The following is a 72,089-nucleotide window of genomic DNA, read 5'->3' on the forward strand; positions in this document are numbered from 1 at the left end:
CGATGAACTCGATCTACCATAATAGAGTCACCCACCGGTGTAGACACATACACAGGAACACTCAATGAATCACTAGGCATAACCAGATAGGGTGCAAAATAAGATGACACATAGGAGTATGTAGACCCTAGATAAAATAGGACTGAAGCATCTCTACTACAAACTAGAACAGTACTTGTGATAACTGCATCAGAAGCCTCAGCCTCAGGCCTGGCTGGAAGAGCATAACATCGGGGCTGGGGGCCACCACCCTGGACTATATCTCTAGGACGACCTGTAGCTGGCTGGCCTCCACCTCTAGCGGCCTGAGCTCCACTTCTAACATCTCTACCTCTACCTCTAGCTCCTCTACCCCCACCCCTGACTGGCTGGGCGGGTTGTGGAAATCGGTGCCTGAACCATGGCACGGGAACCCGGATGCTGAGAGATGCTCGATGCTCGAGGACAATATCTAGTAATGTGCCTCGTGTCGCCAAAAGTAAAACAAGCCCTCGGCTGCTGGGGCTGACGACCCTGAAAACTCTGAAGTGGCGGTGCACTGATAGGAGCTGGTGGTGCATTGTAGGACTGTTGATCAGAATACTGCATATGAGAACCACGACCACCTGAAGCACCCTGAGAAACCTAAAGAACTGACTGAAAAGGCCTAGGAGGATGGCTCTACCATACGAATCCCTGCCTCCAGATGAGGCACCACTGAATCTGCCTGAATGACGAGGCCTCTTGTCGGACCCCTAACCACCTCCCTACGATAGAACCATCTCAACTCTCCTGGCCACATTGGTCGCCTCCTGAAAAGAAATCTCACTCCCAATCTCCCTAGCCATCTGAAGATGAATCGGCTGAATAAGTCCACTAATGAACCTCCTCACCCTCTCTCTCTCGGTGGGAAGTATGATAAGAGAATGACGAGCCAAGTCGATGAATCTGGTCACATACTGAGTAACGGTCATAGAACCTTGCTGGAGACGCTCAAATTGCCTCAGGTAGATCTCTCGCTGAGTGATAGGGAGAAACTTTTCCAGAAATAGCTGAGTAAACTGCTTCCAAGTCAAAGATGGTGATCTGGCTGGGCTAGCCAAGCAATAATCTCTCCACCAAGTCTTGGTGGAACCAGACAAGCGAAAAGTAGCAAAATCGACCCCATTGGTCTCCACTATCCCTATGTTCTTGAGAACCTCATGACAACTATCTAGATAGTCCTGGGGATCCTCAGAAGATGCACCACTGAAAGTAGTAGTGAAGAGCTTGGTGAACCTATCCAATCTCCACAAAGCATTGGCAGACATAGCTGATCCATCACCGGTCTGGGCTACCACACCTGGATGAACTGCTCCAACTGGCTGAGCTGCTAGTGTTTGAAACTGGGGAGCCATCTGCTCCGGAGTGTGAGTAGTAGGAGTTTGGGCTCCTCCTCCAGCCTGAGAGACAGTTGGTGCTACAGGAAGCAAGCCTGCCCGGGTGACGCTCTCCATAAGGACCACTAGATGGACCAGAGCATCCTGGAGTACTGGGGTAGAAATAAACCCCTCTAGGACCTAAGTTGGACCCACCGGGACTGTTTGGGCCGGTACCTCATCATCAAAGTCAACCTGAGGCTCCGCCGTTGGTGCTGCTGCTCTGGGCTGAGCTCCGCCCCTACCTCGTCCTCTAGCATGGCCTCGGCTTCGCCCTCTGCCCCTCGTGGGAGCTGCTGCTGGGGGCTCGGGCTGCTGGTCAGTGGATGAGAAAGCGCGTGTTCTCGCCATCTGCGAAAGAACAGAGTAGAAATTTAGTTAGCTTTGAGAAACTAAACCGCACGACAGGAAAGAATAAATGTTAGGTTCTTCCTAACTCTTTAGCCTCTGGGGGATAAATACAGACGTCTCCGTACCGATGCCTCAGATTCTACTATACTTGTCTGTGAACTGTGAGACCCATGTAACCTAGAGCTCTGATACCAGCTTGTCGCGATCCGGATTTTCCATCCTCGGGAGTCGTGATAGCGCTTACTCGTGGAAACTAGGCAAGCCGAATATCGCGAATTTATCTCCCATTTTATTTAAACATATTAAACAATGTAAAATACTAAGTAGTTAAACAACGGAATAAGATTAAACAAGCGGAAAATGCGGAAGCCGAAACTTAATATTCCAACCGAACGCTGCTACATAATTTGAAGTACAATACTACCCAGGACTGGAGTAACAGCTTCACAGACAGTCTAAGAACACTACAAACAATGTCTGAATGAAATACATAAGTCTGTCTCTGAATAAGTAAAAACAGAAAGTGGAAAGATAGGAGGTGACGCCAAGGCCCGCGGACGTCTGCAGGACTATCTCGGATCGCTTGTTGGACTGAAGGCAACAACCTCACTGCGGTCCAAACGCTCCGGTACCAGTATCTGCATACAATGCAGAGTGTAGTGTCAGCACAACAGACCCCATGTGTTGGTAAGTGCCTAGCCTAACCTCTGCGAAGTAGTGACGAGGCTAGGACTAGACTACCAAATAAACCTATGCAGTTAAATCATATACACCGTAAAAATAAAAGCAGATAATTACAGTTTAAGATGGGAGGGGTAAAACATGCTTTGGAGAATAACAGTTAACAACAAAATATCAAGAGGAATATAAAGAAACTAAAATCCAATTACTAACAAGGATAAGGAAAACAAATGCATAATTCACTCTTATTTCACATCTTGTTGCACGCGTGCAACCCGATCCCATTTCATGTATCTCGTTGTAGACGTGCAATCCGATCTCATTTTATATATCTCGTTGCAGGCGTGCAACCCACTCCCATTTCATATATATTGTTGCAGGTGTACAACCCGCTCCCATTTCATATATCTCGTTGCAGGCGTGCAACCCGCTCCCATTTCATATATCACATTACAAGCGTGCAACCCGCTCCCATTCCATATATTTCTGTGGCGGCGTGCCACCCGATCCCGTTTAAAAATCAACAACAATCACAAAAGAATCCCAGCAAGGGAACAACAACAATATAACAATATCCCGGCAAGAAAACAATAATATTTCAACAACATCCCGGCAAGGGAACAATAATATCAAACAAACATCCCGGCAAGGGAACAATAATATGACAATAACATCCTTGCAAGGGAACAATAATGATAATAACATCCCGGCAAGGGAACAATAATGATAATCCTCATATGAAGCACAATAAACCACAACGTGTCATAAAAATTACAATACAAGACTCACGAGCATGCTTGACACCGACGTATAGATACTCGTCACCATGTCTATACGTCGTACTCCACAGTTACCACATAGCAAATAAGACACGACTCCTAATCCCTCAAGCTAGGTTAGATCAAACACTTACCTCGATGCCATGAACACAATTCAAGTCTCAACTATCGCTTTACCTCTTGATTCCTCCACCAATTCGCTCGTATCTAGCCACAAGTTACTCAATTATGTCAATAAATGCTAAATGAAACAATTCTAATGCATGAAAATAAGTTTTTCAAAGTTTTACCCAAAAAGTCAAAAATTGCCCCCGGGCCTACATGGTCAAAACCCGAAGTTCGAACCAAAACCCGATTACCCATTCCCCCACGAACCCAAATATATAATTTATTTTGAAATCGGACCTCAAATCAAGGTCCAAATCCCCAAAATTTTAAAAATATAGGTTCTACCCAAAACACCCAATTTCCCCCATGAAAATCATTGATTTTGAGTTGAAATTATGTGAAAAGATGTTAAGGATTGAAGAAAAACTAGTTAGAAATCACTTACAATCGATTTGGAGAAGAAGTTGCCTTTGAAAAATCGCCCTAGGGTGTTTTGGTTTTAAAAGAGTGTGAAAAATGGTTGAAAATGCGTCTAAGTATAAATTTATAGGTCTCTGATATCGCAATTGCGATTGCGAACCCTTCAGAATTCTGAGACCTTCGCATTTGTGAACAAAATGTAGCATTTGCGACCCTGTCTATTTTTCGGTCTTCTTCGCATTTGCGATAGACCTCTCGCAAATGCGAAGTTGCATTTGTGATACAGGAGTCGCATTTGCGACTAAGGCAGTAACTGGGGGGGAGGGGTATCGCATTTGCAATGGAAAACTCTCATTTGCGAGGGAAGGCTGGCCTGGGCTAGTTCGCATTTGCGAACTCGCATTTGCAAGCCAGGCTTTGCAAAAGCGAAGCCTGCAGGCCTGCAATAGAACAGCTGAAACATGCAATTTTTTCCAAGTCCAATTCTTCTCTGTGGCCTATCCAAAACTCACCCAAGCCCTCGGGGCTCCAAACCAAACATGCACACCAACCAAAAAACATCATACGGACTCGCTCGTGCATTTAAATCACCAAAATAACATCGATAACTATGACTTTAGCATCGAAATCATGAAATCACTTAAGAACTTTAAATTTTTCCCAATTTTGTCAAATACGGTCCGATTCACGTCATTTCAAGTCCGTTTCTTACCAAATTTTACAGACTTATCTTAGATCACATATAAGACCTGTACCGGTTTCTGGAATCAAAATACGGGCCCGATACCGTCAAGTTTTAAACACATTTCATTTCCAAAAACTCATAAATATTCCAGAAAATAATTTTCTTTAAAAAATTCATTTCTCGGGCTTGGGACCTCAGAATTCAATTCCGGGCATACTCCCAAGTCTCATATTTTCCTACGGACCCTCCGGGACCGTCAAATCACGGGTCCGGGTCCGTTTACCCAAAATATTGACCGAAGTCAACTTAAATTCATTTTAAAGTCAAAACTCATCATTTTTCACAGATTTCCACACATTGGCTTTCCGGCTACGCGCCCGGACTGCGCACGTAAATTGAGGTGATGCAGAAAGAGGTTTTTAAGGCCTCGAAACACAGAATTTATTTTTAAAACAAGTGATGACCTTTTGGGTCATCACAATATTATATCTTTAAAAAAAAAGATATTTTCTACTCACTAATCGAACACTTAAAAATATTTTTTGAAATTTTTTTTTTCACTCACCAACCAACACATGAAAAAAAAAGTGATAAACTACTTATTTTTGAGGAAAAAAATTTCCACCATACCAAACACACCCAAGTCTCATTGTTTTCTCTCATTTTCATCCCTGGTTTGCTATGTAATTAAAAAGGTTAAAAGAAAAATAATGTAGGTCAACCATGTTTTCAGGCTATGCTACTGAAGATTATAAGGGGGTTTTGTCTACAGAATGTCCTGAGTCATTTAAACTTAATAGTTTTGGCTTAGACGATATATGCGAGTTAAAAGTATTTAGTCCTGGTCATAGAGTTTAAGAAAAAAAAAAGAATTTTGAAATTTGTGATGGTAAACATGTCATAATATTTTTATGGCTATAAATCTTTTGAAACTTGCGGTTTAAAATATGACATATCATTTGCATGGCTAAAAACTTCTCATTAACGGTAATATTGAAATCCTAAAATTAAGAATTTTCTTATTAGGAAAGGGTTCATTTTTTTAACTGACTAAAAATAAATAGTTTCACATAAATTAGAATGAAGTTTAGTACTAAATAACTATTAAGTAAGAGATTTTAAAACCCAGTAAATTAGATGGATATGATGAACTTTCGAATTGGAACCCCATAAAGTTCAAACTAAATACATCCCTGTACGTTGCATGTCTTAAGCTCAAACTTCTAAATCCTTTGATACCTGACTAATCCAGCAAAATTCTTTCAATTGTTCTATCAGTTTTCGCCAAAAATTGCAATTGCTAATTCTTTTTTGAAAATCGAACCTCAAGCGAGTCAAGTCAAACATATTTTTCAGCGTCATCTTTTTTAACATACGGACATCATACCAACTACTCATCAACCACAGAATTACCCACCAAGATCCATCTCTTAAGTTTTTTCTTTTCAAATAAAGAGGAAATAGTAACAACTGTATAGAGATTCTAACTCATGATACTATAGTTCAAATTACCCTCGTAGAGGCATCTATATAGCTCACTTTCCATCAGTTAAACTTGAATGAAACACAACAAAGTTTAAGTGATGCATAATTGCAAGCATATTTAGAATCATGATACTCCATTTCAGGTAACATAGATCTATTTACAAGTATAAAGTACCAGCAGTGCAGTAATACTATATATATGAGATGCCAGATACATACTTAGAATTAATCTCTGATTCCAGGTAGGTTTGCTTCAAACTAGGCCTTCCTCTTCTGTTGTCGATGATCAGTATGTTTAACCAAAAAATGAAATTTTAGTCAAAGCTAGAATTTAGAAGAACACAGGTTACTGATAATCGAAAGAATATTCCAATTGATCAAAGTAAACCAAAGTATATTCCAATTGTGTTTTGTGTCCCTACAATTGATCAATTATCTCCCTTTTATAACTATTTGGGAGATATGCGTTTTGCCCTTGTCTTAATAAAGCTATTATGAGTAATTAAAGACATTGAATGATACATTAAACAATCATTGTATTTAATACAGATTCTCTAACGTATTCGGTACTTAATGCTCATTAAATACTGTATCTGTACTCCCATATATTGATAGATTCATTCCTCTTGATTCCCTTACCTAAATGACTTAAATATATACGGGCGCCGAGTCCTTTGAATATCTGCCCGTGTCTCTTCCTTTGCCTTTGCTCGTATCTGTTGCAACTCGTGTCTCTTTGCCTGTTGTAACTCTGTGACTAGTCTACGTGTCTTGACACGTCATCTTTATTCCACTTTAATATGTAAACTCAATTTTTCCCAATACAGATAGTCCCCCCACTTGCCATTTATTCATCAATTGAATATTTGAGAAGTGGATTTCATTAAAACGAGAATTTTTGTCACCATTAATGCTATGACAAAATTGACGCTTCAATTGTCACTTCTATTTAATGCTCTTTACACGTGTCACCTTTTATTAGTTCTGCAATTCTGCAGCCCTTTTTAAGGCTTTTTCATGGCTCCACTATTCACGAAGCGTCAGTTATCATTATTATGGTACTTCCATCATCACACTTTTTCCTTCGGTGGTCGCTTATCAGTATAAATATAACTTCTTTCTTTGTCTTTTCCACATAAAGATTATTGAATATTCAACCTCTCAAATCCCTGTTTGCTTCTTTATCGTATCATCCTTCTTCATCATGTCTTCTTCAAATTCTAACCCTAGAAGGGTTCCCATAGTTGATTCCTTCCCTAATGCCCCCATTAGAAGCAGAAGGGGAGGTAGGCTTCGTAATTTAGGATCTATTCGCGATTCTTCCACTCCTTTACCTAGTTCTAGCCCTTCTTCTAGAACTAGGGGTTCACTTTCACAAATATCTTCTTCAAGAGGTAAAGAACCTTCTGAACCTCTTCGTGAGCCTACAGTAGAGAAGATAGTTCCTACAGAACTATCTTTTTATCATGACAGAGAATCTCTTAGGAACCAAGTCTCTGGTTTAGATCGTGCTGATATTTATCCCACTCAAATTACAGAAGGTTTGATTTCTGTATTTCGTAGAGACTGTCATTGGAATAATGATTTTCCTATTATTATCCCTAATCCAAATCAAAGAATCACCTCTTACATAATTGGGTTTTCTTTTATTTATACTTACCCTTTCACCTTAAGGTTTAGACCATTTATTGACCCTATTATTCTTGAGTTATGTCGCTTCTTCGATGTTTGCTTGGGTCAAATTGGCCCAATCATATGGAGGGTTGTTGCCTGTTTGAGGCATTTGACCAACACAGCCGGTGTTCCCTTTACTTTCCCTCATTTGATTCATCTTTACTCCCCTAGACTCTTTCATAATGGTGTTTTCACACTAGTAGCCAGGAGCAAGAGAGTTTTGGTGAGCCCTGAGGATGACAAAGATCGTGGCTGGTATGCCAGGTTTGTTGTTGCCCCTACTGTTGGTTTAGTGGGTGATGATAATGTTCCCTTCCCTGATGAACGATATTGTGCATGCCACTTTGAAGGTATTCCCCTTCTCTTCTTTCTTTTACTTTGTATTTTTTCTATCTTTGAGGATTCTTTTTTCTTTTTCCCCTTTTTAGGCCAACCTTATCGGCACAGAGATGATGAAAAGAATTGCCCACTCAGATCAATTAGTGCGTGATTCTAAGTTAGAGGCATGCAATTGGAAGGAACAGTTTGAGAGCTTGCAGATTGATGTGGAATATTTGGAAGAGAGCAAGAGTACCTTGGAGCAGCAGATACGAGCTTTGACTTCGGAGTTGGCGGTTGAAAAGGCTTCCTTAAGCCAAACAGATAAAGAAAAAACTCGCCTTGAAACTTCCTATTCAGAACAGCTGTCCAATGCTAGTGAAGAAGTCAGAGAGTTGAAGGCTCTTCTGAATAAAAAGGAAGCTTACACTGGGGAGCTCGTACAAAATTTGACTCAGGCACAAGAAGACCTTCGAGCTTTTTCTGATAAGGCGCGTTCTTTAGAAAGCTCTCATGCCTCTCTCCAGACTTCTTACACATCTGCCTTGGCTGAAAATGAGAAGTTAAAGAACAAAATTGCTTACTGGAAAAGGGATTATGAGATCCTTGAAGATAAATCTGCTATTGAAATAAGTTGGGCGTTTTTGAATTCACGCCGTGATACCCTAATTGAAGCTGGCCAAGAAAATTTCAACTTAGAATCTGAGTTGGCAAAAATCAATGAAACTATTGAGAAAGTTCAGCAATCTCAATATTTTCCTTCTCCCTTGGCCGAAGCTTCCGTGAATGTTGAAGTCGATACGGGTATCCCAACTATTTCAAGTCCACTCGAGCCTGTTGCTGCAGGTCAAATTGAGCCCGCAACTATTGATACTCCTGCCCAAGCTGAGCCCGTTGCTGTTGATGCTTCTACTTCAGTTCCTCCAATTTCTCAGTGATCAGCCTTAGTTATTTGAATAACTTTGTTTTTGTTTCATTTGAAAATTGTGGTGAAACCCTTGGTTCCATTTAAGGGTTTATTTTGAGAACTAAAGTCCCCAGACCTTTTATGGGGACAGTTTGTATAAACAATTCATAGTTTTGTGACTAAGTTCGTACTTAGTCTTAAGTTTTTAAATATTAAGAAGTTTTTCATGTTATTATCTTGAACTTCTGTTTATTTTATTCTTGCCTTTATTTTTAAGGACTTACAGAATAATTTGCATTTTTGTTCTTCGAAAATGCTTTTGTTATCCTCATGACTAATTAATTTGAACATGAGTTTTATAAAAGAGGGCCCTTTTATATTTCGACACTTAATGAAGAAGACATCTCAACTTCATAGTGGTGTTAACATACGATAAAAGAAATAGGAACACACATGTTTCTTTGAAATAACTTTGACAAGGTTTTATTTGAACTTTGTCTAGTTTTGAATAATACTTTACATGTATTTAAAGTACATCTATAACTTTCTCGTAACTGTTTTTCTTGTAATAGATTTTAAAAAGTAAAAATAATAAACACGAGGTTTTTATTCTAACCCATTTTAGTACGTAGCCTTTACTCTAACTATAGTAAGGTTTTCTTTAGCCTTGGCTTGTGACTTCGTGACTTTTACTCTGCAGTTGACTCTTTCAGGCTTGATTTTTCCTCCATCTGCTTTGCCTTCTTTATACATATACCCGTGTATATTATGTAGTCCTCCAAGTGTTTGAGTGTTGAAGTATGAAGCCTCGAGCACTTGATTATTTATCTTATTTGGTCTTTTTTCTGAAAAGGAAAACAAACGGGACTCGGAGGTACGATTATAGATGAAGATTTCTTAACCCGTTCGTATTTCTATCAGAATAATTGTAACCCTAGGCCAGGAATTTTAGTTTATTCTGTGTGCCTTACAGGTCATGACTTATCATTTAGTACGGGTTAGCGTTTTGCCTATCATCTAAAATCGTTAGTAAAATTTTAATAATTCAAAAATTAAATTCAAAATGTTGATACCTGACCATGGGTATTCCTTAGAAATAGTATTTCTTCAAGTGAACAACATTCCAATGTAAAGGTAATATCTTTCCATCAATTGTCTCTAGTTCATATGCTCCTTTTCCTGCAATATCACGAACTCTATAGAGTCCTTCCCATGTTGGACTTAATTTACCAGCGTTAGCTGCCTTTGTAGATTGAAAAACCTTTTAAGCATGAAGTCCCCAATTTTGAAGAACCTGAGGCGTGCTTTCCTATTGTAGTATCGTTCTATGACCTGCTTCTGTGCTACCATTCTTATTAGTGCAGCTTCTCTCCTTCCTTCGAGTAAATCAAGATTTAAACGCATATCCTTGTCATTGGACTCTTCTGTTGCCTGCGTGAACCTTGTACTTGGCTCCCCTATCTCAACGGGAATTAAAGTTTCTGTCCATAAACCAGCAAAAATGGTGTTTCTCCCGTACTTATTTTCGTCGTTGTACGATATGCCCATAAAACACCAGGTAGCACTTCTGGCCAATTCCCTTTTGACTCTTTTAATCATTTCTTTAAATTGTTGATAATGACTTAATTTGTTGATTCTTCTTGCCCATTACCCACCGGATGATAAGGCGTAGACGTAATCCTTTTAATTTGCCAACTTTGAAGGAATTCCGTGATTTGAGCTCCTATAAACTGAGGGCCATTATCACATACGATCTCTTTTGGTACACCGAATCGGCATATGATATTCCGCCAAATAAAATCTTTGACTTCCTTTTCTCGCACCTGTTTGAATGCTCCTGCCTCTACCCATTTAGTAAAATAATCAGTGAGTACGAGCAAAAATTTTACCTGTCCTTTTGCTTGTGGCAATGGACCTACAATATCCATTCCCCATTTCATAAATGGCCACGGCGCGATGACCAAATATAATAACTCCGCAGGTCTATGCATATTGTTACCGTACCTTTGACATTTATCACATTTGGCCACGAAACTTTCTGATTCTTCTTCCATTTTAGGCCAGTAATAACCTGCTCTAATTAAGGTTCTTACCAGTGATCTTCCACCTGCGTGATTCCCGCAATGCCCTTCGTGTATTTCTCTCATTACATACTCCATTTGCGAAGGTCCGAGGCATCTTGCTAAGGGACTACCGAAGATTTTACGATATAGATTGCTTTTCTTTAAGCAGTACCGAGCAACCTTTTTTCGAAGCATATGAGCTTTTTTCTTATCATCAGGGATGATACCATACTACAAAAAAGCTATAATCTCGTCCCTCCAATCCCAAGTTAAATTATTAAAATTTACCTCATTCTTATCAGGGTTGAGAACTGAATGAAATAAATGTATAACTGAGGCATTTGCATCACTTGCCACATCAGTCGCAGATGCGAGATTAGCTAGGGCGTCCACTTCAACATTTTCATCCCTTGGTATTTGTATAACTTTCCAGGTTTGAAATTGCTTTATCAATTCCCGTAACTTTTCTAAATACTGCTGCATCCTCACTTCCCTAGTTGTATAAGTCCCCAGCATTTGATTAACCACGAGTTGTGAATCACTTTTGATTATAATCTGATTTATGCCAAGTTCTCGTGCCAATTCTAGACCTGCAATTATAGCCACATACTCCGCTTCATTGTTAGTTATAGAATGACATTTAATAGCTTGTCAAATGGTTTCACCCGTAGGTGGTACCAAAACAATCCCTAAACCTGCACCTTTTACGTTAGATGAACCATCAGTGAATAAAGTCCAAGTTCCTGGGTTAGCTCCATTGAACACCTGTAATTCTTTCTCTGCTTCTAATTGCATCCCCTGGCTAAAATCAGCCACGAAATCAGCTAACACTTGTTATTTTATAGCAGTTCTAGGTTGGTACGTGATTTCGTATTCACTTAACTCTATTGCCTACTTAGCCAACCTACCTGATAACTCATGCTTATGTAATATATTACGTAAAGGGTAGGCAGTTATACAACAATAGGATGACACTGAAAGTAAGGTCTTAACTTCCTAGATGCCATGACTAAATGCGAGTGCAAGTTTTTCTAATTGAGGATACCGCATCTCCGCATCTAACAAAGATTTACTAACATAATAGATGGGGGATTGTTTACCTTGTTCTTCCCGGACCAAAACAGCACTTACCGCTACTTCCGAAACAACAAGGTAAATGAGTAGTCTTTCCCCAGCCTTTGGTTTTGCCAGCAAAGGTGGTTTTGATAAGTATGTTTTCAAATTCCTGAGTGCCTGTTGACATTCCTCATTCCATTCAAAATGATCCTGCTTTTTAAGGTCTGGGAAGAATTTAAAGCACTTCTCTGATGATTTAGAAATGAACCTTCCCAAGGCTGCAATTCTCCCTGTTAATCTTTGAACTTCTTTCTTGTTTGAAAGTATATCAGGGATTTCTTCAATGGCCTTAATCTGTGCAGAATTCACTTCAATACCACGGTTAGAAACAAGAAAACCCAAAAACTTACCTGATGCAACACCAAATGCACATTTCTTGGGATTTAACTTCATATTAAATTTGCGCAAAATTGAAAATGTATCAGATAAGTGTAATATGTGATCTTTTGAATACTGAGTTTTAACAAGCATATCATCTATATACACTTCCATAGTTTTTCCTAAATGTTTTAAAATATTTTGGTAACTAACCTCTGATACGTTGCACCTGTATTCTTTAGACCAAAGGGCATTACTTTATAACAGCAAGTCCCCCTGTCTGTTATGAATGAAGTTTTTTCTTCATCTTCCGGATCCATTTTAATCTGATTATAACCTGAATATGCATCTAAAAAACTTAATAGCTCATGACCTGCAGTTGCATCAATCAATTGATCTATGTGGGGTAGTGGAAAAGAATCTTTAGGGCAGGCTTTATTAAGATTTGTGTAATCTACACAAACCCACCACTTACCGTTCTTCTTTGGAACTACAACAGTATTAGCTAACCAGTTAGGATACTTCACCTCATGATGTAACCAATTTTTAGCAATTTCTGGACTTCTTCTTGAATCACCTGATTCTTGAAAGTTCCTTGCTTTCTTTTCTTTTGCTTGACATGAGGGTATGCTGGGTCTTCATTTAATTTGTGAGTCATCACCTCCGGTGGTATCTCTGTCATGTTAGAGTGGGACCAAGCAAAGTAGTCCACGTTAGTTTTCAAAAATTCAATTAACTTACCTCTCATGCCTTGGCTAAGATTGGCCCCAACGTAGACTTTCTTATCAGGCCATTGAGAAAATAATACAATAGGCTCTAATTCATCTATTGTTGTTTTGATATTTTCGTTCTCTTCTGGTTCTTGAATGGTATCAGGCCTTGAATCTACATCTGTTTGCCCCTGTTCAGTTGAGGTTTGTGTTGTGGTGTCCTCAACTGCCTTCTGTGATTGCTATTTTTCTTCATTTCTCGTGCTTGTATCTACAACGGAGTTGATAGTCCTAGATGTATGTTGATCTCCACGAATTTGACAAATTCCCCATGGCGACGGAAATTTGATAACTTGATGCAAGGTTGAAGGAACTTCATCCATCTCGTGGATCCATGGTCTCCCAAGGATCATGTTGTAAGCTATCTCCATATCTACTACCTAGAACTTTGTATCTTTGTCGACTCCTTCAGTGAATGTGGTGAGTGTTACTTCTCCTTTCGTCACAACACTAGAATTATCAAATCCAAATAGAGTATGCGCCTTTGGTATTACTTTATCTTCAGCTTTCATCTTACGTAGTACTCTTAGTAAAATAATGTTCACGGAACTACCTGAATCAATCAAGACTCGTTTTACATTAGCATCATATACAATTAGAGATATTACCAGTGCATTGTTATGAGGGGTTAATATGCCATCTACGTCCGCATCATTGAATGTAATGTTGTCTTCCTCTAAGATATTCCACACCCGTTTCTTTTGGGTAATTGTAACTTTGGAAATTTTGTTCGCTGCAGTATATGATATACCATTGATGTCTTCACCCCCACTTATAACGTTGACAGTTCTTTTGGGGGAAGGTGGTTTTGGAGGTTCCTACCTGTTCTTCATGTAAGCTTGCTTACCTTTCTCATTGAACAACTCAGTAAGATATCCTTGTTTCAATAAATGATCAACTTCACTTTGTAAAAATCTGCAGTCTACTGTTTTATGCCCGTGATCATTATGAAACTCGCACCAATGATCAGGGTTGCACCTGTTTGGATTTGATCTCATTTCTTTTGGCCATCGAACCTTATCACCCATGCTTCTCAAAACAACTACGAGCTCGGAGGTGCTGACGTTAAAATTGTAACCACCGAATCTTGCTTTTAAGTTTTTATCATCATCTCGTGATTCATAGTGGTTTCGATCATTCCTAAATCTTGATGAAGAACCTGATTCTCTATTCCTTGATCTGTGATCATACCTTTGATTGTCCTGCTTTGACCGTGAGTCTTTTCCCGCAGGTCCCATATACGGCTCGTACCTGTTTTTACCAGATCTTTTTTCGGTCTCCGCACATCTAGAACTTACATTTTCTTCTTTTTGAAATCGCGGAACGGTATCTTCTTCAATCCTTAGCTTCGTGTTATACCTGTTATAAACATCATTCCACGTTGTAGCTGGGAATTCACGAAGGCTTTCCTTGAGTCTCCTCGTAGCTTCCGAGCTTTTCTCATTCAAGTTGCCTGTGAAAGCTATAGCTGCCCAATTATCAGGTACACGAGGTAAGGTCATTCTTTCACGTTGGAACCTGTCCACGAATTCTCTATGCAATTTCGAGTCCCCTTGCTTGATCTTGAAATATCTTCCATTCTTTTTTCGTCTTTGGAGCTCCCGAGTGTGCTTTAATGAAAGAATCTGCAAGCTCAGCAAAAGAGTTTATAGAATTTTCGAGTAAAAGAGAATACCATATTAATGCACCTTTGGTGAGTGTTTCACCGAATGTTTTGACTAATACTTATTCAATCTCCTGCTTAGTCAAATCGTTGCCCTTTACGCCTGTTGTGAATGCAGTCACTTGATCTCGTGGGTCTATTGTTCCATCGTATTTTGGAATATCAAGCATTTTGAATTTCTTTGGAATTGGAAGGGGAGCAACATTTGGCTTCCAAGGTTGTTGAGAATATTTATCCATATCTACCTCTTTGATTACGGGCGATACCCCGAGTATTTGCTCTATGCGGTCACTTTGCTCCTTGAGCTGTTTCTGCAATGTTAGTACTAAATTTTGCAAATCTGAATTAACTAAATTACCTGGTTCTCCCTCTTGCGATTCACTGGGGGTTCCACCGCTACCTGAATTAACAAGCCCGGAACGAGGGTTCACCAGAGTGTTGTTATTTGGAGTAGGTGTGGGTGGTCCAGCAGGTAACTTGCTAACCAAGGCCTGAACGACTTTATTGACCTGTGCGGTAATAAGTTTTTGCAAAGCCTCATCCATAGCTTCAACATTTTCGAATTGAGCCTGTCCATCTGTATGAGATCCATCAGGAGTGCCTTCACGAGATCGCCGAGGAGAGCCTCGTGGAGAAATAATCAGTGCGTTATTATCCTCAGGGTCTCTCTGAAGTTGTTGGTTTGTTTGGTTTTCTTCGTTTCCTTGAATGTTGTCATTGTTGTTCGACATAGTTGATGCAACAAGGAAAGTTAAGCGAAAAGAAAATACATTATCAGATTCCCGGTAACGGAATCAATTTGTTTAACTAAAAAATGGAATTTTAGTCAAAGCTAGAATTTAGAAGAACACGGGTTACTGATAATTGAAAGAATATGTAAAAGAGAGTAATTTGGATAACAAGAATATAATCAGGAGAAAAATAAGTAAACCAAAGTATATTCCAATTGTGTTTTGTGTCCCTACAATTGATCAATTATCTCCCTTTTATAACTATTTGGGAGATATGCGTTTTGCCCTTGTCTTAATAAGGTTATTATGAGTAATTAAAGACATTGAATGCTACGTTAAACAATCATTGTATTTAATACAAATTCTCTAACGTATTTAGTACTTAATGCTCATTAAATACTGTATTTGTACTCCCATATATTGTCAGATTCATTCCCCTTGATTCCCTTACCTAAATGACTTAAATAGATACGGGTGCCGAGTCTTTTGACTATCTGCCCATGTCTCTTCCTTTGCCTTTGCTCATATCTGTTGCAACTCACGTCTCTTTGCCAGTTGTAACTCTGTGACTAGTCTACGTGTTTTGACATGTCATCTTTATTCCACTTTAATATGTAAATTCAATTTTTCCCAATTCACAGTAACCAACAAATTGTCGAGATAACGAGTGCCCATCATGAAGACTCTCAGGACATATTCAGGTGTTTGATATGCAAATGAATCAACCTCAACTCTATTTTCAGAACCTAACTTCAGCTCCCTGCTTTCCAGCATCTCTGCCCCATCTAGCAATCTCAGAGCTTACTACGTACAATGGTATTCGTACTTGAATTAATACGAGTGATTTCCTTGATGCATGATTCATCTTGTTTCTTTTGACACTCAGTTTCCATTTCACGAACTGTGTCAGAGTAAATACATGATTCGTCTTGTTTCTTTTGACACTTAGTTTCCATTTCACGAACTGTGTCAAAGTAAATTTTGGTAACTGCCTTCCCACCTGTACATGAGAATATAGCTTACAACAACAACAACAACAACAACATAGCTAGTGTGAACCCATAACTGAGGTCTAGGGAGGGTGGAGCATACACAAACCTTAACCCTATCTTTGTAGGGTAGAGAGATTGTTTCTAATAGAAACTCGACTCAAGAAAAATATTTTTCAAAGCATATTTGAAACATACAAGAGAAAAAAACTATAATAAAAATGGGGCTCGAAGAGACTCGAACACTCGGTGCAAATAAAAAAAAATGATAAAAATAATGTAGAAAATAAGTAATGACAGCAAAAAAACATGAGAATATAGCTTACAGGACTTTGATTCAACATTATTCTCTGTTTCTCCAGAATCTCACCCTGAGTTTTATGTAACCAATTCATTAGATGATGACACGTTTTCATTTTTCCCAATATCATTTTAGAGTTTGCTATTTACTTTAATTTCAAGTGCATCCAATTGAAAATATCCTCTTGCAAAAATGCAGGATAAGGCTGCGTACGATAGACCTTTGTAGTCCGGCCCTTCCCCGGATCTCGCGTATAGCGAGAGCTTAGTGCACCGGACTTTCCTTTTCTTTTTCAAGTGCATGCAATTATCTGATCAATTGAGTTGCTAACACAACCCATGGTGGCTGTAATTGCATATTCATGCTCAAGATCTTTAATGACACACCTAGCAATTATCTTTTTTTTGAAATATCTATAATTCGAATCCAAGTTAAATCTACAAATAAACACTATTTACCACATACCGATGTTCAAGTCAGTTTGGGCGCCTAGATTATTCCACGGCATACCTGCTACCTTTTTGTTAATACATACTCCATTTTGTCTCATTTTACCCTTATCTATTTATTAGGAAGTAAAGAATTCTTTGCTTATAAAATTTTCAAATATTTTCTATTTAATTATAAAACTTGTACTGAGACTAGTTCCTTTTTTTGTGTGTGTGTGGGTGGAGGAGCATGAGCTATTTTCAATTATGAATTATACATGAAGTAAAAAAGCTAATAATCCTTATAATGATTCTTAAGAGGGAAAAAGGAGGAAGATAAGTTGTTACAGGTGGGTGATTTGGGAAAATAATTTGCCCACAACATTTTTCACATCAGTCCACATTAATCTATATCTATTTCATTATAAACATACAGTGATCAATTCGAACAAACAACCGCAAAATCAAAAGACCTAAGTTCGTCTTCTTCGTCGAACAATCAGTTCAAGTTTCGAAGATGTTGGCTGCTTCTTTGACGGCAAAAACGGAAGCATTTTTGATGAATTTTGTGCTGAAACTAACGATCTTAGCCCGACCTTCATCATCGGGTATGTACTGATCCAGCTTCTGTATGCCGTTAACTCTAATGACGTCGTCGATCTTTCTAACGGCAACTACACTGTAATAATAGGTAGTATTATACACCTTCTTCACCGGATCCGGTGTGTATCCTTTCAACGTTTCTTTACCGGAATTAATGAAGTCCCAAATTCCCATTTTTTCCCTTGCTGCTTCCCTCGAAAAGTAGGGAAGATTAGAAAATGGTACTATTGCACTGACTTTTGTTCTTTTAGTGGGCCCTTTTAGTCATTTTCGCTAATAAAGGTAAAAATAGTCGGGCTAGCCAGTTTTCGGACTGATCATTCAAAAATAACTAGCGTTTGTAAAGTTATTAAAAAATAGTCATTATTTTGCTGCAATACAGAAAATTCCAACATAATATACTGGAGATCGGTATACCTGTGTATCAACTTCCAATATATTATATTGGAACTCCAACACGCGGAAAGTTCCAGCTAGGGGCGTTCAGAAAAACCAGAAAAACCGAACCAAACCGACCTAAAAAACCAATACTTTTTAGGTTTGGTTTGGTTTTGATTTTAAATTTTAAAAACCTATCAAAATTAGTTTGGTTTGGTTTTAATAAAAAAATAACCGAACCAAACCGACTATATATATATATATAAAGTTTCTAAAATTTTATGGTACATATTAGTCATTTATATTTTTAGTCTAGTTCTTTGCTATTATAATTATCTAATTCTTTGCATTTACATTCTAGTTTGATTGGTAGTTTTCTTTTGCTAAGTACAAGAATTTATTTCATGTTAAAAATACTCGATTTTTAATTGAGTACTTAAATTATTCATCACTATTTTATTTTATTACCATCAATATATATGGGTAAATAACAGATTTCTCAAAAAGCAATTGATTTGAGAGTGTTACGTTGAAAATGTAGTCGCCGGAATATGCGTTTGGTAGTGCATGTCTCATATTTAAGAAAACATCCGATAAATAACCGAAAAAACTGAAAAACCAACAAAAAACGAATCGATAAAAAACCGACTTAATTGGTTTGTTTTTTTTGGGAAAACCCGATCTAAACCGAACCATGAACACCCCTAGTTCCAGCATAATATACTGGAGATTAGAGCACATGTGTATGAACTTCCAACATATTATGCCGGATCAGTATATTATACTGGAGTATTTTTTGGATTTTGAACAATATTTCTGTTCACATTTACCTTTACATCAAAAGTGGCTAAATTTCGATTACTTTTGAAACTGTGACTATTTTTAAATGATCTCTTATAAATCTGGCTATTTTTGAATTTCTCCCTAATAAAGGCTAAAAGGGCCCACTAAAAGAACAACCGTTGGCTCTCTTTTTTGTCACTGTCTCCTGGCACAATATTCTTGGATAATTGCATGGTAGTATCTCGGTTATCAGTTATTACTTCATCCGTTTCAATTTAGATAAGCAAACTTGACTCGGCACATATTTAAAAAAATATCTTTTAAAACTTGTGGTTTTAAAAATTTAAGGGATAAAAATTTTGTGGGGTCATGACATTTGTGTGGTTATAAAATCTTCTCATTAAGGATAAAATGGGTAAAATGAAAAGTTTATAGTTAAATTATTTTCAAATTTAGAAATGTGTCATTTATTTTGGAATATACTAAAAAGGAAAGTGTCTCATCTAATTTGAAACGGAGGGAATACTACTCCACTAGTTTCTACCATCGTGCATGCACGTTAATAATTGCACATAAGAGTTTAATTAATTATTTATATAAGGTATAATAAATTTAATTAAAAAAAATTATGCATATAGAAGAAGAAACAATATTGTAAAGTTGTTTACCTTTAAAAATGAATAACAATTGAATTAATACGCGATTTTAGTGATACATAGATTAATTTGATACAAGTGATTAATGATGTTAGATAAGCAATTAAAAGATAGAATAAATAACCAAACCAACGATGATACTGAACCCGGGCTCGGTTAAAAGCTTAACAAGAAGCTCGCCTTCGGTTCTAGACCGGTGCTTATAGAGGAATTATGAACTAAAACAAGAACTTTCAAATAACTAGAGAAAAGTGGATTTATATTGCCTTGGTATGCGTGTTACAATATCTCTAATGAATAGTCAGCTTCCCTTTATATAGTAGGGGAGTTTTACCCTAAGTACAATTCTAAAAAGGTAAAAATCTTTCTTCTCGCTAATCACTAATCTACCATTGATACGGGTCGAGGTTCACGCTGTGTCATCCGGTTGGGAACGGATATCACGGTCCTTTATTGATCGTGTGCGGTCGTTTGGCAATGATTTTCGAGGTCACGTTATTCAAATCAGTTCCGGAGGCGTGATCTCAATGGCTCCAAAGGCATTACCTCACTGGCTCCAGGGGCATGACCTCGATGGCTCCGGGAGCAGGTATTTTTCTCGAGCTTTGATACAGGCGGCTCCCGGCTTCGGTCTTGACTAAGCACAGTTATGTCCTCTCTTCATTCGTCCCACCGGGAAATTGGGGCGCTTCTTACCTCCGGTTTTACCCGTATACAGATAGTCCCCGTATTTCTATAGATGGCAAGTTTGCCTAAACGATGAGAAACGACAGATGTTCCCCGGTTCCTTCTTTTGTACATCATAATAGAAAACGAACAAGAATCCAAAAAGTCCTATCACTCATGTCGTTCTGACTTCGAGCATGTGTCAACCATCGATTGGTTACCTCCGAATACGAAGCGTCGCGGACTTTTTTCTATATAAGGTTTTACCCCTTGTTCTTTTTTCACTTTTCGACTAATCTTCTACCTTCGATTTCTCAAGCCATCACCAGCGTTCTTCAACTTTTATATCTTCTCCCTTATTTTTCAAGATTTCACAGCAATGTCTAGGTTTTTACCTAGATTTTCCCCAAATCACTATAATCAATTCTTTATCTTTCAAAATCTTCTCTTGAGTTTTTCAAACTTCTTCAACAATAGCTAAAACATCTAAATCTGTTCCTCAACAAGTTGTCATTTCATCTTCTCAACTGGTCGCTGGTACCAATGTGGTTGCTCCTGAAGTAGTTTCCCTCGAAATGGCTTCTCCCGAGGTTGCTGCCGACAAACCGGCTCCCGAGCCTCCCTTGAAAATATTTATTCCCAGGGACCGCTCAATTGCAGATGACTTTAAGGTCGAGAAACCCTCACGCAAACAGGACCGGGGTGAAGGATTGTCAAGGTACATTTGCTCTGTGATCGAGGATGTCCTCCCATGGTCCGAAAGGACTACAATTGGGAGTGAAGGATGTAGCATTCCCAGGGCCCGAGGGCGCCATTACTACCCACATGGAAGGGTACTTTAGTGTTTATACTTACCCCTTCATATTGGGTCCGGTAGAACCGGTTGTTCTGAAATTTTGCAAGAGGTACGAGGAGCGCCTCGGAAAAATCTATCCATCTTTATAGAGGATCGTTATCCTCCTTCGTTACTTCGAATAAGACCACATCTCGTTGGTTCACTATTGATCATCTGCTCCTTTATACAATCCCTGAATCTTTCGAGGGGGACTAATAAAGCTTACACGCCGGGCCAACAAGGCCCCATTTATGAGCATTGATGAAGACCGAGATCGGGGCTGGTAGGGATGCTTTGTTCGGGTGAAGATCGAAGACTTGATTCCCCAGAGCTCATGCCATTCCCTGAGAAGTGGAATGCATCTCATTACAATCTCTCCTTAAGCGTTAATCTTTTATTTATGTCCTTTCTTCTCATTCGCATATGCAGTAATGCAGCCGTTTCCCGAGTTCCAAACGCTATCCCTCGGTTCAAGGAGTGGATTGAGGGTATTATACAGATGTCATATTCGGAGCACGCATGTCGCAAGCTCTCAAAGGGCCGATTGGAGGCCCATTCTCAAAGTAAGGCCTTTCCTCGAATAGGTAATATCAGGCTTTCCTACTTACATCATACTTACTCTTCTTTTCTCTCTTTTCTTTTTATAGGTTTGCCTAAGAACACTGAACTGAGGACAAGGACGTGTCCTTGTTTGTTGATCCCTCCATTTTGGGACATCTCGAGGCTGTAGCGAGGGAAAAGAAAAAGATGAAGAGGAAAGCTTTGGGCTCCCCGAGTTTCACAGTGAAGCCAAATAGAAGATTGGCTCATAAGACAAAGAAGGGCTCCAGTTCCCGAGCACCGGGCTCGAATTTGCTTCTTCGGCTTGGGGATGAGTCCGAAGAAAATATTTTTGTGGCCCACAGGTCGAGCCCTCCCGAGGAGCAGGTGGCAGCTGAGGGGAAGATTCGGGAGGCCAATCTCCCTCAAACTCAGGAGATTAATGTGGAGATAAGGGCTAAGACACTCCACACCGCCGCCTCTACCCCGAAGGAAGTACCTATTATAATAGATATTTTAGGGTCGCCCTCCTACACTGAATCCATGCTTGAGGAGGCTCGAGCAAGAAATGAGAGGTCCAATGAAGGGGTTCATGGTGCAGACGAACCTCATTGTTCCTTTTAGATGGTGTGGACTCGTCCGTTTTGGAAGATTTTTTTGGGTTGGGCGACCTGGAAGTTCCGAGGAAGGATCCCTCTCCGGAAGATGGAGGGCCGAGTTCGAGCCCAAAATTGATCATTCAGTTCCCCACCCTGAGTGTGAATCTCAGCTACAAAAGATCGATTATTCTTACCATCCCAGAGGATGCCCGAGTTCTTTCTGCTCCCATGCGAGTAGCAAGCTACCTTCGATTCTTGGTGACCAAGGAGGACCGGGCAAAAGTGAATGAGGTCAACATGCCGTGCCTTTTCAACGAGGCGTAGCCGATGCTGAACCGGGTAAGGCATCATTATGTTCCTTTGAACTTTTCTTAGGGTTTGATTTTTGTCACATCTTTTACCTTTTTGCAGGCCTCGGTACTTCATCATGAGATCTTCCTCTGGCACCGGGTCGAGTTCAATCAGCTCGAGCTCGATGTCAAGGAGCTAGCCTAGAAAAGGGATACGTACAAGTTCCTCAGCGAGCAATAAGAAAGGGTCATTAAGTACCTTCAGGACAAGCTTGATAGGGCTCACAAAGATGCATCAGTCCTACATCGGGAGCAACCGACTTGGTCAAAAAGGTAATGTCGCGACCCAAAATCCAACTATTCGTGATGTCACCTAATCTCACCCGCTAGGTAAGCCAAATAACAGCAATCCAATTCAATTAATATTTAACTGACTCTAATATACTCCCCAAGGACTAGTAGTACAAATCATGAACTTCTAAGATTTAGAATTTATAAAGTCGGTGTGAAATAAAATATATCATATGTTTGAAAATACATGAACATATTTTTAAATCTAAAGCTACCAAGATCAAAAGGCAGCTATGACCGGAACGCAGGTACACCTCCAATTCCAGCTCCCGCCATACACAACAATATTAGTATCCAAAATCTACATACAAGGTGTAGAAGTGTAGTATTAGTACAACCGACCTAATGTACTAAATAAGTAACAAGACTAACCTTTGGGATGAAAGTAGTGACGAGCTCAACAAGTACATTCCAGTATAGAAATAACAGTACAGAAATGTAGGCATGATTTCAAGTTCAAAAGATAAACTCAACACAATTAAAATATATAAAATTTGAATGATATGAGGAATATGACATCTCTATATCTACATGTCAATGTACATGCTATATGTGGTGAACTACAATGTAAGCCTCACATACTCACACTCTCAGAATACTCAATCACTCACACACACACACACACACACACACACACACACACACACACACACACACACACACACACACACACACACACACACACACACACACACACACACACACACACACACACACACACACACACACACACACATATATATATATATATATATATATATATATATATATATATATATATATATATATCAACTGACAGTCAGTCACTTAGTATTATATAAGGCCAATCCAGCCTAGGGAACTCCATCCCCAAATATAAACAAATAAGGCAACTCCATCCCAGATATAAATAAATAAGGCAACTCCATGCCCACGGAACTCCATCCCAAATATAATATCCACTGCGCTCACTGTGTGGGGTGGGAACTCCATCCCGAATATAAATAAATAATGCAACTCCATGCCCAGGGAACTTTATCCCAAATATAAAGAAACTGTGCTCACTGTCACTCGGTGCTGTATATGGCCAATCCATCCCACGGAAGATCCATCCAAAATATATACATAATAACTGACATTCAGTTACTCAGTACTGTATAGGGCCAATCCAGCCCAATCCATCCCAAAATATAAATGATAAAGGCAACTCTATGCCATGGGAACTCCATCCTAAATATAAATAAATAAGGAAACTCCATGCCTAGGGAACTCCATTCCAAATATAAATAAATAAGGCAACTCCATGCCGTGGGAACTCTATTCCATATGTGAATATATATGGCAACTCCATGCTCAGGGAACTTCATCCCAAATATAATATCCACTGCACTCACTGTGTGGGGTGCAGACTCCGAAGGGGCTCCTTCAGCCCAAGCACTATAATAAATAAATAAATAAATATATGATGCAGCGTGCAACACGACCCCATAAATATCACTTAGAATCTCCATTCTCTCGGGCTCACAATGCCATAAAACTCGACCCGACATGATAATATGATGTATCAATGAATAACAACAGAGACTGAGATATGATATACAAATGATGGATGTGATTGAGTACAAAATTACAGTTTAAACAATTAATTCAACAGCAATACGACCTTTGTAGTTCCAAAAACTATCGGCATGTAGCCTAACATAATCTTTAACATGGGTCTAAGCTCAATTCTCTCTAACACATGGAGGATATGTGGAAAATGACATGATTATTTGATTATGCAACTCCACTGAATCAATTAAGTCACAATTTCAATGGTGCACGCCCACACGCCCGTCACCTAGCATGTGCGTCACCTCTAAACAAATTATATAACACGTAATTCAGGGATTTATACCCTCAAAACCAAGTTTAAAAATATTACTTACCTCGAACAAGCTGAGTACAATATCGGGCAAGTTAAACAATGCCCCAGAAATTCCATTCTACATGTATCAACCTCCGAATGGCTCAAATCCCAACGATTTCCTTGAAAATCCCTCGAAAATAAGCTCACCACAAATCGAGCTTTTCTTAATTCAACTCTTTAGTGATAATAAAACCTCTCACTACTCTTACAACTTCAATCTACATCAACATAATTCAATTGGACCAATATTAGTAAACAAATTTCATAGTTTAGGCTATTTAGGTATTTTATCAAACACATAGTGTGCATAAATTTCTACATCTCTTAACCATAGAATCAGTTCATCTAGCTACCACCATTTACCAAAAATATATCCCAACATCATCTTTAAACAATTTATAACTTCCAATCATCACATACGTGACCATTCATCCACACCCAACCAACAAAATTTCATCAATTAATCACTTTTCAATCTCTACAATGGTTATGTATTTAAATTGAGAATTTATGGCTTCCAATTATCATACCATGAGTTCCAATACTTAATTCATACTCAATATCCCATAATAAATCTACACATGTATGTCTAAGGGTGTAGGATTACCTTTTGGAGGAAATCTTGCCAAAACCCTCTTTTGAGTTCTTGAAGAAATTTCTTGAAGATCTACGAATTTCATGGTGGATTAAGTTAGTTCTAGAGTGGAAATGATAGAATGAAACACCAAATTAGTAGGGATTACTCACCTTGAATATGCTAGGAGTTGGAGGTCTTGAGAGAGTAGAGAAAACTCCAAAATTCGGCCAAGAGGAATGGGGGAAATGAACCCCCAATTTATAGATATTTGTAGCGCCATAGGTGGCAGGGGCGCTACATGTGGAGTTGTTTCCAGAATCTAAAAAAATCCCAGCGCCAGGGCTAGTGCCCCACGCTACCACGGACGTTGGCGACGGAAAATCTTTTTCGACACAAAAATGGGCATAACTCTCTCATACGATGTCCGAAGTTGACGATTCTTGTTGCTATGGCTCCGAAATTTTAATAAGGATATAATGCTTCAGTAAAACTGAATTTGGAGCTCATTTGATTAATGTGATACCACTTATTCTTGAAGAAACAATGTCAAAATATTCTAGAAATATCCAAGTTAAATTCCAAGCATACATCCGAGTCCAAAATAACCATCCGGGCCTAATAGAATCATCAAAATTCCAATCTGAAGTTGAATACAAAAATTCAAACTTGGTCATAATACATCATATGAAGCTACTCAAGACTTCAAATAGTTGAACATGATGTAAATGCTCAAAACAACAGGTCAGCTCATTACATTCTTCCCCACTTAAACATACGTTCGTCCTCGAACGTGCCAAGAGTTGTTCCTAGACCTTTAAATCACTATTTCACCTTACCACACATATACCCAGGGGTGATCACACGTTACCTTATTCTATATAGGCTTTACCATACAACATAAATGAAGATCATTAATTTAACTTTGGCCCATAAACATTGGAACCCAATTTTTAACATCCAAAATTCTTTTCAAGACCCGAATCTCACATCTACACACTATATGAGTCTGAACAAGTTGTATTAAGCCTTAACCATAACCCGAGATATAATCACATAACATACTACATAACCGCATACTCGTAGTACCTATTCCCCATCACAGTAACTACTCAAACCAACCAAGTACTAGTATTAAACCCCACATTCCACAGAACCTCATTCCAAAACCTTGGTACGCTGCCGATATTTTTCTCCCAAATATACCGTAATCAATTTCGATAGTACCCATTCTAGGTCCAATGACCTCATCTTATCAAACACAACCACTTTATTGACATTTAACCACAACATGACCCAATGTTTACAACCAACTCCTCAAATTTCGTGAAAAAAATAAGCGTAGATGCATGTGCTCAATTCCTGAAATACCCTGCTCAAATAATATCATAACATGTAGAGGAAGGAAAGACAATTAAATCAGATAAATGAGCAAGGGAATATAGTTTCCACACACTACACGGACAACTTACGTGCTGCACGGACAACCCACATGCCAATAATATCAATATATGGATTCACACGGATAATTCACATGCCAATAACATAATCCGCCTGGAATAGTCACAAGCCTCTAGCCTGAATATATCATATAGGAGTAGTTAAGCAAGTATAACTGTATATGATGGATGAAATAAGATTCTCATGTTCCTGGACTGGTATAAATGGCGTTCTAAAGTGTAGGCATGTACAAAGTGTGTATAGCTCAAATCGGAAATCTTTCATCACTGAGGCATTTATCAAGTTCGTTCAGGGATTTTAACCCCTATGTAGCCTCAATCATGGCTCAAATAGCTCATGCAATGTTACAGATATGAGAAACATCATAGCTTAAAGCTTAACAGTCAATTCTAGGCTTGTTATAGCCTAAACGCAATCCGAGCATGGATAAATATCCCTCTAAATAGTCCTCAATGACTTAACTATAACAAGTACTATTATCTAGTTAACTTGGACTCATCTTCACCGTCTGCGGCCTCGAAACAATTAGCTATTGAGAACTCCCAGTCCCCAAATTCATAGAACACATGAACTATCGTAACTGATCACAACTCCATCACTCGAATGACTAACATATGCTTCATGCACGACCATCCCACTAGGAATACTTCCATAATTCTGCCGTGACACATAGCAATAATTTGAATATCAACATTCTATCAACCAGGTGAGTACCGCAATACCAATGAACATCCGTAAGTCAAAACATAATGCGCCTTCTGAAATGCACACCCTTCTCAGGAATTACCGAGCAGTTACAACATTCATCTAAATATGTGAAACTGACCATGCTGTTTAAAATTTGTGACCTTCCATTCAAGATTGAACTACCACCTTATGCATGTAAATCTTAATCCCGCACAACACACCATATCTATCATGCCATCATGTGAAAAGTACGAGAATCTCATTATCCACTCTAAGTCACTAGAAAATTACATACCCGGTTAGTTAGAAATCTTCCATTTTCTCCCATCCAGGAGGAAATCACAATACACAACATGTTCCCCACGCTAGTAAAAATTATCCAGCTCAAACCATAGTAGAAACCATCAAGAACACTTTGAAATTCATTTGCACATAACCAAGCTATCAGGACTGAATTTCTCTAACTCGACCAAGCCACGCAGGTCACCAAACCTAAGAATATTGCTACCAAAACATCTGTAGAGCCTCACCACATCATAATTACCCCCATAAATACAACAAATGAGACACAACTTAAAATTATTCTTTTACCTTTCTTATACTGGAATGTAGAATCCATAGTCATATAGAACTACCGCTAGTACCAGCACCATCCAATGTAAATCTTCGATCTTAGCCACATACAACTCCGAAAATTTTTCAATTGCTACCTATAAATCTTTAACTCTTTGAAACTTTCTCGAGATTCATCTGCTCTGCTCACATCTCAATTGTACCGCCTGAACGGGCTGAAAGACACGTACCCCATTAGCACAACAACAACCAAAGAAGTAACCTTGCCTTAAATCACCAATCAAATTCATACTCCGTGTAGACTATATCCTTTAAAAGTAACAACTTAATCATTCCATGATTTTCTTATATTCATCAAGTGCAATGTAACCTGTATTTAGGGATTTCCTTGCTCGAGCCATCCTCGATCTCAACCTCTGCAGTCATAACTTATCCACAAGTATGTCTCAGACCAAAACTAAATTTAACGTATAACCATGAGATCAAATTGTCTATAGTAGGCTCCCCTACTTGGTTCAAGCCATAGATTAAAATATCTGATAACTCGCCGTAGCCATACTCTATTACTGCCAAAAATCCCGCACTGAAATTCAACCAAGTCCTTCATAAACTCATGTAACACAAACCATACAATACTTCAATCATCCTCTAATCTCGCATTCATCCTCGTTACAGTCAGGTCAATTTTGTCAACCAATTCAAATTAAAATCTCAACACATATAACCTGCCAATAGAGAAGAAATTCTCCACACAACATTGTAAGGATCACACATCCCGTAAATTACCCCGCAGGTGATAACCCGCTTGCTTAGTCTCAAACTGGCATCCTTCTATACCCTTTTTGTTTTTAGCCACAATTACAATGTAGTCACTTAGTCTTCCTAAGTCTGAACTCATCGACAAGACATGAGAATTTAATTTGTTCTGCAATTACATCAAGTGAGAGATCCTTCAACACACTCATAGCTCAAGACTATACGTCAAATCAAGACAAACATCACTACATTTCAAGCAAACTCCTTTCATCACAATCAAACCATTTGAACACAACCCGTAGTCACCTCATACTCATCATATAGCCATTCGATCGCTCATCGTGCCATAAATTTCCACTCATAGGGACACTATCGGACACATAAGTCCAACGCATAAGTTTTCACAACTGAAACTACCGAGCCTAAGCTACGGTCTAAACCTGGCCTCAAGTCCTCTAGACTCGCACATCACCAAAACATAGAATACACATCTCGTACCTTATTCATAAAATAATTAGCCGTCGATGCACAACTGATACCGAGCATTCATATACACATACAAGTGAGTGGAAAAATTCAAAGTGGTACGTTTCAAGCTGAATCAGTATCGCACGATAAGGAAAGAAAAATGGGAAGTTTATCCTAAAATGCCATGTAGCCTCTCGAAGATAAGTATGGACGTCATCATACCGATCCGCAAGACTCTCTTAGACACTTGCTTATGACATATAGAACTTATGAACCTAAAGCTCTGATACCAACTTGTCAAGATCGAAAATCCAACTAGCCATGATGGCACCTAACCTCACCCTCTAGGTAAGGCAAATAACAACAGTCCGATTCAATTAATATTTAACTGACTCTAATCTTTTAAGATTTAGAATTTATAAAGCTGGTATGAAATAAAATACGTCATCTATTTGAAAATACATGAACATATTTTTAAATCTAAAGCTACCAAGATGAAGTGGCAGTTATGACCGGAACACAAGTACATATCCAATGCCAGCTCCCGCTATACACAACAACATCAACATCCAAAATCTGCATGCAAGGTGTAGAAGTATAGTATGAGTACAACCAACCCAATGTACTCAATAAGTAACAAGACTAACCTTTGGGCTGAAAGTATTGATGGGCTCAACAGGTATGGCCAGTATAGAAATAATAGTACAGAAATGTAGGTATGCTTTCAAGTTCAACAGATAAAAGATCAAATCTAAAAGATATAAGAAATGTTACATCTCTATATCTACATGCCAATATACATGTTATATGTAGTGCACTACAATGGAAGCCTCACGTACTCTCGCACTCTTAGAATACTCAATCGCTCAGTACTGTATATGGACAATCCGACCTAGGGAACTCCATCCCAAGCATATATATATACATATATCAAATGACAGTCAGTCACTCAGTACTATATAAGGCAAATCCAGCCCAGGGAACTCCATCCCCAAATATAAATAAATAAGGCAACTCCATGTCCAGGGAACTCCATCCCAAATATAAATAAATAAGGCAACTCCATGCATAGGGAACTCTATCCCAAATATAAATAAATAAGGCAAGTCTATGCTCATACAACTCTATCCCAAATATAAAGAAAATGCTCTCACTGTCACTCAGTACTGTATATGGCCAATCCAACCTAGGGAAGATCCATCCCAAATATAAATAATAACTGACATTCAGTCACTCAGTAGTATGTGATTAGCCCAGGGAAATCCATCCCCAAATATAAATGAAAAAGGCAACTCCATGCCTTGGGAACTCCATCCCAATTATAAATAAATAAGGCAACTCCATGCCTAGAGAACTTCATCCCAAATATAAATAAATAAGGCAACTCCATGCCCTGGGAACATCCCAAATGTGAATATATATATATGGAAACTCCATGCCTAGGGAACTCCATCCCAAATATAATATCAACTGCACTCACTGTGTGGGGTGCAGACTCCGGAGGGGCTCCTTTAGTCCAAGCTCTATAATAAATAAATAAATAAATAAAAACATGTTGCGACGTGCAGCCCGATCCCATATAAAACTCAACCCGACATGATGATATGATGTATCAATGAATGACAATAGAGACTGAGATATGATATGCAAATGATGGATGTGATTGAGTACAAAATTATAATTTAAACAATTAATTCAATAGCATACAACCCCTATAGGTCTCAAAAATATCGGCACGTAGCCTAACATAATCTTTAACATGAGTCTAAGCTCAATTCTCTCTAACACGTGGAGAATATGTAGAAAATGACATGATTATTTGATTATGAAACTCCACGGAATCAATTAAATCACAATTACAATGGTGCACGCCCACACGCCTGTCACCTAACATGTATGTCACCTCCAAACAAATCATATAACACGTAATTCTGGGATGTATACCCTCAGAACCAAGTTTAGAAATGTTACTTATCTCAAACAAACCGAGTACAATATCAAGCAAGCTAAACAATGCTCCATAAATTCCATTATACGCGTATCAACCTCCGAACGGCTCAAATCCCGATGATTTCCTTGAAAATCCCTCGAAAATAAGATCGCTACAAATCGATCTTTTCTTAATTCAGCTCTTTAGTGATATTAAAACCTCCCACTACTCTTACAACTTCAATCTACATCAACATAATTCAATTGAACCAACACCAGTAAACATATTTCATAGTTTAGGCCGTTTAGGAATTTTATCAAACACATATGGTGCATAAATTTCTACCTCTCTAAACCATAGAATTAGTTCATCCAACTACCACCATTTACCAATAATTTATCCCACCATCATCCTTAAACAATTTATAAACTCCAATCATCACATATGTGACTATTCATCCACACCAACCAACAAAATTTTATCAATTAATCACCTTTCAACCTCTACAATGTTTATATATTTAAATTGGGAATTTATGGTTTCCAATTATCATACCATGAGTTCCAACACTTAATTCATACTAATACTCCCATAATTAATCCGTACATGTATGTATAAAGGTGTAGGATTATCTTTTGGAAGAAATCTTTCCAAAACCCTCTTTTGAGTTCTTGAAGAAATTTCTTGAAGATCTACGGATTTCATGGTGGATTGAGTTAGTTCTATAGTGGAAATGATAGAATAAAACACCAAATTAGTAGGGATTACTCATCTTGAATATGATAAGAGTTGTCGGTCTTGAGAGAGTGGGGGAAACCCCAAAATTCGGCCAAGAGGAATGAGGGAAATGAACCCCCCGTTTATAGATATTTGTAGCGTCACAAGTGGCGGGGGAGCCCCCTGTGGCGCTGTTTCTAGAATCTAAAAAATAATCCCAGTGCAAGGCTAGCGCCCCACACTACCCTGGACGCTGGTGGTGGAAAATCTTTTCCAACACGGAAACGGGCATAACTCACTCATACAATATCTGAATTCGACGATTCTTTTTTGCTTTGGCTCTGAAATTTCAATACGGATCTGACACTTCAGGCAAAATTGAATTTGGGGCTCATTTGATTAATGTGATACCACTTATTCTTGTAGAAACTATGTCGAAATATTCTAGAAATAGCCAAGTTAAATTGCGGGCATACGCCCGAGTCTAAAATAACCATCCGGAGCTAAGAGAATCATCAAAACTCCGATCTGAGGTAATACAAAAATTCAAACTTGTTCATAATACATCATATGAAGCTACTCAAGACTTCAAATCTTTGAACAAGATATAAATGCTCAAAGCAACCAGTCGGGTCATTACAGGTAATGGTATTCGAAGTTAGGAACGAGGAACTAGTTTTAGTGGCTAATGACCAAACCTCGTAGGTCCAATAAAAGACTGACCAGATCGACCAGCTTCGAATGGAGATGGACGAGATCCAATCATGGACAATGGGTGGAAGAACAAGATGGATCTGCACACCTCGGAGAAGGAAACCACTATGACAAAGCTTTCCTCAATATAAGTTCAGCTTCAGGTGGCGCAGAATAAAGCTGATAAATGGGCTAAGCTGAGTGAAGATCTCCGAGCACACCTGAGCTCGGCTGTTGCAGAATGGGATATCATCAGAAAAGAGCTTGAAGCAACAAAGTCTTAGCTGGAGACAACTTTTGCCGATGCCGAGAAGATGGTAGCCCAATACAAGGCCAATGTTAAGGTAGTCGAGGCCCACTTGAAGACTAATGCCGGATATGTGAGGCAATTGTCTTGAAGGGTGACCCTCGAAGAGATTCATGCTCAAAGTTTTGACCTGTCTACTGAGATCGAGAAGGCAAAAAGACTTGAGGCTAAGGCCAAAAATTAGCTGAACCCGAAAGCAAAGAGGGCTTCAAAGAATCCGAAGGTCCCGATGGTTCCGGTGATGAATCGGGCTCCTGTGAAGATGAGGCATGAATGCCTCAGGATTTATTAGTTTTTGTGTACATGTTTTTTGTTCACTTTGAGGTCGTTTTTGTTGGACCTATGTAAAGATATTCCTGAATATATAAAATTTCTCCCTTTGGAAATTTCAATTATTTTAGTATCTTTTGAAGATTTTTATTCTTGCAAATATTTCTAATGCCTTAGCATAAAATCTAATGTTGTAACAAGTCATTTATTTTGGTCCAACAAAACCTGGCCTCAATGCAATTTTTTATTTGCTCGAAGCTTTGACAACTCAAAGCGACCGGAAAATTTTCGAGAATGCTTAAGTTTTCCTAGACAATGCTTTTGCCGAGGGTAACCTTTTGGCAAGTTTTGAATTTTTATTTGAAGACCTTTTGATTAGGGGCTTCGGATGTCTCCGAGCCATTTTTTACCATGGTCGTAGCCTTTTGAATTTAGGCACTACCTATTAGGTTTTGTGCCTCCGGTATTTGATAGCCCGTGATGCCCCAACTTATTGCGGATGTTAGTCCCCGAGCGGTGATAGCCTTAGGCTTGATAGTCCCCAAATAGGGACAGTCCTTAGGCTCGGGTAGGGCAGCTCTTCGGCTCAATATTTTGAAAGGCAAAAAATATGTAATAGCAATGTGGGATCTTTCTTTTGTTTTTATGTGCAAGGTATATTATAGAAAGTGAATAAAAGCTTGTATTATGGCAACGGTAGCCTATGCGGGCACGGTTCATTTGAACGTTTGGCCCTTACAATAAATCCTAACCACCGGGCCTAAGCTGTTCAAGTACAAAGTTCCCTTCTTTTCTTGCTAAGAAGTCTAACCCGAGGGTGATGGCCCCGCAATATTTGAGGTCGATCTTTGAGACGGATCGGATACTGTTAATGCGACCATTGATTCCGATTTAAAACTGGCTTTCGGATCTAAGTTAGCACAATCCATTGTAGCCTTGTTAAAAACCTTATCAGAAAATCCATTTAGGACAAAACCGGTTCAAGGGATAAAGAGTGCAACACGTGCTTTCAGACCTAATAGTCATACTTTCCCTTGGCCATTGCCTGCAAGCTTTAGTCTAATTCATAATATTGTAAAAAAGGTAACTGAAAACGTACCTTAGCAATAGTATCACCTTAAGTGCGTCACGTTCAAGTTGTTTTGTAGTTGTGCATCATTTCCTGCTTCGAGTTTGTATGAGCCCTTGCTGGTAATTCCGATGACTTTATACGGTCCTTCCCATTTCGGCCCCAGTTTTCCTCCATTCGGTTTCTAGGTATGCAGCTTAACTTTCCTTAGCACCAAGTCCACGATTTTGAAGTGTCTGAGGTTAGATCTTTGGTTGTAATATATTCTATCCACTGCTTCTGAGCGGCCAATCGGACTAGGACAGCCTCTTGCCTTTCATCTAATAGTTCTAGGCTCGTACTCATGACCTCACCGTTTGATTTTTCGATCGCATTTCGCAACCTGAGGCTTGGTTCCCTCACTTCAACCGATATCAATGCTTTAATACCGTATACGAACGAAAACGTAGTGGCTCTGGTACTGGATTTCAAAGTTGTATGATAAGCCCACAAGACTTCAGACAGAATTTCCTTCCACTTTCCTTTGGCATTAGTCAGCTTTTTCTTTAACTTTTGGAGTGTGGTCTTGTTTGTAGATTCTACTTGTCCGTTCCTGCTAGGGTGATCGGGGATGGATAGAATCTTTTTGATCGTATGGTCTTCGAAAAACTTGCTTACCTTGATGCTGATGAATTGCTTCCCATTATTGCACACGATCTCGACCGGTATCCCCAACCGGCCTATTTTGTGGTCCCAAATAAAATTAATGATTTATTTTTCTCAAACTTTCTCGAATGTTTGAGGTTCAACCTATTTAGAAAAATAGTCAGTCCTAAACAATATAAATTGAGCCTTACGAGGTGCCTACTGTAGAGGAGCAATGATGTCCATTCCCCACTTCATGAATAGCCATGGGGATAAGACCGAATGTAGTGACTCTCCAGGTTGGTGGATCATCGTTGCGTGTCTCTAACAGCCGTCGCATCTTCCTACGAAGTCCTTTTCATCTTTCTCCATATCGATTCAGTAGTAGCTGACACTGATTATCTTTCGAACGCCCCTAAATGGTTTCCGCATGTGCCTTGATGAACTTCTCTCAAGATGTATTTGGTATCTCCTGGCCCCAAGCATATGGAGAGCAGGACATCGACCGTTCTTCTATATAGAGTAACTTCGTACAGGCTGGACCTGGCCGCCTTTGTGCGTAGAGCTCTTGATTGTTTAGGTTCCGAGGGTAGCTTCCTAGTCTTCAAGTAGTCTATGTACTTGTTTCTCCAATCCTAAGTTAAGATTAATGAATTTATTTTGGCATGACCTTCTTCCACTACCGATTTCATGAGCTGCACGATCGTTCCTGAGTTGAAGTCATCATCATCAACTCATGACCCCAAGTTAGAGAGAGCATCAGCCTCACTATTTTGATCTCGAGGTATATGCTGAAGGGTCCATTCCTTGAATTGATCCAGCACCTCCTATAATTTGTCTAAATACCTTTGCATTCGTTCCTCTTTTACTTCGAACATTCCATTGACTTGATTTACCAAAAGGAGGGAATCGCATTTAGCTTCGACTACCTCAGCCCCAAGACCTTTGGACAATTCGAGACCTGCAATCACGGCCTCATACTTGGCCTCTTTGCTAGTCAATTTTACAGTTTGAATAGACTGCCTGATTATGTTTCCATAGGTATCTTCAACATAATGTCGAGTCTGGACCCCTTTGCGTTCGAAGCACCATTCGTAAAGAGGGTCCAAATTCTCGATGAAGTCCCCGAGGTTAACAACAATTCCTTTTCGACTTCGGGTTTCAAGGCTGACGTAAAGTCAACCACAAAGTCTGCTAAATTTGTGATTTAATGATGGTTTAGGGTCGATATTCAATATCGTACCCGCTAATTTCAATGGTCCACTTGGACAATTGACCCGAGAGCTCGGTTTTATACATAATATTCCTTAGCGAGTAAGAGGTTACGACACATATAGGGCGGCATTGAAAGTATGGTTTCAACTTTCTAGAGGCGCTTAGCAAAGCGAGAGCCAATTTTTCCAGGTAAGGATACCTTGTTTCGGCCTTACCTAGTGTCCTACTAATAAAATAAATAGGAAATTGCGTGCCTTCTTCTTCTCGGACGAGGAACCCACTTACCGCCACTTTGGATACCGCCAAATAAAGGTACATTTGTTTATCTGCCTTCGGAGTGTGGAGTAGGGGTGGATTCGAAAGATACCGTTTGAGTTATCCCAAGGCTTACTGGCACTCCGGGGTCCAAGAGAAGTTATTCTTCTTCTTCTTCAATAGTGAGAAGAATTGATGCCTTTTGTCTAAGGACCTCGATATGAACCGGATCAGTGTGGCTATACTCCCGGTTAGCCTTTGAATAGCCTTAACACTATCTACCACGTTAATGTTTTCTATGGCATTGATTTTATCAGAATTAATCTCGACCCCCCCCCCCCCCCGGTTGCATACTATGAACCCAAGAAATTTTCAAGATTCGACCACGAATGCGCATTTTCTGGGTTGAGCTTCATATTGTATCTTCTTAATATGTCAAATGTTTCCTGCAAATGTTTCAAATGGTCCTCTGCTCGCATGGACTTAACTAATATGTCGTCAATATAGACCTCACTTTATTTTCCTATTTGTCCTTCGAACATTTGATTTACTAGGCGTTGATATGTGGCACCAGCATTTTTTAGTCCAAATGGCATTATGTTATAACAATACGTGCCGGATTTAGTGATAAAAGAAGTCTTTTCTTGATCGCCTGGGTCCATCCAGATTTGGTTGTACCTGAGTAGGCGTCGAGAAAACTGAGTATCTCATTCCCGGCCGTCGCATCGATCATGCGATCAATGTTAGGCAAAGGTAAAGAGTCCTTAGGGCACGCCTTGTTCAAGTATTTATAATCTATGCACATTCTTAACTTATTCCCTTTTTAGGTACTACCACTACATTAGCTAACCAACCTGAGCACTTAACTTCCCGAATTGAACCTATTTTAAGGAGTTTGGATACCTCATCTTTGATGAATGCATGCTTGATCTCGGACTGAAGCCTCATCTTCTATTTAACCAGGTGGAATTTTGAATCCAAGCTCAGCTAATGAGAGGTTATTTCTGGCGGGATTCCTGTTATATCAAGATGGGACCAAGCAAAACAATCTGTGTTAGCTATAAGGAATTCAATGAGTTTTTTTCTAAGCTCGGGAGTTAAACTCGTGCCCAGGTATACCTTCTGATCAGGCAGGTGTTTGATCAATATAACTTTCTCCAGTTCCTCGACCATTGATTTTATGGCTTCGGAATTATCAGGAGCGATAAACGACCTAAGGATCCATTGTAATCATCCTTGACTGCTTCTTGCTTCTCTGGTTCGGTCGGGGATGATATCAATGATTGCTATTTAGTTTCTTCTTTCCTAACCGGCTCTGTGTTCTTTAATGTCGAAAGTGTGAAAATCAGGATTACCTCGTCAACCATAAGATTTCCTTTGCAGCCGGCTGCTTTGTAAATCATCTTTATCCCTACCGATGTAGGGAACTTCAGCGCTTGGTGCAATGTCGAGGGCACCGCCCTCATGCTGTGAGTCCATGGCCTTCTGAATACGGCGTTATATCTCATGTCCCATTTGATCACATAGAACTTTGTTTCTTGGATGGTCCCCGAGGTGTTCACTCGTAGGTTTATCTCCCCTTTAGTAGTTTCACATGCCATGTTGGATCCGTTTAAAATCTGGATTGCATGCACTATTTGGTCTTGTAGACCCAACGACTCTACGAGCCTCGATCTGATGATGTTGGCAGAGATACCTGGATCAATAAACACACGTTTAACTCGAGATTTATTTACAAGTAATGATATTACTAGTGTGTCATTATGTGGTTGCACGATGCCCTCAACATCCTCATCGTTGAACAAAATGGTCCCCTTCGGGATATAATCTCGGCTTCATTTTTCCGTTGTGAGAGACACCTTGGTGCGCTTTATCATTGGTCCCTAGGGTACGTCGACTCCACCAATAATCATGTTGATGACGTGCTGAGGTTCCTCTTGTTCGGTATGTTTGTTTGAGTCCCCATTCCTAGAGTGATTTTTGGCCCGATCACTCAGAAAAGGTCACGCCCCAAACCTGAAGAGGCATGACCGACACCCGGTGCCATACTTGTTCGAGCGTACCACTCTGTAACTATAAAATCTTGAAGGGTAACCCTCAACTTAGGCCGATGAGGCCATATTATGAATCTTCTGAAAAATAACGTCTCTCTCATTGTGGGGTAAACATACCCAAAAGCTGATATATATAATTGTGCACGCTGACAAAGCCACCATGAACATCTACTATTATACAAAATATACCGGACTCGTCTACAAGCCACTAGACATAATTAAACTGTATCATGGTCAGGACAGGGCCTCGACCTACCCATCAAACCTGTATATATAAAATGGACTCTAAGGTCTTGCTTGACCTAGTAACTCTGAGGAAGTGGAGCTTACCAACCAAGCTGATGTTTGACTCTGTCTGCTGGGAGGGTATATCCAACTATTAATCAGGACCTGCATGCATGAAATATAGCATCCCCGACAAAAGGGATGCCAATACGAAATAATGTACAGAGTATGTAAGAAAATACAATAATTGGAAGTTGTTATTGAACTGATAATATAATAACTAAACGTAACTGGCAGTCAAAGATAATATAAAGATATGCTTACCTACTGATACTGACTCAACTCTCTCAATATAGTAAGTAAAATAGATGTCCGGCCCTATAAGGCTCGATGTGTGTAACTGCTCTGCCGTAGTAGGCTCGCTCATAGGCGCTCAACCATACTAGGCTCTGTATCTTGGCCATTTTGGGCTCGCTCATAAGCGCTCGGCCACAATAGGCTCGGTATATAACTTACCATCTGATCAGAAGTTGCCCAATAGGGGCCTGCCCATCGATTATAGCTCGATGGTGGTGAAAATACTGTAATACTGTATATATAAATACTCCCTGCTCTCTTAGCTAAAAGAATCCAGAACTATACTGAATATAAAGTCCCGATAAGAGAGAATACGGTAGCTTATGAGACTAGGATAATGTACATAAATTCAGTAATACGAACATCTATTTTTGCCTCATTATCAAAAGTATGTAGTTACAAGATTATGCCAAAATGAAGGAAAGGTTTATACTTAACATACCTTAACTCTATTGAGTCCTTAATACCTTTCAAGCAATTCTTCAAACAACTCAACTCAATCTACCACATCATAAGGAGATTCAAAATCAGTGCTGAGTAAAGGCTAAGTCAACAACTTAAACTAGTAGCTCGTTTATGTAACTTTGGGCAACATCTCCCCTATAACAAGGCCCTCCTCCAATACTATATACCAAAAACACAAGAAAACAACAATAATAACATGTATGCATCATTTTTCAACCTTATCTCCATCAAAATATACCACAAAACAGTCCAAACCCCCTAATCACTTCATACATAAAACGACAACCAAAGTAGTGTCAAACAACTTAAAAAATGTAACAACGAATGACCAGCCCACCATTCTGTCATTATGTGGTTTTTCTCCACACCTTTTATCCTTCAAAACTCCATAAAACATAAGCACAAGAGGCCAACACGAGTGGACTACGAAACAGTCTACTAAAAGTTAAATAAATTGAACTCACGGTTTCCGATCACCGTCCCATGAGTTCTAGCTATTAGGAAACAAATTTATCAACCTTACTTGACATTTAAAATAATAAATACAGAAATTAGGCATTTATTAACTATGAACTACCTTCCAAAACTCAAACTACATATAAAAAGACAGGCGATATAGCGATACTTACGTCGTAGGGATCGTTCTAATATTTTCGCTTCTTGATTTCGTACCCGGGATGTTAATCTTCTTTGAAAACCTTGTAGAGAGCTTAAGGGTAAGTTTTTAGGGGTTATATGGTCATGTTCTATGAAAAATGAAGAGAAAGACAATTTAAAACCCTATATATATCAACGTTTAAAAAGACAAAGAGGTGCTAGCTTGGCACCCTAGCATTGGCCCTTATTCTGATGCTCATATCTTTTTATCCGGATGCTGTATGAACAAATGGTTAAGAGAGTTAGAAACTAAATTACATGGCCTTCAATTTGGTATATAATATGTACCAAAAATTCCTCATATAACACACGAAATATATTGCTCAAAAAGCTTCAGTGACACACCTACTTGTCATCTATACAGTCTATGCAGTCTCGCGAAACTGCACATATCCCTCTACTCCAATGTCGTATCGACAAACGATTTAATGCATTAGAAACTAGACTTATAGGTAGGCAATTTTATATGTGGATCATCCCGTAATTCCAAGTACATTAGGAGAAATGCTCAGCTATATTTGACCTAATTTTCAGCATATCTATGAATGTAACTTGTGATGATCTTTGCCAACTTTTGTTCCACAATTCGCTTGACTTCAAAATATAACACACAGCTATCATACAACGAAAATAACTCATAACATAACTTCCTTATCATTTTGAGCACCCTAGTCTCACCCCAAAAGTACATGTTATTGTCACACCTCCTTTTTCCTACCCGCGGAAGGAGTATAAGAGAGTTTTTCCAATTTAAGTAACAATCGAAATGAGATTATTTTATTTAAAATCAGAGTCGCCACTTGAGATAATTTATGGTGTCCCAAGTCACCAGTTTTAAATCCTGAATCGAGGAAGTTTGACTCTATTTATGGTCTGCGAACACAGAAATCTGGATAAGGAATTCTGTTAACCCGGGAGAAGGTGTTAGGCATTCCCGAGTTTCTTGGTTCTAGTACGGTCGCTTTGATCATACTTGGCTTAATCAAATTGTTTAATTACTGATTTTAGAACCTATGTGCATTTGCCTCTTTTAATTAAGAAATTATCTTGAAAAGGGTCACGCGTATGTGTACCCATTTGTTTGGTGCGCCAAAAATCATGTTACGCGAACGTGTCCACAATTAATAACGCTTTATTATTATTAAGAAAGGTTTGGCCGAAGTTGCGCGAACGCATACTCCGGTTTTATTTTAAGAAGCAAAATTATGTCACGCAAACGTGTACGCAATCACGATGGTATATTAAACGGGCCTAAAGCAACAACGAGCATCCAAAAAGGTTAATTAATTTCCTAAGAAACAATATGACTGGCAGAGGTTCTAATTAAGGAAATCCACTAATAATCTTACCCGTGATTCCAATTGGATCAAGGAAATATTTTTTCTCCTTCACATTAGAAGACAAATATTATCAGATGTATTGCTATTAACATTTATAAACTTAACATCATCTGGAAGCAACAAGGATTTGAAAAAAACAAATTACTTTCACATTCATGATTATTTCACAATTAATAAATGAAGGAATGCTAATCTATGTCCAGCCAAATAATACAGCTTGCAAAAAAAGATAAGATCTTATCTTACGTTTGAAATACAGAAGTACAACAAAAAACTAACACATCCTCAAATCAAAACAATATAACATTAATCCAAACATTTCATATAACAGAGAACAACAAAGTTGATGGAAGTACACTATTAAGCAAAACAGAGTATGAAACATGAGGAACCAAACCTCAAAATGGATCAATACATTAGTTGTGCGGCAACTTTAAACTCAGACACGACAAACCATGGACAGAGCTGAAACGGAACCCATGAACAACGACCACGGACAACCTTGAAGCTCGCCGGAATTATCGAACTAGACCAGAATGACAAAAACTAAACTCCTGGCTAGATTTTGAGTTTCTTTGGGATTAATTTTGGGGTTGTACTGATCTGGTTTTGAAAGACGCCTGTTGGTGGTGAAAGAACGGCAGAGTTGCTCATTTTCTGGCGAGCTAGGTTGAAGACGATGACTGCTGCTATGGTGCTTTGGAGTCGAGGTCGCTGGTTTTGTTGAGGAAAGAAAACAGAACGGATCCCAGCTCCTTTAAACTCAGGCGTTTTTCATCTGCTAGGTTGAAGGAAGGAGATGATTTTAGTGGTCGTTTTTGTTGTGTGTGGTCGTTTGGAGGTTAGCAACGACACTAGGTTATAATGGTAGTCGTTGTGGGGTGAAGGAGACGGGGGTCTCTTCTCTGAAAACGGCGCAGCCTTTTGTCCCTAGGTCTTTAGGAATTTCCTTTTCTATTTTTGTCTCCCCTCCTTCGGTCTATTTATTTCTCATTGCTACTATGCTTGTGCTTTTATATATTGTTATATCTTGGCGAGAAAGCTAGTGTTTGGTCCTCCTTAAAAAGAGAATGCTAAAAATTAAAATTGTGACCAAAAGGAATCAATTCTATTATGGATGAAAAGACTACACGTGATTTTGAGAGGATATGGAGGAAAATCAATTTAGGAGGTGGAACCATTATAGAATAAGAAATTAAGAACACAATATATGGGGGCCACGGAAGGGGATCTAATTCTCTTTCCACCTTCTTTTCTTTCTTCTTTGATTTTTTCTTTTGCTTTTTTCACGTTTTTCCCTTTTTTGTGTGTGTTTTTGGTTGATTTTCTTTTCTTTCTTTATTTTTAGTTAATAAAATAAAATATTACTCCTACTTGATAAATATGGAAAGATAAAAAATGCTAACTATCCAAAATTCATTTATTAACATCCAACTTGAAATGGATAGAGTACACCCTTTAAAAATATATTTTTGGATCTTTTTTTTTCTTTTGAGAATAAGAACACAATTAATATGTAAAATTGTGACTATTTTTTGTTGTTTTCAATTTATCTAAAATAAACCTATAAAAATGTGAAATAAAACTAAAATATTAAGATTAAACTTTAAAAATATTTACATGCTATAACGTGATGCAAATTCAAATATAGTCAAAAATTAGGTGCTCACAGCTGCCGCTCTTTGTTCGGAAACACGAAGAGTTTTCGGACAAAGATAAAGTGAGCCATGTGACTAATTTTTGACAGTATCGTTATTCAAAAGAGGAAGAAAAAAGGCGCAACCGAGTCCTGGTTTTGGACAGCCTACATATCCTGGGTTATAAGGGAATCAGGTCGTGTGTAGTTCAAGAAGAGTGATGGAATGCCGAGTTCGAGAGTCGAGTGAGGTTCCGTTGAGGATCCGATCTGTGGTCCTACTATTACATCTAAATCAAAAAATGAAAAAGACTAACTAAGCTTGTCAACTATGAGTTACAAGATTTCTATCTATAAGTTTTTCGAAGCTTGATCTTGAGTCTTGAATGGTTTTTCATGCAGACTTAAAATTTGAACCTTGACGCTTGCTAGTTGCAGGTGCTAGTTCATTCTTCTTCATCTTTTCGGATCAAGACTGGACATACCATGATTGTGACTTCAGTCATGTCTTGAGCAGCTCACATCTTTCATTAACTTCTGCATTTGGATTCACTTCTTGCCTTTCTTTTTTTTATTCTGGATTGTGACTAACTTCCATTGATCATCACGGACTGTTGACTCGCATTCTTGCCACGAGCTTCTTTTATTGCTGACTTGAATTGCATTCCCTTGTTTTCCAGGTAGGTGCCTGATTGCCAAAACTTGAACTGTTTTCCTTCAAAACTTGAATCGTTTTCTCTTGTTCTCTAGGTGGGCGCCTGATTGCTGAAACTTTCTGTGTTCCCCCGGAACTGCTTCCCCTTGAAACTTGCAATATCTTCCCTTGAAACTTGAACTGTCTTCCCTTGTTCTCCAGGTGGGTGCCTGATACTACAACAAAACAGACAAAACAAAAGAATTTTTTCTGCCCCAGTTTGCACTAGGAAGATTTGTGAGTTGTTAGCGAAACTATAAATCACCTACGCTGCTGATGGAGGATGCAATGATGAGAGTAAAATTAATGACTCGACTAGGATGTGCGTCTCCTAAAAGTGATTGAGCTTGCGGAACACTATAAACTAAGCTTGACTAAAGTAAAGACTGTCCCTATTCTCCAGGCGGGGCCCCTGATTTCAAGAAAACCAAACATTGATAACTTAAGAAAACTAAAAATTGACCTTTTTTTCAAATTCAAACTTCCCTTTTTAATTTGTTTTTTTATTATCCTAGGAGAAAATTCATCGGACTAGGTTTTCTATCTTAGGAGAAAGATTCATCAGACTAAGATTTTGATCCTAGGAGAAAGTTCATCAGACTAGGTCTTCTATCTTAGGAGAAAAATTCATCAGACTGAGATTTCTATCCTAGGAGAAAGTTCGTCAGATTAGGTCTTCTATATTAGGAGAAAATTCATCAGACTAAGATTTTGATCTTAGGAGAAAGTTTATCAGACTAGTTTTTTTGTTATTATCTTAGGAGAAAGATTCATCAGACTAAGATTTCTATCCTAGGAGAAAATTCATCAGACTAGGTTCTCTATCTTAGGAGAAAAATTCATCAGACTAAGATTTCGATCCTAGGAGAAAATTCATCAGACTATGACTTTTTATCCTAGGAGGAAAATATGTGAAGATCAATGGCAAGATTTTATGCACAATAACAAAAAGTTGAGAAACTTTCCTTTGTCGGCTCTTCTCTTCTTTTCTTTTCCTTCTCTTTTTTGTTTTTTTTGAACCACTTTCCTTGCACTGCTTTGTTCCTGTTTCACACAAAGAAAAATTTGTCAGTTTTGAAAATGGTGGTCGGTTTGTGGCCTTGAGTCTTGCGCATCTTGGCTTCTACTCAATCAGCTTGAGTCGGTCTCAAAAGACTTTTGTTCTGCAACAACTCTGATTGTTTCACACCCAGTACCATTTGTATTTGCTGCTCAATCAGCCTTATCCCAACTGGAGATCTTTGCTTAGGTGACCTTTTCTGATATCTTGAACAACTTCCTGCTTTTGAGTAATTTGTTTGTCAGAGAGAATCACCAGTTATCTTTGCTTGCGCCAAGTAGGTTGACAAGAGTCTTTTGGGGGGAGCCTTTGCATGAATCCTCAAGGTATATTGATTGTAACAACTGAGTGTGCTGGCCAAATTTACTTTGTGCAACTGAAAAACTGGTAGCAGATTTTGAAATCTTTTCTTGCTTGTTTTTACAAGGACTGACTCGGAGTTAAAACCACAATGATGCAAAGAAACAAGTATTAACAAGAAATGCCCCTGTCGGAAGGACAGAAGGAAGAGTTTTTTTTTCCTTTCTTCTTTGTTTCTTCTTTTTTTTCTTTTTTTTTCAATACCTAGCCTTAGTGGTCATGACATGCATTTTTGGACTCAACAGCCTGATCCATCAAACTAATCCAATCTTCCCTTTTGCCATTCTTATGACCTTTGAAGTCGGGCTTGTTCGTGCCAATCCTTTGCATCAGCTTCAACTCACTTTTGACTAGTGGTGCCCCGAGAGATTTTTACCTATAAGTCTCTCTCATTTATTTTCTCAGCTTACTGTCGCCTTACAGTGCCCGTGAAGGTTTTCACTAGTAAGACTCTCTCATTTTTCTTTTTTCTTTCCTCTTTTTTTTTGGATTTTCTTTTGTGAGCAACTTGACAGTGTTCTATATCGTGTGACAACCGTTTCTCATTGCATGCTTCTCTTGGCATTCTTGAAGGCATATCAGGAGGTCTTTATTTGGAAGGATTTTGGATAGGGTTGGAAAGAAAGGACATCATGAAGGCTCAAATAGACTCAAAGTTAAGGGGGTTGTAGACTTACAATTCTTGGAATCGACTCTTTCAGAAATGAAATAAAATCTTTGCCTCAGTTTCAACTATTAGGGATTTTTTGGATTTTTTTTAATTCTTATTTGGTTGGACCGAACCGTGAGGCTGCCTACGTATCCTTTTTTAAGAAACTAGGTCAAACGTAGTTCAAAACATCTGACCTAACTATTTTTCTTTCTGTTCCTCTGTCTTTTTCCTTTCTTTTCTTTTTTTATTTTTCCTTTCTTTTTCCTTCTTTTTTTCTTTTTTTTTCTTTTTGTTTGCCCCAGTTTCTATCTTCTGAGGGCATGGACCTTCGACAGTTCTTTTCTTCCTGTTTTTTCACTTGAACTTTCCAAGAGCTGTCCCAGTTTGTACTCTTAGGACATGGACTTTTTTTTTCTTTTTTTTTTATTTTTGACTCTTGACTCTAAACTTGATTTCAAAAGAGGGTAGTCAAAGAAAATAACACAGGCTCAAAAAGGGTAGCGAAGGATATAAAGTGTTTGGATAGCATAAAAAGGATCTCCCAGCCTCAAGAATGCCAAACATAATAACCTTTCGCAATCACGACAATGATGAACATGTCTGTCTTCTTGGTGTGTCGTGGTCACAAGACACTTTCCATCCCTTAGTGTCAAACTTTTCAATAAACTTCAATTGATTAAACATCCTCAAGCCCGATCTTCACAATGATTTGAAGGTGAATTTTACTCAACCTTAATTCCAAAGTATTTCAACTCTTTATTCATCCCCAAAATTGTTTTTTTTCTCAGTTTTCCAATTCCAGATTAAATCTTTTTCTAAGATCTGTCCAAAATTTCCCTATGCATGTCACGTCATTAGAACTAGCGAGAAAAGAACTAAGAATAGAATGCACAAAAGGACAAATTGTATTTCACTGAGTAAAGGATGAAAGAGTTTGACAACAAGACAAACAACCTAAAATCCGAGTTACAAACCTAAAATAACCCGAATAATGAAAATAGCAACAAAACAGACAGACATGACTCAAACAAACAGAATAAAAGGATAGAAAGGTTTGACTCAATAAAACAAATAAAATCTGGATCACAACCCTTGAATAACCCAGATAATAGAAAAAACATCAAAACAAGCTACCAAGATTCCTTCCTAGTAAGGAGAGAATGACTTTTCAATTGTTAAGCTTGACATTTAGCCACAAATTTACTCATCAGAATCACCATGGCCTTCTCCAATTTTAGTCGACAAATTCCCGAGAGGATTCTCATATTCCATGTCACCACGTATCACCCCTACAAAGTGTGCATCATCATGTGCAGGTTAAGTACTCTGCGCGATACTCTGGGTGTCACTGTCTTGGATCACAATCCGGTTTTCCTGGATCATCCTTTCTATTTCCCTTTTCAAATCCCAACAACTTTCAACATTGTGCCCCTGAGCATTGGAATGGTATTCACACCTTTTAGAAGGGTCAAAGCCTCTTGCACGGGGGTCCACATGATTTGGAGGAATAAGTGCAATTATGTCATACTACTTTAATTTCTCAAACAAGCTTGCATAGGACTCTCCTATTGGTGTAAAATTATCTTACAACCTTTGTTCCCTTCTATACCCTTGGCTTGGATGTGGGTTATAGAGCATTTGAAAATTTTGTGGAGGCTGGTGGAGATTTTGCGGTGCTGGTGTTCGCCTTCTGGGGTGTCTTGGTGGTCGGGCAACATACTGAGGTGCAGCAACAGAGTATTGAGGGTTCTGAGGTGGATAATACTGCTTAGGGGAGTCATGGAAAACCTGAGGAGGCTGCTCATACCTTCGAGACGTTCTCATGGGACCTTTTCTCGATCCTGATGTCATCATGATTTCTTTAACCTTCTCATTCGTGTGACCAAAATTATTGGATTCAATCTGGACAACGTGAGTTACGGCTTTGAGAACTGCTTGACTTATAATTCTACCTGTCTTATGACCGTTCTCAACCATTTCCCCCATTTTGATTGCTTCCGAGAAAGATTTATCCACAACAAATATTATGTTTTGAAAATAATCTGGCTCTTGAGCCTGAAGAAAGACAGTGATTAGCTTGTGGTCATCTATGAGTGGCTTAATTCTAGCTGCTTGTTCTCTCCATTTAATGGCATATTTCCTGAAACTTTCAGTTGGTTTCTTCTTCAGGTTTGAAAAGGAATTGCGGTCTGGGGTGATGTTGATGTTATATTGGAACTATTTGACAAAGGCATGTTCCATGTCATTCCAGACGTACCAGCGAGATGTGTCTTGATCCATAAACCATTCGGATGGTACTCCCGTAAGGCTTTCCCCAATATAAACTATTAGCAATTCTTCATTTCTTCCTGTACCTCTTAGCTGATTGCAATACCTTTTCAGGTGGGCTATGGGGTCTCCATGTCCATCATACTTTTCAAATTTGGGAGTCTTGAAACCAGGCGGCAAGTGGACATCGGGGAACATACATAGATCCTTGAAGGCAATACTCTTCTGACTTGCCAAACCTTGCATATTTTTCAACTGTTGTTCTAAGCTTTTCACTCTATGAGTCATTTCTTCATGTGCCATCTTTCGGGCAGGCTTCTCAATGTTTGCAAGAAGATCAAACAAGTACGAGTGCTACTCAGGAGAGTGGTACTGCTCTTGCTGGGTAGTAAATTGTGACTCATGACAAGGCTGTCCTTGGCCATTGGCCCATGCTTGACACATTTTGGTCATTTGCTGTTTCAGTATTCTATTTTCCTCAACCACAGTAGACTCTTGTTGAACCCTCTAACCCTGAGTCTTTTGAGCACTTGTAATAGCTTCGATGTCAGTTATTATTTTTCCTTGGATCTTGTGTTTCCAGCTTACCACAAACCGACCACCTCAACTTTCTTCACAATTCAAAATAAAAACATGTTAGAATGGACTCAGTCGGTCCTTGTTATTATCATTCTTCCTCTTTTCTTTTTCACCTTCTTTTCTCCTTTTTTTGTTTCTTTCCTTTGGTTTTTCTTTCTTTTTGTTTCTTTTTTTTTTTTTGTTTTTAACCATTCGATCGAACCTGATGTGGGTTGCCTACGCATCATGTGAGAATATGAATCAGATCTTGCGTAGTTCGGGAAGATCATGAATAAAGTAAATAAACTAACTTTTTTTTTTCGGATTTTCATTTTTTTTAATTTTCGAAGAAAGACTTATAAAGAACAAAGAAAATATTTTTGGATTTCGATTCGTTTGTTGTCTTTTTTTAAAAGAATTTTTGAAAAAAAGACTTCTAAAGAAGAAAGATTTTTTTTGAATTTTTGTACTTTTATTTGAATTTATGAAAGAAATACTTCTAAAAAAAGAAAATATTTTTTAATCTTGAATTTTCTTTTCAATTTTCTAAAGAAGAATAAAAATATTTTTTAATTTTGAGAAGAAATTAAAAGAACACATTTTTTGTATTTTTTAGAAATTTGGGTCTAAAAGAAGACTTTCTAAAGAAAGAAGTAAAGGAAAATATTTTTGAATTTTTTCTTGAAAATTATGGTCTCAAAGAAAGATTTTTCTAAAGGAGGAAGCAAAGGAAAATATTTTTGGATTTTTAAAAATTGTGGTCTCAAAGAAAGACTTTTCTAAAGGAGGAAGCAAAGGAAAATATTTTTGGATTTTTTTAAAAGTTGGGGTCTCAAAGAAAGTCAAACTAAAGAAGTAAAGGAAAATATTTTTAGATTTTTTAAAAATTGGGGCTCGGAACCGATGAGGTTTGCCTACGTATCTCACATCCGGTGAGAATCAGACCCGCGTAGTTCGATTAGTTTTGACGTAATTGAAAAAATATGATATCGACTCACTTTCATTTTTTTTGAAATACATGTTTTTTTCCTCTTTTTTTTCAAAATTTTGGTAGAGTTTCAAGGCATTTTCAAATTCTGGGGTTTTCAGAAACGGGCTTTTCTACATCACTCTAGGTTTTCTCTTGATTTATTTTTCCTAGCCAGTCAGCATGCATGCCGAAACAAGTAAATGTTCACATAGCACATAGGATGCATCAGGATGGTCTGTTATTTTGGGTACACTTGTCCTAGACGGACCCAACCCCTGTGTTGAGTCCCCTTAATCAAATGCACATGATGCAAACAAACGTTCCTACTAGGGATTCGGCATGAGGCTGTATTTTTCTAGGTTTAAAACTTGGGGTTGTGTTCTAGACCTGGCTTACCCGAGCGGACAGCTCAAGCGGAAGATGGGGCAACGTACCAGGAGCACTAAAGTCTACCCGACCTTGTTGCTGGCCCAGCCTCATTCTATTTGGTATAACTTCTACAGAAAAAGCGGGCCACGCGAACGTGTGCACCATTTTTTAGAAAACTCAGATGGGAGGCGTAAGAAGACAATTTAATTCAATTCAAATAATATCAAAGCGGTAAATAAGTAGCAGTTAGCATATTAGGTCCACAAAGACAGTAATATAAACAATAAATAAAGCCAAGTAAAAATCACAAAACAAGCTCGAATTCTTGAACCCTGAACCAGAGATTCTGGGTCCTTATCCCCAATAGAGTCGCCAGAGCTGACACACCTCCTTTTTCCTACCCCCCCCCCCGGAGTATAAGGGAGTTTTTCCAATTTAAGTGACAATCAAAACATGATTATTTTATTTAAAATCAGAGTCGCAACTTGGAATAATTTATGGTGTCCAAAGTCACCAGTTTAAAATTCCGAATCGAGGAAGTTTGACTCTATTTACGGTCTGCGAACACAAAAATCCGGGTAAGAAATTTTGTTAACCAGGGAGAAGGTGTTAGGCATTCCCGAGTTCCGTAGTTCTAGCACGGTTGCTTTGATCATACTTGGCTTAATCAAATTGTTTAATTACTGATTTTAGAACCTATGTGCATTTGCCTCTTTTAATTAAGAAATTATCTTGAAAAGGGTCACGCGTATGTGTACCCATTTGTTTGGTGCGCCAAAAATCATGTTACGCGAACGTGTCCACAATTAATAACGCTTTATTATTATTAAGAAAGGTTTGGCCGAAGTTGCGCGAACGCATACTCCGGTTTTATTTTAAGAATCAAAATTATGTCACGCGAACGTGTACGCAATCACGATGGTATATTAAATGGGCCTAAAGCAACAACGAGCATCCAAAAAGGTTAATTAATTTCCTAAGAAACAATATGACTTGCGAGGTTCTAATTAAGGAAATCCACTAATAATCTTAGGCATGATTCCAATTGGATCAAGGAAATATTTTTTCTCGTTCACATTTGAAGACAAATATTATCAGATGTATTGCTATTGACATTTCTAAACTTAACGTAATCTTGAAGTAACAAGGATTCGAAAAAAACAAATTACTTTCACACTCATGGTTATTTCACAATTAATAAATGATGGAATGCTAATCGATGTCCAGCCAAATAACACAGCTTGCAAAAAAAGATAAGAGCTTATCTTACATTTGCAATACAGAAGTACAGCAAAATACTAACACATCCTCAAATCAAAACAATATAACATTAATCCAAACATTTCATATAACAGAGAACAACAAAGTTGACGGAAGTACACTATTAAGCAAAACAGAGTATGAAAAATAAGGAACCAAACCTCAAAATGGATCAATACATTAGTTGTGAGGCAACGTTAAACTCAGACACGACAAACCATGGACGGAGCTGAAACGGAACCCATGAACAACGACCACGGACAACCTTGAAGCTCGCCGGAATTATCAAACTAGACCAGAATGACAAAAACTAAGCTCCTGGCTAGATTTTGAGTTTCTTTGGGACTGATTTGGGGTTGTACTGATCTGGTTTTGAAAGACGCCTGTTGATGGTGAAAGAACGACAAAGTTGCTCGTTTTCCGGCGAGCTAGGTTGAAGACGACGACTGCTGCTATGGTGCTTTGGAGCAGAGGCGGATTTGTAGGCATTTACACGGGGCACGTGAACCCATGGTATTTCCGTCAAACTAGATATTTTATATACATATTTTTAGAATTTGTCTAGTATTATCGGCTGACACCCATGCTCCAAAAAGGCTAAATGGTGCACTTGGTTAAATGTTGAGTTATTTACCTAGAGGATTAGGGATCAAATCCCACTTAATACTTCTTTTTTTCTCACCCATATTATTAAAATTCTAGATCAGCCACTGCTTTGGAGTCGAGGTCGCTGGTTTTGTTGAGGAAAGAAAACAGAACGGTTCCCAGCTCCTTTAAACTCAGGTGTTTTTCATCTACTAGGTTAAAGGAAGGAGATGATTTCAGGGGTCGTTGTGTTGTGTGTGGTCGTTTGGAGGTCAGCAACGACACTAGGTTACAGGGGTAGTCGTTTGGTTGAAGAAGAAGCAGAAGGGTGGGGTGGAGACGAGGGTCTCTTCTCTAAAAACGGCGCAGCCTTTTGTCCCCTAGGTCTTTAGGAATTTCCTTTTTTGTTTTTGTCTCCCCTCCTTCTGTCCGTTTTTTTCTCATGCTTTTATATATTGTTATAAGTTGGTGAGAAAGTTAGTGTGTGGTCCCTCCTTAAAAAGAAAATGCCAAAAATTAAAATTGTGACCAAAATGAATCATTTCTGTTATGGATGAAAGGAGTACACTTAATTTTGAGAGGATAAGGAGGAAAATCAATTTAGGAGGTGGGACCCATTGTATAATAAGAAATTAAGGACAAAATATACGGGGGCCACATAAGGGATCTAATTCTCTTTCCACCTTCTTTTCTTTCTTCTTTGATTTTTCTTTTGCTTTTTTCACGTTTTTCCCTTTTATTGTGTTTTTGGTTGCTTTTCTTTTCTTTCTTTATTTTTAGTTAATAAAATAAAATACTACTCCTACTTGATAAATATAGAAAGATAAAAAATGCTAACTATCCAAAATTTATTTATTAAAATCTAACTTGAAATGGATAGAGTAGACCTTTTAAAAAAATATTTTTGGAAGCTTTTTCTTTCTTTTGAGAATAAGAAAACAATTAATATGTAAAATTGTGACTATTTTTTGTTGTTTTCAATTTATCTAAAATAAACCTATAAAAAGGTAAAATAAAATTAAAATATTAAGATTAAACTTTAAAAATATTTACATACTATAATGTGATAAAAAATTCAAATATAGTCAAAAATTAGTTGCTCACAACTATAACATTCCTAACTTATCGACTTTTGACGAAACTTATTTTTTTCAATTGGTTTAGCTTCTAAGCCTTCTAACCCTCTTGGTTCTTGAATTCCATTATCTTAAATATTTGTAACCTTCAAGTTAACATGATTAACTTACTTTATGTACTTTCAAAGATGATCTCATTTCATAGCTTACGTCAATTGACTTACGACTTACTCTCACGTACGAAACTATAGGGTTTAACATAATTCCCCCTTTGGAACATTCATCCTTGAATGTTGACTGACGCGCTTATCAATCTCATAACCTATAGCTCTTACGAATAATTTAGTAATGTCTTTGACGTCTAGGCAACCATTCTGTGAACAAATCCAAAGTCCAGGGCATTCCCCCCTTAGGCCTCTTTCTTGTACTACGACCTGTAGTCGAAATTCTTCCAATCTCGTTACTGTTTCTACCTCTGTCATGCAGCTTGTACGACTCTATCCCTGTATGTGCGCCTATGCGAGTCTTCTCTCCTTTTTTCTCCAGCTATTATCCAATCTCTAAGCCTTACTTTGTCAACATATACAGAACTATGATAAGTTGTCCCTCTAGGCAGCTATGTGTACTGAAGTCCTTCACTTGGTACTTTATCAAACTTACGACTATTTCTATATCTTGTTTCATAGCCTTGGTTATCTATCCTTATGAATTTACTACATCTAGGTAGGGCATACTAGACCATAACACCTACCTCAATTTATTATTACCGAGGTTTGCTACCCAACTCCAGGTTACTGTCTCGCTGCTTTTCTTATATGTATAAATCTAAGTTCTTTAGTTCTTCCTCATTATTGTTCGTCTTAAGAATGACAACCTAATCTTATCTCATACATTGGAACGTTTATCTGGCTATTGTTGATTCACCTTATGATGATCTATAATCTACCACTGATAACTTGAAACCTCTTACGTAATACATTATCTTAGGGCTCACGTCTCATTGGGGAACATATGAAGTTATTTGCCTGATCCACCTAAGGACAAATACAATACTTCATTAACCGTATTTCATAGTATCCCAATATAGTTCATCTTATGGAGGTATTCTAATCTTATGCAATTTATGAAATCCATTTTTCTCTAAATCATTTCTCACCCGAAGGCCTAAATGTCATTCACTTATCATTTATCACAATTACACCCTTATTCCACTACCAGTATAACATTCCCTCTTTTCCAAATGCTCATAGTCTTAAACTCCTCTAAGTTTATTCAGGTTATACATGGCCTTCTATAACTTACGGGAACCATTAGCTCTCTTGTTTTGATGGGCTTAATTCTAAGGCCTTACCTATTCTCGTCACCTTCTAATTCATATTTTCTTATCTAAATATTTTTGTTCTACCATACTTTAGCTTATGACCTACACATATCTATTTATACTACTCAAAACTTTCCTTTAACTTGCTATCACCATAGATTTCCTTATATTACTCTGGAAGCTTAAGCGAGACATCACGCTGTCTCTAACTCTTCTTTACTCTCTTAACTAGACCTCTCGATACCTGGAAACAATAGGGTAGAAGATATGCTACTGACGAAACAAGTATCATTTTTGGATACTGAATCACAATGCTTCTAGCACTCTATGTGAAGTATGGACTATACACAACCTTCTGCACTTGAGTATCTCCGACATTCTTCACTTTTACCTTACTTACCATTAAATCTCATAACATATCTCTGTCTATTTCATAACCTCGCTTCCACATAGGTAGAATTCACATCCACAAATTGAAGCTCTACTATAAACTTGCACTTCTAGTGCATACAAAATCCGGCAAGAGGTTCATACTAATTTCGTATGAGGTTGGTACTCTTCTAACTAGATTTATCGTAGAGCCATTATAGGATATGTCTATTGTACTATCTCTTTTGCACCTTTGATATTTAGAGTGATTCTACAATATTCTGAATCACGATTTCTATACTCATCGGGATCTAATAATCAGACTCCTAATTCACTTAGCTGATATATTTTAAGCAATCCACTAGGCGATATGTCTAGGGCTAGTTTTATTTATATATGAAAAAATAAAAAACCGAATACATTGTCAGGAGGTCTTACGATATGAAAGTAATAAAATTTACTAATTACATTCCTTCTATTACCAATGTTAAGCAATGAACTTAACTTTGGTATCACAAAGTGTGTGCTAGAAAATTTAAACCAATGCTGCATCACAACTAGCCATTGATTGCCAAGATAAACCTTGTGAATATGCACATGTGTTTCTGATAGTGTGCTGAAGATGATAACCTCTTTTCCTTGGTGTTGTATTGTCCTTGTTTGTGTCCAAGTATCTAGAAGTTCCCTAATGACTGCTACATACCATCTGCAACTGAACCTGTGATCCATCTGCTACATTGTTGTTGTCCACATCTGTTTTCTCCTCTCTATTATGCCCTCATTGTTGATCAATCTACTGGTGATTCTTGATATGTTCCTTGCATGATTTCCTCCATACTGTGTCCATCTCCAATTTTGTATTGATATTTATGTCCAAATTAAACCATTATTGCCCGCTAAGTGCAGTCCAAAGTGCCAAGTTACAAGTCTTCTCCATATCTGCTCCATTGTGGTGTTTAGGAAACCACTTTCTTGACTGGTTCTTGTGTTTCCAGCGGAAGCTTTTGCCTTACATAATTCCTGTGTTATTGTAAACCTGTACTGCATTTGGAAGACGTTCCATAACATAGCCCTGTTACCCAGAAATCTTTGCCAAAACCTGCAACTAATATCCTGAAAACCAGCTTCTTTTACTATGCTGCTTTTGCCTTCTAAATCGTGTATTGCCATCAAGTGTCTTTTTGATGCCCTTGTATGAAGACAAAGCTGATATCTGGTATAGACCTGCCGCATTGAGATTTCAAGCCAACAAACCCTATTGCTGCCCTTACACATGCTGAACACCCAATGATGTATTAAGATCCTACTCATAGATCTCATGCTTGTGCATGCCCCTTTTCCTTCTTCAAGGGAATGAGCACATAGTGCTAATACCACCCATTGAAGTCGTAATAGGGGGCAAGGCATGAGTACACTAACATTTCCTGTAAAAAAGAAAACAAGGTTAGTGAAAATATTTGTCACTGTCATCTCCTCCTGACTATAGCAATTGTCCAGTTCCCTCACTAAAACCCCTGCCTTATTTATTTTTTTTCACAACTCCCCTCCTTGTTTTGTCTATCCTACTACCCTTATATTTGCCCATGAATCCCCCTTCAGCTTTCCTTTTCCAAATTTCCTCCATGTTACCATATAGCATGCAGCCAACTTCCTCCCAATACTCTTATTGCTGCATATTTCTGCATTTTTCTTCCTGTTCCTCCTTCTGCTCATGACTTCTTGTTTCTGCCTCTTGTAAACTCTGAACATCAAGAACTGCCTGACTCCCTGTATCCTTATACCACTCCCTCCATTCTCTTACTCCCCAGACTCTTTTTTGTTGCTGCTATACTTTGCCTGCAATTCCTGCTGCTGCTATATCAGCAGCCGTATTTCCTACCTGTGTTGAACAATGATATTGGCTCCTAAATTTTACCTCTTCTATGTTCCTACCAAATAGAATTACACCCAGCATTGCCTGACTCCTTATATCCATTGAGGCTACCTTACCATCCCCTATATACTTTACTCCAGATTGCCCATTTCGCTTAAACATTTTGGGACCAATATCTCCTATTGTTATTCTGATTTTCCAACCACACCAGATGCTAAAGCATAGTCTAAGTATCATTAAGTCCTGCTTGAAAAGTCTACCTATGTATGCCCTAGACTTCCTTTCAATGGGTTGCGTGCAAAACACTAATACCACCATCTGAATATCCATCAACAGGCAAGCCATAGGTGTAGTAACTTGACCTGAAGAAAAAAAAACCTTGTTAGATAAAACCATAATCACCATGTACTCTTCCCACATGATTTCTTTATGATGATCATAAATTGGCTCCATTACATCCTTCCTCCTTGCCTCCATGCACCTTAATTCTTTGCTACCTTTACTCTCAAGTATGGACATTGCAATTTATCCCCATTCAAGAGCCTCCTACCTTCTGTGTCTAGCTGATGGAACAAATAACATTCAATATACCCCTGATCAAGAGCATAATTTTCCAAATGATCCGCTAATTTGTTCCCCTCTCGAAATAAATGTGTTATTCTGCCATTGGATATGCTCAACATATGCCTTATCTCCATCACTTCTTCCTCAATAATCCAAGGTGGCTTCCAGTCCTCTTCAATCACCCTCTTGAACAACATTGAGTCTGTTTGCACCCAAGTATTTGATATGCCATCAGCCAAACTATGTTTCATTTCCTCCAGTATAACCTTAGCTTCTGCCTGTGTATTTGTCACCTCTTGAATCTCCTTACCACACGCATATAGCAAATCTCCTTGCTCATTCCTCAAGCAAAAACCAATTTAATTCCTTCCCGGGTTACCCCTCGATGCCCAATTAGTGTTTATTTTTGTCCAACCTTGCATTGGAAATTCCCATAACACCTTATTGAACTTCAGCTTGGGAGTATAGTTCTCCATCATTTTCAGTATGTCTGGCCACCTATATGGTACCTTAGCTTTCCCAGGTTTTCTTACCTTGATAAGTGGCTGAATAGTCATGCATACCTGATACACCACCCTATTAGTAGACACTGGCTCCCCATGTTTATTGCTATTCCTCATTTTCCACAACTCCCACACAATGATACTAGGCAGTGCTAGAAATATTGGCTTCAGTCTAGGAATCACCTTCAAGGTCCAACATTTCACTATAGCCTGTTGTAAACTCAATCCTTCCAAAGACAATCCAGCATAAGAAAAGAAGTAAGTCCACACTCTTGAAGCAGTGTATGAATGATAGAACACGTGGCTTACTGTCTCTTCATTAGGAGATACACAACACCAGCATTTTGATGGCATAAAGTAACCCATCCTTCTTATTAAATCATCTAATGGTAATTTCCCTTTCCAAAGCTTCCACATAAAGAAGGAAATTTTAAAAGGCAATCCTTTCACCCACATGTTAGTGCAAGATATAGCTGGATCCTTTCTTCTTCGCAAATACTCCCATGCAGACTTGACTGTGAATTGACCTCTAGTGTCTAACCTCCACATAGGTTTGTCCAGTTCTTCTGAATAAGCTGGGCATGGTATACTATCCAGAATATGAGATGCTAAATCATCAGGAAGAATTTCCCTAAGTTGCTCTTCATTCCACTAGCCTTCAGTAACTACATCATTCACATTTTGAATAGCTTCATCAACTATAAATTCTAGAGGTGTTACAAAATATAGAGATCCCAACCCCGTCCAATTGTCAAAACAAAAAAAGAGATGATCCCATTTTCAATTTCCAAAGGATTTCATGCTCCACAAGGTCTGTACATTTCAACATCTTTCTTCATACATGAGAACCACGTCTCCAAGGCACAATAATGGCATTCATATTTTTATAATATTTCTAGCTCATGAAGGCGCTCCACAAGGATGGTTTGGTCCTGAAATTCCACCATAGTTTACAGAAGAGGGACTTGGACATGTCATGTAATGATCGAAATCCTACTCCTCCCTCTTCTTGAGGTAAGAAAAGAGTATCCCATGAAGCCCAGTGTCTAGCTCTACCCTCTATGGAACTGCTCCAAATAAATCTCGCAAAAAGTTTGTGCAACTTGTTTATAACATATGCAGGTGGGTTCACTGCAGACAGCAGGTGAATATGCATGCTTTGCAAAACACTATTGATCAGCGTAGCTCTACCACCAATGGATAACAGTTTCCCTCTCCAGGATTAGAGTCTGTCCATTACTTTAGTGATTAAGCCCTCATAGCAGTCCATCTTTCTCCTTGAGTAGAAGATAGGGCAGCCAAGATAAGTGAATCGAAACTCCTTTTTCCCTATTCCAGTAACTCTCTCAATCTTCCTCACAACCTCATCACTTGTTGAGTGATGGACAAAGGTAGCATATTTGGATTTGTTAATCAATTGGCTTGAAGTTGCTTCATATAAATTTAACACTTCCATAATCAATCTTAGAGAAATGACATCTGATGATGAGAATATAATTGTGTCATCAGCATATGCAAGATGGTTGATTTTAGGGCTCCATTTAGGTAGACCAAATCCACAAAAATACAAGTTATGATGTAATGCATTAAGCCCCCTCGACATTGCCTCTGCAGCCAATATAAATAAAATAGGTGATAAAGAATCACCATGCTTCACTCCTCTAGAAGACTTAAAAAATCCATGTGGTTGCCTATTAACAAGAACTGAATACCAATTGTTAGACACAATGTTAAAGATCAAACCAATAAACCTTTCAGAGAACCCCATCTTCCTTAGGACCTTTGTGAGAAAAAGCCAAGAAAGTCTATCATATGCCTTCATCATATCCAACTTTAGAACTACATTGGGACCTGATTTTGTTCTCAATCTAGTATCAGTAATTATTTCCTGATTGAGTAACACATTTTCAACAATACTCCTTCCTTTAACGAATCCAGCCTACTCATAAGAAATAATATTAGGAAGAATATCAACCAACCTCTCATGTATCACCCTAGAGATGATTTTGTTTGAAAAATTGCTCAAGCTGATTGGTCTCAAATCTGAGAAGGTTTGCACATCCTTCTTCTTTGGTAACAATACTAAATTTGTGTGAGTCACAAATTTAGAAAGATCATGCCCCCTAAAGAAGGCCTTTACCATCTCTATAATATCTTCACCTATGATTTCCCAACAAGCATGGAAAAAATTTCCATTGAAACCATCAGGTCCACCTGCAGTGTCCCCATTCAGCCCAAATACTGCCTTCTTGACTTCCTCCATTGTTGGCTGTCTTGTGAGCTCACTATTTTGTTCCTCATTTATCAGCACAGGCATGTGATCCAATATTGTAAAATCTATTGGAACACTAGATTCATGGAATTGCTGCTGGAAAAAATGGACAACTTCTTCTGCTATATCTGCTTGTTCCTCTAGCCAATTACCATTTCTATCTTAAATTCTTTTCAGCTGTAGTTTCCTTCTTTTGCCATTTACATGAGCATGAAAAAGCTTAGTATTTCTATCTCCATCTTTAACCCAAACTATACCAGCCTTTTGTTTCCAGAAATCCTCTTCTAATGCCCATACTCGAATCAATTCAGCTTGAACTTTTTGGAGTCTTTTGTGATTTTGAAATGTTGGATTTAATTCAAATTGAGTCTCATGTACCTTGACCACTTCCTCCAAACTAGCCAACCTTTGAAAAATATCACCAAATGTATCTCTTCTCCATACCGTTAAAGCCTTCTTCAATTTCTTCATCTTGTGGTTGAATAAGATATATGGGCTCGCATGAAAGTCTGCCTGCCAGTTTTCCTTAACGACCTCCAAGAATGAATCATGTTTAATCCATAGATTCAGAAATCTAAAAGCTTTTTTGACTGGACCAGTACTAGGATTACAAGTAAGTTGCATCGGGCTATGGTCTGAACCAATCTTGGATAGATGATTGATTTCCAAACCTGGCCAAAGCTGTTGAAGCTCCATGTTGCCCAGACATCTGTCTAGTCATTTGAAAATACAATCCTCCTCAGCCCTCTCATTCCATCAAGTGAAAATGCTTCCTTTGAACCCAAGATCAAAAAGATTGCACGTATTAATACAGTGCCTGAAATCATCTATCTCGTTAATATGTACTGGAAGGCTACCAAATTTCTCTTCTTCATCCCATATCATATTAAAGTCTCCACCCACGAGCCATGGCAGAGACATATCAGTAGCCAATGAGTATCATGTGTCCCACAACTCAATTCTCTCAGTCGCATTACATTTAGCATATACCATGATAATAATAAACTCCTTATGATCATCAGTATTAGTCATTCTCAAGGTAATCTGCTGCTCCATGTTGAATAGGATATCAAAATCATATTTTTGATCTATCAAAATCCATATTTTGTTAGATATATTAACCACTACTTGCTCAAACCCAAGCCTTCACCTATACTGGTCCACAGTTCTAGTCTGCTGCATAGGCTTCATCAAGGCAATGAAATCAAATTGGTACCGTCTATCTATTGTGACTACTCTTTCAAAAGCTTGCATTGTATTAACTGACCTAATATTCCAAATGAGAGCATACATCATTAATTAACTGATTTAGAAAAGGTTCTCCTTGTTTGAACTCCTGGGACTTGCACCCCAATAGTGTCCTTTGGCTATTTTTTCTTCCCCCTTCCTGCTGATTTCCCAATCTCTATTTGTCTAGGAGAGATGTCACCTTGCCTAGCAACATTGATGAAATTCTAGGTAGTGGATTCTACATCCATATCTCTCCATTTTGTCCCTTGTACATGCTCTTCTTCTGCATTATTTTGTTGAGTAACCATCTGGTTATGGATAGGTTTAGGAATCAGACTCTTATAATTATTTTTCCTTTGCTTCACCTCAGTTATGACCTGTGGATTAGGATAGCTGATGACATCTTGAATCTGTGTAATGGCTGCTGATTCATCATCTGGGGTACCCTGGCTTGCTTTCTACTGCTTCTCTGAATCTTTCTGAATTCCTTCAAATTGTTGCTGTTGCACTTCCTCCCCTGAATTCCTTGGATCCCCTGTATATCTAACTTGTTCTATAGGCTCATTCATCTCTGCAAGGCTAGGATTATTAATAGGATTAGCTGATGGTTCAGATTTATTAGGTTGTTCAACTTGAAGAGGCTGCTCTGCTGAATCCTTGAGCTTGTTACCCTCAGCTCCACTTTGTCCTTCAATTCCACCACTTTTACTATTCAAACTTTGTTCCTCCACATCTGGCTCTTTGTCTTGTACTTCTTCCACATCTTCATGGCCTTCAAGGAATTCACCTTCATCTAATTCTTCTTCATGCTGTTGATACCATAATCTACCTCCAGTAAAATCCACACTATCCTTTAGATTTTCTTGCTCAGGGATCACACTTGTATCTAGAGATTGAAATGGGATTTCTTGGCAAAACTGATTTGTGGTAACATTTGTGATCGGGAAAGTTCTATGTACCCATTGAGCTGTAGATTCTTTAACTCTATCTGTTGCTGCCTTAACTATACTTCCTCCCCCATTAGAATTAGTTTAATTGCCTCTCTTTGATGATGCTACTCCAGTAGACTTAGGAGTAAAAACTGCAGCAGCTAGATTTAACTCCTTATGGACAGGTGATTTCTGTACAACAGTATCCTCCACCACTACTAATTGAATACCTTCATTATTTTGTTATTCAACTTGTAAGGCTGCAAACTTGTTTGCTATTTGAATTTGTTGGTCTGCATTAATTGAAACAATTTGCCTTCTTCCATTATCATTGCTATGCTAACTATTACCATTAGCTGTCCCAATTTCCTGCATTGATGCACCATCATTTTGAATCAGATTAATAGATTTTTGTACCTGCTGCCCATTACCTTGATCAACTGGAACTATTTCTTTCCCTGTAACAACTTGATTTCCATTCTTCTTCACACGATTGTCCCTCACTTCCTTCCATTGCTCCCCAATTGGATTCACATTACCTACTACTCTCCCGCTTGATATCATCATCAAGGGTTGATTATGATGAACCTTAGACTGCTCCTTGCTACTTTCCACAGTCTGCTTGCCTTAATCATAAGGGGATAATTCCGGATGAATTCTCCAGCATTAAAATTCATCATGCCCTTGTAATCTGCATTCCTTACAATATTTGGGCAACATATCATACTTGATGCTAACCCATTCAGTTCTTATTTCACCTGAAGCTTCATTAACAATGTCCATTCTCACCTTCTTAGGATGATCAGCTAACAAGTCGATGAGAACTTTGATCCTAGCACAACTAGGTCTAGTCTTATTGATTGTAGCCATGTCCAAGTGTAAAGGCTTTCCAATAGCTGAAGCAAGAGAAAAAAGACACTCCTTCACAAAATAAGTAGGTAACAAACTTGGAAAGGAAATCCAAGCCATAGCCATTGGAGTCTCCTCTCATGCCTTAAATTTCACATCATATATGAGAGGTCGGATTTGATATTCATGTCCATTCTTGTCTTTGACATATTGAGCACCTTTCGACGAAAAATCAACAAAGTCCTGCCACAAAGTTATACGTATAAGGATATGCCTGTCTCTCAAGTAACTAATGCTACACTCCCTTAATTCCACATTGTAATGGGACAATGCGACAAATCTCGTTCAAATCTGGCCATCCATACGCAAATTTTTCAACCACAACATATTGGAGACCTTCAATCACGTTCATTCTATCAACTTTTGCCTCCGTAAACTTCACCATTAGTTGTCCATTGACAAAAGCTGCTCAACGCAATGGAATTGGTTCAACAAAGGAAACACGTTCCTGCATGGCACTGTTCATAGTTGATGGTTTAAGGATTTTAGAGTAGTCAAAGGGCTGGGGATTGTTGTTAGTGGTCGTGGAGGGCTGGGCGATGATGGGAGGGGCCTGACCAGCCGAAGAAGAGGGCTAGCCGCCGGCCATATTGGCCATGGCAAAAAAATCGCAAGTTTTCTCTCTCTAGTATCACAAAATCACCAGAGCCCCTCTCTCTCTCTCTCTACTTCTCCTCCACTTAGCTGATGTAACTCTTTAGTTTCCTCTTCTATCTCAGCCTTTAAGTAGGATTATGTTATCTTCTGATCTGCGGCTCAGGGTAGCATTTATTACTTTAGCCCATGTAAATTATATTTATTACTATTTAATTGAAGGAAATTTACGATTTTAAAAATGCTAAAATGAGTAATTAAGTTAATTATTTATTGTTGACTTGCCTGATGGCAGTGTTAGGTGTCATCACGGTTGTTAATGGATTTTGGGTCGTGACATGTTCAATAGATTTTCATAGTTCTATAAAAGTATTTAATATATTTTTACTTCCATCACAGAGCCAATCCAATCTTTGTTTTAATTTTTTTTGACAAAACTGTTTTTAACCAAGCACCATACATAATACACTTAATGACATGCGATAATTTTATATTTATATGAACATAAATTGGTCTTAAATCTTCATGTTGGAGACAATTCATGGCATAAGAGAATATAATTTTACAAAATAAAACAATCATTAAAAATTTGTTAAACTTTGATAGACTCAGATGAACTCTTTTTTAAGAAACTTAATCCAACATGCATTGGTCTGCTTTGAGAAATTTGAAAAGGAGTCTATTTGTAATGATTTGACTGGTCGTTTTGAGCAATTGCACCCGATTCGATAGTTTGAGGTCTCGAGCAGCTTTACATTTTGTATATCGACTTGTGTGCTTTGTTGGATTCAGTTTCTGGATGAATCAGAGTTGAACTGGAAGGAGGAACTTAGTTTTGGAAGTTTAAACAGTGAAAATTTGACCAGAATTGGACTTTTGAGTAAACGGCCCCAGAATGGGTCGTGAGTTATCTCAACATCTTCGTATGGTGATTTTGGACTTAGGCGCGCATTCGGATTCGGATTTGGAGGTCCGTAGGGTAACTTGAGGTGTTTCGGCGAAAGTTGAAAAAGTTAAAGTTTGGAAAATGGAGAAGTTTGACCCACAGTTGACTTTTGTGATATTGGGGTCGGAATGCGATTCTGAGAGTTGGAACAGCTCCGTACTGTCATTTTGGGCTTGCTTGCAAAATTTGGCGTAATTCCGGGTTGAATTGATAGGTTTCGGCACGAGTTTTGGAAGTTAGAAGGTTTAAAAGTTCCTAAGTTTGATTCTTGGTGTGATTCGATGTTTCAACGTTGTTTGATATGATTTGAGACTTCAAGCGAGTCCATTTTAGGTTATATGACTTGTTTGTGAGTTTGGACGGGGTCCCGAGGGCCTCGGGTGTGTTCCCGGTGGGCTACGAGTCATTTTCCCTTGTTTTTGAACTGCTGTTTTCTGCTTCTGGTATCCTCTTTTGCGTTCGCGAGCAGCCTTTTGCGTTCACGAAGCTTTGTTTCTGACCACATGAAATCTTTCTTCGCGTTCGCGTTTAGAGCCTCGCGTTTGCGAAGCTTTGTCTCTCCTTTTATCACGTTCACATTCCCATCTCGCGTTCGCGTAGTTATGCCGTTCCACTCTTCGCATTCGCGTACTAGTTCACGTGTTCGCGAATGGCAGTCCTTGGGTCATCAAATTTCCCTTCTTCGCGTTCGCGGATGCATTGTCGCATTCGTTATGAGTAACCTGAGCACCTCCACTTTTTCTTCTTCACGAACGCAATATTTCCTCCACGTTCGCGATGCTCAAAATCTGGGCGGATAGAATATAATTTCCAGATCGAGGGTTACACCATTTTCACCATTTTTGGAGTTCTAGAGCTCGGTTTTGGGCGATTCTTTGTGGGTTTTTCAAGCAAAACGGTTGGGTAAGTGTTCTTCACCTAGAAAAGATTATATTCCATGAATTTATCTTCATTTCTATCATTTAATTTGTGATTTGGGTTGAGTAAAATGTTGGTTTTTGAAGAAAATTTCTAAAATGAAAAATCGTGATTTAAGGGTCCAAATCGTATCAGAGTTTAGTAAATTTTGTATGGTTGAATTCATTTTGGAATGGGTGATCGGATTTTGTAAAATTTGACGGGTTCCGAGGTGCGGGGGGGGGGGGGGCGACTTTTCGGTCGATTTTTTATCTTCGTATAGATTGAAACTTTATTATTCGGAATAGTTCCTTATTCGATTTATGTGTGTTTTGGAGTTGTTATAGTTGGATTTGAGCTGCCCGGAGGTCTTTTCGCCCGAGAAGTACATTTTAGAGTATCGAGTTGTCATCTTTGAGGTAAGTATATTGCCTAACCTTGTGTGGGGGACTTCCCCTTAGGAATTGAATCTTCTATGCTAATTGTAGTCCGTGCATGCGAGGTGACGAGTGTGTACTCGGACTTATTTGTGGAAAATATGCTCTAGGGTTCCTAGGTCCTTATAATCAAATGTGGAGAGTATTCCATTATGATTGGGTTTAATAATTGTTTAAATTGTCTCTATATGCTCCATATGATATTGCTAACATTTCTTGAATTCTTATGTGTTGCATTGACCCTTAATTGCCTTAATTGAAATGATCGCCTTCCTTGTTGTTTTGATACTTCTTGATTGTGAGTTTCTCTATGACTTTGTACAAATATGTTACATGTCCAATTGTGATTACCGGTGTAGTTATCACGTGCTTTTTATGTCTTGTTGTTTAGTTAAGGTTTCGTTGTGAAGATAATTATTGGTACAAGTTTGGTTATAGCTTATTCCCTTACCGGGACATATTTAATCCTTACTGTTGGTTCCCTTGCCGAGATGTGTTTACTTTTGTTGTTGACTCCCTTACCGGGATATGGCTGTTTCCTTATTGTTCCCTTGCCAGGATTCTTTTGTGATTAGTGTTGGTTTGAATATTATATGGATCGGGTTGCCCGCCGCAATATTATTATATTGAACGGGTTGCACGCTGCAATAATATTATATGATATGGATCGGGTTGCATGCCGCAACAATATTAAATGGATCGAGTTGCACGCCGCAATATCATTATATGATTTGGATCGGGTTGTATGCCGCAACAATATTATATGATTTGGATCAGGTTTCACGCCGCAACATCACTATATGATTTGGATTAGGTTGCACGCCGCAACAGTACCATATGATTGGGACGGGTTTCACGCCGCAACAAGAAAGAATAAAAATGAATGTTGATTCTTAAGGTGAGAACGTGTGATGACCCGGCCAGTCGCCTCATGAGGTACCACTCCGTTTTCCCCATTTCTGCTTCTTTATGCTTCGTTAACCATGTTTTGTGGTATTGGGTTGGTCAAATCGAATCCGGAATGATTATGGTAAGGTTTGAGACACTTAGTCTCTTTTAAGGAAGTTTGAGTTGGAAAAGTCAACCGGATGTTGAATCGTGTGTTTGAGGGCTCAGATGCGAGTTACGATGGTTCGGTTAGCTTCGAGAGGTGATTTATGACTTAGAAGTGTGATCGGAATGGGTTTTGGAGGTTTGGAGTAGTTTTAGGCTTGAATTGGCAAAGTTGATATTTTGGCAATATCCGGTTGATAGGCTAGATTTTGATATAAGGGTCGAAATGGAGTTCCGTGAGTTGCAGTAGCTCCGTCGTGTCATATGGGATGTGTGTGCAAATTTTCAAGTCATTCGGACGTGGTTTGGTTGGGTTTTTATCAAAAGCAGAATTCGGAAGATTTTAGAAACTTAGGCTTGAATCTGAGGTGTTTTAGTTGATTTGATGTTGTTTGAAGTGTTTTGATGATTGGAACAGGTTTGTATAAGGTATTGGGTTATGTTTGTGCTTTTGGTTGAGGTACCGAGGGCCTCGGGATGATTTCGGATGGTTAACAGAGAGGTTGGAATTTTGTTGCAGTAGCTGATATTGCTGCTTCTGGTATTTTAACACCTGCGGATTGGGGACCGCAGGAGAGGCGCCGCATATGCAATGGAATGGCCGCAAATGCGGATTTGAGAGGAAGAATCAGGAACCGCAGATGCAGTAGGTGGACCGCATTTGCGGAGTCGCAGATGTGGAGAGTGGACCGCAGATGCGGTGTTTGGTCCGTTAAGTGATTCCGCAGAAGCGGAGGGTGGACCGGAAATGCGGTACCGCAGATGCGGGTATCCCTGGGCAGAATGTATATAAGTTTTCCTTCGTGATTTTTGAAGGTTTTCACCATTTTTGACTTCGGCTTGAGAGATTTTGGACGATTTGGAAGGGAGATTTCAAGGGAACTTCGCTAAGGTAAGGATTTTGGACCTAAAACACATTTCTATGGTAGTATTTCATGGATTAAGGCTGTAACTAAAGGAATTAAAGGGATAAAAATGAAGGATTAGGGCTTGAGTGTAAGAGGTCTTTAAAGAAGGATTTGAGGGGTCATTTGGACTCTTGATATGCATAGACTCGTGGGGAGATGAGGAATCTATTGATGTAACAATTTCTGACTTTCGAGACGTGGGCCCGGGGGTCGAGTTTTGGTAATTTTGGGATTTGTGCCCTTTATTGATTGTTTTCGCTTGGACTTTGTTCCCTTAGCATACTTTGATTTCCTCGTTCTGATTTTGGATAGATTCGACGCGCGTGGAGGCCGATTCGAGGGGCAAAGGCGTCGCGAGCTAGAGATTTAGCTGGTTCGAGGTGAGTAATGATTGTAAATGATGTTCTGAGGGTTTGAAACCCCGGATTGCACATCGTAGTGTGATGTTGAGGTGAGACACACGCTTGATGACGAGCGTGGGGTCGTGTACTATTGGAGATTGTGACTTGGTCTGTCCCGGTTAATGATTTTACCACGTATTTGACTGAAAACTATTTGCTATCATCATTATTTAGGCTGAATGCCATATTTGGGCTGAATGCCAACTATTTGAACCCTTCGGGGATTTTCGTTGCTATTTCCTCACTTTTTGGACTTTATACTCAAACTCAGTCATGTTATTCTCCACTGTTCTCATACTAAGTCATGTTTACTCGATTTTAAGACTTAAATGATATTTTAAATGATGTTTGGGCTGAGAAACACTATTTTACTATTGCCTGAGGGGCTTGTGAGTATTTTTGACTGAGTAAGGCCGAGGGCCTAAGTTGTGAGGAAACACTGATACTGATTTGAGGCCGAGGGCCTGATATATATTGTAAGCACGTGATTTTTGTCCTGTATGAGAATTACTCCCAAAAATTCAAAAATAAAATGATTTTCCTTGATGTGCAATTTTGTGGTATTTTTGTGTAATTATTTGTATGTTTGTCTGTGCATGTTTATTTGTTAAATTATTAAAAATACAAAAATATGTCGCATTTTGCATGTAAGATTTAATTCTATAATTGTTAGTAATTAAGTTTGTCTTACAAAAAATAAAAATTACAAAAATAAGCATCGTTTGCATTTTTAGCATTTAATGTCCAAATATACAATTTTATGCTTAATTATTACTTAATTGTGTGTTAATTGTTATTGGGAGTTAATTTGCGCTTTTATAACTTAATTTAGTTCTTAATAATAAGTTAAGTATTTTTATAATTTAGTTTTAGAAAAATAAAAGAAGAAAAGAGAGCAAAAATATAAAGAAAGTCGGAATTTGGCCTCTTCTTCGATTTCAAGCCACAAGCCCAAAAAATGACCCAATCTTCCCAAATGACCCAGTCCATTTCGAACTGGGTCGACCCAGTCCATAACCCAACACCCCTATTATCTTACATTTCATAAAACAACACAAAAGAAAAAAAAAAAAGGAAAACCCTAAAACACTAAACCAATCCGCCACCCCCCCTCATTTTCCTTCTTCTTCCTCAAGCTCCAAAACACCCCATCCATGGCTGCCCGTACCAGCCTCCTCCTAGCGTCGTCCCCAGTTGCGACCATGCCGCCCCCAGCTCCACCATAACACCATCGTTGTTTTGGCTTCATCGTCTTCGTCAAGCTCTAACCATCGTTGCCTTTGCTTCATCGTCTTCGTCGAGCTCTAACCCACGTTGCTGCTTCTTCTTCCTCACTTCATGCTGCTGCTATATCTGCTTTCATCTTCCCCAAACGTTGCTGCTTTCTGCGTCGACCAGCTACGCCTACCTTCTGCTTCGTTTTCCCCCTTGCTGCATCCAAACGAACCCCATAGCTGCCTGCTTCATTTTTCTTCATCGAGTTTGAGTTCGACGAGATGCTACTGCTTCACCATAGTTCGTTGACCAGCTCCTCCGTTGCCGCAACACTGCCAGCCCGTTGCCGCTGCTGCCTTGTCTGCTACTTCAACGACTGCCATGGCCATGCTTCGGCTCTTTCGTTGCCATGGACACAGCTAGATTGCTGCGCACATTGTTGTTTCTGCTGTTGCTTCGTCTTCTTCGTTTCGTCAAAGTTCGAGGGTTTTTCGTTGTGTCGAGGTCCGGTACGTCAAGTTTTCGATCCGAGTTTTCCTTCGTTCTTCGTTGTTGTCGTTTCATTTCCGGTTAGTTGTTTTTTTTAAGTTTTATTCTTGTCCATATTTTTGTTTGATGTTTTTCGGATCCAAAATAGATAAATGATTCAATTTTTGTTTTGTTTGTTCGCCGTTGAAATAATTTTCTAGTTTGTTCATATGTTTTGTTAATTTAATTTGCAGATTCAAATGGAACTTTGATTAGTTAATTTTTCAGTTTGTTTCATGTTTGTTTCATTGTTCTTATTTATTGTTTAGGTAAATGTTGTTAGTTTAATGTTGGTTAGATACAAATTGAAGTTTAATTAATTGTTTCTTCAATTTGTTTCATGTATTTTATGTATTCTCCAGAAATTGTTAATATTGTTAAGTTCAAGTTTAAATTCATAATTGTTTCTTCTTAGGTTTTGTTTTGTTATTTGCCTAAAAGAATTTAGTTGTAATAGGGAAGTATGTTGGTTTAATCATTTGAATCCGTCATGTTGTTTTTGTAAACTTAATTCATGTCCATACTTTGTTTGATTGTTCTTGAATCCGAAATTTGTATAGTTTGATTTTCTTGTTTATTGTTTATCATTTAGAATTATTTCTTGAGTTTGTCTCATAATCTTGTTTAAGTTTAATATAGGAATTGTTGGTTGCAATGTTGTTAGAGTTGATTTTAAGTTCAAATGATTATTGAATTTAGAAATCTGAATAAACTTGTTTGTTGTTGTTGTTGTTGAAACTAAAAATAGGTTTGTTTGTTGCTAAAAATATTGTTCAATCAAAATTTTAGTTGTTCTTTGTTGTTCAATTTATGTTCATGTGATATTGTTGTTATGTTGTTCATCCATGTTCATGTGATTTGCTGTTTGAATTTGTGTAGAAATTGGTCATATTGGCTATATTTTGGTTGAGTGTGATTAATTGATTTGTTATAGCTGACGGGGGTAGTTTGGTAATTTGCAGTACGTTCAGGGGGTAGTTTGGTAATTTCAGTAAAGGCAGAGGGGTATTTTTGGAAGTTAATTTCTGAATAATTATTTATTTTGAATGTTCTTTCCATTAAAATTAAGATAATATTAAAGTAATTAAGCATGGGGAACAAAGTGTAATGGGTGGGGTTGATATATTTGTTTAATTTAGTGGGATTAAAATGAGGATGAGTGGGAAGATAATGGGTTTGGTAAGAGAAAATGGTTGTTTTATTAATTAATTAAAGGGTTTGGGGATGTGATATATAGGAGGCTTGATCAGATTTTAAATGGACAGACAGAGAATAAGAGAAAGAACGAATCTGAAATAAGAGAATAAAAAGAGACAGAACAGAAAAACACAAGGGGAGAGAAAAAAAGGAGCTGAATATTTAAGAGGGAAAAATTCCGAAAAATATTCAAACTTTCAAATAAAAAAGATTTTAAAAAAAAAATCTTCTGCTTTCTTTCATTGTTTGAAATCAGCATTAATTGTTGTTGTTTCATAAAAGTTGGAAGCATTTGTTGTTTGGGATTACTACTCCACCGGTCTGTTACTGGGTTGTTATTGTTGCTGGGTTATTGTTACTGTGTTGTACTGTTCTTACTGCTGCTGATTCTCATCTTCATTTTCTTTTGCTTTCAATATCAGGTACACAACTGAAAAGCTGGTTATTGTAATCCGAATATGAAGCATGAGTACAAAAAAAATGAAGAGTTGAAATTCTGAATTAGCTTTAATTATATTCTGATTTTTATTTGCATGTACAAATTATTTAGCTTGCAAAAAATCAAAATCATGTAGCTATTTAATACATATAGTGGAACATTCGACGATAGCTTAACAGTTGAACTATCTGCATATATATTGCCTAAATAAATAAATGGTGTAGTAACTTCGTCGAGTCAAAAATCAAACGAATAGGCCATCTGGTAGGAACTTGGTTGAAATATTGTTTAGATTAAATATTATTGGTTAATTTCAACATGTAAATAAATTAAGATATTTTTTTATTTTATTTTGTAGAGACAGATTTAATAGAAAATAATGTAGGCATTTTAGGATTGTCTTTTAAAATAATGAGATGAGCCTCGCCCAATAAAATGCACCAATTGCGGGGCCCTCAATAAATGTTTAATTGAGTATTTAGAATTCGGGATGGACTGTTTAGTGAATTCCACGGTCTTACCTATAAATAATAATACGTTAATCGC

At 38.3% G+C, this 72,089-nt stretch overlaps 1 protein-coding gene and 1 long non-coding RNA gene across 2 annotated transcripts; both read right to left on the bottom strand.

The window, feature by feature from the left end:
• Window positions 1–15,884: 15,884 nt before the first annotated feature.
• Window positions 15,885–17,961, bottom strand: LOC107773312 (uncharacterized). The gene is made up of 3 exons (XM_075220707.1): window positions 17,703–17,961; window positions 16,386–16,466; window positions 15,885–16,266 (listed from the first exon to the last, which is right to left on the bottom strand). The coding sequence occupies exons 1-3, from the start codon at window positions 17,959–17,961 to the stop codon at window positions 16,064–16,066; spliced, it is 543 nt and encodes a 180-aa protein (XP_075076808.1). The 3' UTR covers window positions 15,885–16,063.
• A 20,180-nt stretch (window positions 17,962–38,141) lies between these two features.
• On the bottom strand, window positions 38,142–42,508 carry LOC142162878 (uncharacterized). Its single transcript, XR_012694367.1, has 3 exons — window positions 41,868–42,508; window positions 39,451–39,509; window positions 38,142–38,816 (listed from the first exon to the last, which is right to left on the bottom strand). It is a non-coding gene; the product is annotated as an uncharacterized LOC142162878 (long non-coding RNA).
• Window positions 42,509–72,089: the final 29,581 nt, after the last annotated feature.

This window comes from Nicotiana tabacum, chromosome 8, assembly GCF_000715075.1.
Source record: "Nicotiana tabacum cultivar K326 chromosome 8, ASM71507v2, whole genome shotgun sequence".
NCBI classification, from domain to species: Eukaryota; Viridiplantae; Streptophyta; class Magnoliopsida; order Solanales; family Solanaceae; genus Nicotiana; species Nicotiana tabacum.

Bases quoted from the DNA above. Each gene is read 5' to 3' on its own strand.
- LOC107773312 (XM_075220707.1), bottom strand. From the start codon at position 17,961: ATGGGAATTTGGGACTTCATTAATTCCGGTAAAGAAACGTTGAAAGGA. The intron at 16,467-17,702 runs TCTTCGAAACTT...TCTCATGTACAG, and splicing joins CGTCAAAGAAGCAGCCAACA to GTGGGAAGGCAGTTACCAAA. The intron at 16,267-16,385 runs GTATTTACTCTG...GTACGTAGTAAG, and splicing joins AAAGAAACAAGACGAATCAT to CTCTGAGATTGCTAGATGGG.